Source organism: Nipponia nippon, unplaced genomic scaffold (assembly GCF_047370975.1).
Source record: "Nipponia nippon isolate SJK-2023a ecotype South Korea unplaced genomic scaffold, ASM4737097v1 scaffold_14, whole genome shotgun sequence".
Classification (NCBI taxonomy): domain Eukaryota; kingdom Metazoa; phylum Chordata; class Aves; order Pelecaniformes; family Threskiornithidae; genus Nipponia; species Nipponia nippon.
Genome location: NW_028262330.1, coordinates 11,304,452 through 11,376,094, shown reverse-complemented (window position 1 = coordinate 11,376,094; position 71,643 = coordinate 11,304,452). Strand labels below are relative to the sequence as shown.

The window sequence follows — 71,643 nt, the reverse complement described above, 5'->3', positions numbered from 1 at the left end:
TTGTGAACACTCATAGACAGCCCAGTGGTCTCCATTAGGATTAGACAGGTCTGAATCTATTTCTGTCACCAGTGAAGGTTTACACTACCTCTACATCTTCACAAAACCAGTTCCCTGGCAAAACAGAAGCAAAAAGACCCATCACTCCTCTACAAAACCTAGCTGCCAAGGGGCAAATGAAGAAAGCTCCAATGAGCACAGTCAAAAGCAAGGCTCAGAAGTCTAGGCCATGCCAACCCTCTGGCAGGAGCTCCAGCATTTTGAAGTCTCCGGTGCTTCCCAGGTCTAACTGGCACAGGTGGTACCAGGAGGAATCGTGGTCCTTCCCCTGCAGCCAGTTTCTCTTGCCAGAGACATGGGAAGAACAGAAACATAATTAAAAAGCATTGGGGAGATCTTAATGGAAAGTCTGCAAAACGGGTGGTGGCTCTGTTTGAGCTGAAAGTCAAAGTTCTGTTTGATCTACTCATTTACCAGAGCTAGTTCAGAGAGCTAACTACTGGCATGGACCTCAAAAGTTTATTTCCTTGCCAGTATTCCCAGGCTTGTATTACCTTCTTCAACAATAACACTATAAAATTAGATCTTCATTAATGCTGAATTGCACAGTAATTCACAAAAGAGAGCAAACAGACCTAATCTGACCATTCAGGCATTGATTAAAACGAACACCCCTGAGAACACCGTAATAAAGATTCAACACTTCCAGTGCTTGCCATTAGAGACCTGTCTTTTTGTAATGATTTGCCTCATTAAGCCAGGCACCGCAGACCTGCCATCCCTAGTCAGATGCTTTCCGACACTCAAAATGGTTGCAAGTGGGAGGCAACACGCATCCCACAGAGATTTCCCTTTACCCAGCCTACCTCCTGTTTCTGGTTAAGAACTTTTAGCAATTACTTTTAATGCCAAAACACAACGTTTTTCAGCTGATAGGAGATCTGCACATTTCCAATGGGAAATGAGAATTTGTTTTAGAGGGCTTTTGCTGGAAGAATGCATTCAGTAAGTGGGGGGTCTTCCCGTTCCCCACCCTTCCTGAAGAAGCAGTTCATATTTCCTTTGGAAGTTTTCATTCTTTCAGTAAAATATAGTTTGTTTTTAAGCTGGAATTTTTAGTTGTTTTGGCTGAAGTGGCATGTTGTTACCTCTGGGGCTTTAACAGTTTAATTTTACTCTTTTGAAAAAATATTAGAGAAACTAACCTAAATGGGAGCCTTTATCAGAAAAAGCCATTAAAAGTTTTGGAGAAACTTTTGTCTAATTAAGAATTGTTCTTAAATAATACTGTAGTCCTGCTCAGATTTAACTTCTCCCTGTTTATTTTATTTACATTCTGCACCATGGTGCCTAGCAGGAAATTTGAGTCAATCCCAACCTCAGATATATTAACAGCACTTTCTTGAACATGCTACTGGACATTTGTGATTGTCAGCTTTGACTTAGTGAACATTTGAGTGACAAACCTTTTAAATGGAAGAGTTTTCAAAAAATCTCTATTCAGGATCAGCACCTTGTAAATTTGCATATCACAGCTGATTCTGACTATCGTTCAAGTTTGTACTGAAAGTGGAAAGTGTATCTAAGCAGTTATTGAGAAATATTATTTTAAAAGAAAGAAAAAAAACGAAGGAAGAATAGGTTCATGGGAGTATTTCTGTTTTGTTTTTTTTTAAATTTTAAATAGACACAATTTGGAGGTCTACAGAAGGTAAACAATTGACACAAAAGTTTCCCACCACTTAGACACCTCATAGTGATTTTCCATTTCTGACCAGCTCTAGAAGTCATTGAAACCTAGCAGTAAAAAGAAAAGTTGTTTTAAATAAGTACCCTTGCCCACCTCTGCATCCCAGAGCATCCGAAGACCATTGCTTCCCAGGCTGAGTGAGCAATCACATGAGTCTGGCTTGGCTTAGCACCGTAGGGTGGGAGAAAAGTCTTTCCTTTGGTACTTCTGTTTTCTCATATACTAAAAAAAAAAAGAAAAAGGTCCCAAAATCAACCTACTGATCTGACAGCAGCCAACCTGACACTTTATTCACATGCTGCGGTGGAGCCAGCCCAAGTGTAGCACCAGAGAGAAAGAGCCAGGAGTAATTCCTCATGTTTATTTTCTCTTGGTGTGCAAGTCACTGCCAGGCAGCACCGCTCACCTCTCCGGCACACAGCAGGGTTGTTGCGAGCGGGGCTCAGGGGAGAGGGGAAGGCTCCGAGGTCTGATGTTCAGGAGGTGTCAAGTTTTCCCCAGCGTGGAAAAGCCCAGTTTAGATTCCCAGCTGAAAAAAACCCCATCACTATGCCTAGCAAAACCAGTGCTTCTGACCTCCATGGCTCTAGAGGGAAGCATGATATAAAACACAATGGAGAATTCTTTCACAATGGCCTGTTTCTACCCAAAAGCAGATTCATCATTAGAAGCCCTGGCATATCATCAGGTCCTGTGGGGACTACAAACACCGCTATTCAGATACAGCTCTGAACAGCATCCAAATTTTGGAGGTCTGCAAAGGCTTTAGTGAGACTCAGCATGCTGCCCTTTTCCCCCTTGACAGCTCCACAGAAGACACCTAAGGAGCCTGAGCAATGGAGAAGGTCCATTGACTACCTCCCACCTCCCAGTAGTGCAAAAAGCTTCTTCTGCACTGGTGAACACAGACAGGTCAGACCACACACCACCAGCCCATGGGAACAACACACATTCACAGGAACACACGGAGACCCTGTGCTCCCTTCGTCCTCCCCCAGGCTATCACCCACTGACTGCTCTGCAGAGAGGGAAGGCAAATAACATGCAATGACCATCAAAATTTATTTTACTGTCATCAACTTTTGCTCAAAATGCTCAATCCCTCAGCCTCACAAAGAGATGAGCTTTGGTGCAAATCCAGGTCTCCCCCCCAAAAAACACACTCACCCTAACCTTCTCCTGTACCATCCCTCCCTGGGGCCATTAGACCCTTCTTTTGCAGGGTCAGGACTCCTCTTCCCCTGGGCACTTCTGCAAGGTCTCGTTACTCAGAGCTCCTTACTTCATTCTCACCTCCACAGCTGCCATGAGGTGCTGGTTGTCCCTCTTATAAGGGCCCAAAAGACACTTGTCTAGGACTAATATGGAAGATGGGCTGCTGAAGGGGTTTGGAGGCTCCCAAAGTCAGCTCCAGGACACAATGCTGCTTGTTTTTCAGAGAAGGTCCACTGCAAATCCACCCCAGAGTAAGAGGTGCTGGGGCAGAGGTAGGTAAGGCAAAAAAGCCCTTGAGCTAGCTAGGCTTCTCACAGAAGATCAGCAAGCTGGTCTGTGTGAGGGCTGCAAAAGGCAAACCCAGCTCCTCTGGCAGGTGGGTTTTAGGGAATGCAATCACTGGTGGAAATGGCAACACCTGCTGAGAAGAGCTAGGTGCTGCTCTTGGGATGGTCCACAAATCCCCAAGCTCTGTGAAATTCATTGATTGCAACACTCCAGCCTTTACCAGTATCACAGCCACAGTCATAGCGATGAGCCCCCACGCCATCCTGCAGTGCAGCAGTAGCTCCTTAGGGACCTGCACCTCTTTTTCTCTTGCACAGCAGAGGCACCAGGCAGGAGACCTGCAGAAGGTGATGGTGTGCTAATTTCTTTCTTTCACGCTTTCACTTTTTTGCAGTTACTGTAGAGCTGAGAAGGGCTCCGAGATATTTGTTCCTAGCAAGCACCCTGATTATAAAGTGGATGGGTTATGGCTCCATGCTAAAGCAGGTGAAGGGGGCTGTGGCATGTCTCATCCAGCAATTTTCCCAATATCAAGCTGATCCACCTCCACTTGTGTCCTTTAACAGTGAAGTGCTTGTTTTATAACCACGATGGAAAGAATGTTGTGAGACTGACATTAAAAACCTCCAGAGCTGAATGAAATGCCACTGCCTGCCGCACCACAATGTAGGGATACCGGCCAACCTCAACCGAGGCTGACATCAACCCATCCTGCAACAGCAAGGAAGAAGTTTTGCTTGTACACATATATTTACCCAACAAACATCCATGCTGCTGCCACGACAAGCGGAGTTTTCCCCTTCCCAGCAGCTGCCAGTCCCATCTGTCATTAGTGCTTGCTGCTGCACAGGAGCAAGGGAATAAACGTGGAAAACTAAATGCCTGCAGCGGGAGGGTTGGACTTTGGCAGGGTCTGCTGCAAGATCCAACTCACTCGCTGGCTCCGCAGAGAGGAGCCGTGGGTACGAGGGTCCGGGGAGGAGCAGAGGGGGACGGGCAGCCACGGACAGGGCTCGAAGCTGCACGCCTGCCTGAGCAAGCTGCAGAGCAGAGGGTGCGAGGATGCGGCCAGCTGAGGTGCCTCATCCCCATCTTCCCCGACCGGCTGTTCAGTGGAGTCAAGGAGAGGGAAGAAGTCTCCGCATGGCATTTCTTTCTCTCTAGTGAGCATTTTTCATCTGAGCCTCTTTTTCGATGTAGAACATCTCACTGTCACAAGAAAATGTCTCTTTTTTCTCCCTGAAAATGGTCCTTGAAAGCCCTCAAAGCTGCCACTTTTCTGTGCTTTGGTTTTGTTCCCTTTCTTTTCCTGCTGGCCCTCTGTCCTGCCCTGCAGACGAGTGATCTGTTCTCCCCCTCTGCCTTCCCCATTTGCCTCTGAAAAAGGGAGATGGGAAAAAAAAAAGCAGAAAATAGAATGACTAAAATCAAATTTGGGAAAAACCTAGGGCCAGTTCCCTTTCCCTAGTGTTATTCTTGCTGAAAACATTACAAGTTGTTTTTTTATCATTATTTTTTCAATGATTTTCAGTTAATTTTCAGCCAGCTCTGCTTAAGCTTGATGTAGATGTAAAGGTGGAACTAAGAACAGGGTTGGCCAAAAACACAAAGAAAATGTTTTTTTTTCTTTTAAATCTCCATTGAATATCCATTTTCAAAACCAATCATCACCCTCACAAACAAGAAGTGCTTTGCAATCTTTTCACTCTGCTACATTTCTATGATTTTTTTATTAACTGCATTTATTTTTCTGTTCACCTGTTTCAGTATTCTTTTCATCTGGGCTCCCGGCAGGGGCAGAGTTGACCTCACATACAAACTCCAGCCCACAGCCATCCTACTGACCACAACCGGGCTTCTACAGATAAGCAGAAAACTTCAAGAGAAAGCTGTAAATACTTCCCTAAGCAGCTAAACTCACCTGCTCCAAGCCAGAGGAAACCTGTCAGATTTATCTTGGTTTATTCTGGCCAGAAGAAATCCTGTAAGGAGGTGGGGCAGCGGGAGGATGCAGGGAAGGGTTTTTTCACCCAGCCCAGGATGCCCAGGCTGCTCGGGAAGAGGCTCGTGAGCTTCTGGGCTGCCCAGGGCTGCCCATGGAGCACCGGCCCTCGAGTGCTGCCGATTCTGTAACCCAGAGCGCTGGGGTATTTGAAATTTCAATTATTTATGTGTTCATGCTGTGGGTTAATGCTGACTGACACTAAAACACTGCCTAGATTTAGCTTCATAAAATTTTTATCCCCACTATGAACTGCAAGTCTTTCTCCAATTTCATTTAAAGGAAACAGAGTATTGAAAAGCCTACTGAGGAATTCATGAGCAACTAGCTACAACCTCACTTTTCTTCCTAGCCAAATCCTGGGACTTCATTACCATGGCAACATATCATAATTTTAATTCCTTTCCTGATTGCTGCTGCATAGAGACCAATACATCTGCTTACTTTCCTAGGAGCCTGCCATGCGGGCGGGTGTAAGGCGCATGGCATTTGCTTCTTGGGGCTCATGAGGGATCCAGAGAAAGATGCTGTGTCCTTTTTTTGGGTGAAACAACCAGAAAAGGTCAATAAACTCAGCAAACCCAATCCAGGCAGTGCTTCTGGTGCTCTGAACTTGGGGCCTCTCAAACGTGCTGGCATAGCCCAGCGCAGTGGGAGCCCCTGGAAAGAACAAGTTTCGTGTCCTTTGTGGGGTTTTATGTATCATAGCAAGAAGGAAAGGCAGCTTCCACCACTGTAATGAGAACTGAAAAAGGGATGAGGGATGTTTATGAAGACACACGGTCTCCAGCGATCACGAGTCCCTGCTTCAAGGTTTCTCTTATTTTAGCAATTATCACACTCAAAGGCATTTATAGGATTATAATCTCTATTTGCCTTACTGTAGCAGACTGCAGGCACTGGAGACGCCTTTCTCAATTCATCCACTGTACTTGCACGAATACAGCATAGTCGCTGAGAACAAACAGAGCTCGCCTCACTGGACCTTGGGGCTGGACTCTGTGCTGGAACCTGAAATGGGACCTTGGCCTGCCAGCAACACCCTCAGACTGGTGATTATCTTAATTATTTATCTAATTCACATAAAATCAGTGACTTGTTTGAGGCTGTAAACCTTTATTCAGACTCAGAGGCCATCAGGGAGCACAGGGGTGTCACAGGTATTTGGTGCCGCTCTGTGTATAGAGGGCATCAGCCAGTGAGCGTTGCAGGAGGTTCAGACAAGCTGAGCCAGCGACGAAGACAGTTGCTCCATTGCTTGAGCACAGGACCATTAATCGAGAGAGGTGACGGGCTGCAGCACCCACTGCCTTTCTCACCCCCCAGCTTGTCCTGGGCTGAGCTCTACAGCATTCCCCTCTCGGCACACCCCAGCGAGGATGGAGGGAGTGGGTATCTCTGCAGTAGGCGTTTCTGTGGGAATTAGCCCTCCCGTTGGCAGAAAATTCTGTATTTTTTCCTCCTCAAAACCCCCTCACTTGATAGTCTTCTGGAAATTCCCAGCAGTGCCAAAGCAGCCGTGCGCATCAGTAACTCGCCCATGACAAAACAGCCAGCCGCAGAGACACACCCGCAGGTGAGCCTTTGGTCTCCGTAGGGCCTGTCACTGAGAGGTGCCAATAGAAAGGACCTTCTGGAGTTTGGACCTGCCCTCTAAACTCACTTAAACTGCACTATACCTATATATATATATATATATATATACACACACACAATTATTTTGTGTGTATATACAGATAACATTTACTATATGTGTATTTATAACGCCCAATTTTGTTGCAGACATCTGGAGAGTCACAACTCATTTAAGCACAGAAAAGACATGGGAGATTCACCTTTCTTTAAGGGCAGGAATGAATGCTTCATTGAAAAGAGCAGATTGAAATCTTAGTGGTGGGTGTGTCACTACAAGCCAGCCTTTTCCTCCACCTCCAGCCCTTCCTCTCGCTGAAGGGTTAAAAATTCTGAACAGAAACCACAGTCTTTTCCTTCTTTCTCTGAGCTTTTTTATTTAGTTACCCTTTCATTATTGTTTTCCTTCATCTAAAATAAAAGTAATCTAAGTAATTATAATCATAAAATGGATGTGAGCAAAACGGGTACTGCGGGGTTTATAAAATACAAATTTCCCTTTTCTGGGAAATATGGTCTCTCCTGCACTTAAACCTTTCAAGCTCTGCCCAGGCTCCTAAGGTGGCACGAACCCCACAAGGCTTGTAAGGCCCTGAAGAGGAAATCACTTAAATATCCAGCCCTCCTCAGCAGATGCAGGATTGCTAAGCCAGTGCTTAAACTGAAGTGTGTGCTTCAGCACTGCCTGCAACGGGGATGCTGTCCTGCATTGGAGCGGGAAAGGATCATTGTTGCGCATAAATTAATAAATGTCTAACAGATGAGTTAGGTAACACTGGACATGCATAGAAATGTCTTGCGTAGGGGCAAATTGTGCAGATCAGCTGAACTTGCTTGAACCTCACCGCTTGCCACTGGGCTGAGTGTCTGACCTCTGTTAGGTAACCCATACCCAAGCAGGAATCAGCTCCTCAGCCAGCAAAGGACCCCATTTGGTTTGGTTTTTTTTTTTCTTTCTTTTTTGTTTTGGGGTTTTTTTTTTAAACTCTTTTCTGAAAATGACCCAAGAAAAACCTTCCTTGATGTTGGCTAAGCAGTTATTGGCAAAATTTCACTGATGTGAAAACAAGGAATCTTTCTTAAAGGTTGAATGTATCCAAATTGCTCGAGCCTGGTCAAGTCCTCTTTTCTTTTTTGCTGTTCCTTTATTTATTTTTTAACTGATAACTGCTCTCTGCATTTAAGTTAGGCAGAAAGGGGGAATTCCACTTTGATTTAGGAAAGGAAAACACCAGCTATTAGCCTGAGACATCATGTAACCTCCATTAGAAATTAACTTTTATTTCCAAATTATTTATTTCCAAAACACTGGGTTTTTATTTCCAAAACATTGGGTCCCCTAGCTCCAGAGAAGTTCCTCGCTCCCCTCTGCAATGGCAGGTAAGCAGCTCACAGCCTGGCTTTATGTTGAAAAGCTACATTTCTTCTTTCGTGATCTATCTGCCACCTTAGCACTGGGGTATGAACTGCATGGGAGATGGCAGTGTTTGCAAATGAGATATCCCAGATCCTTGCCTGAAATGGACTGCAGTGCATCCCAAATAATTAACTTAACGGTTATTCAGGTGTATGGACCAAAACTTACTCTACAGATCCTTCCAGAGCTGTTATTTTGCCCAGAACAATCAATCAAGATTTTTTGAGAAGACTTTGCTTCACAGCTGCTTCTCAGACACTAGTATCCTCAATGGCAAGAAATAAATTCTCATTACTTTAAACAAACCCAGCTCATTTCAAAAAGTCTTACAGCTTTTGAACTGAAGAACTTCTAACCATAAAAATGTACATCTCTGCTGTTTGGTGCAACCTCACCGTGCAACCATCAGCATTTCTCCACGCATGCGCAAAACCGCAGAGACATCACGTAGTGTGCGACGGACACCCAGTGCGCACACGCAGACCCACACACATGTGCAAGCCTGCGGGAGGGCATCTGTGCAAAGCTCTCTGCAGCAGCTGCAGCTGAATCTGATGCCTGATTTTGGAGGCATCCCTGCAGCTGAAACATCACCAAGGTTTGGGGAAGCTTCTTTTCCCTGTTGTCTTACATTCACAGCAGCTTTGATTTAGCTGCAGAAAGGCAGGCTAATGAGAAGGACAAGGGCTCAGTATCAGTCACAGGAAGGGTGGTCTAAGACATAGGGCACCATGTCTTCAGCAAAGTGGGAATGTCTGTGCTGCTCCTTCATAGCCTGGCCATGTGATTTGGGCACATTGCTGAGGATGAGGATCTTCTCATACATCCTCACTGATGCTCAGGAGATGAAGACGCAAGTCTGAGCAGTCACCACATTCTCCCTGCAGTCAGAGCAGAGAAACAGCCACTGCCAGAACATGATACAGTTCCCACTAAAGTAGATTTCCAAGGTAGAAACATTTTTATCCTCCCTTATTTACCGAAAGCTGTAATTTAGAGTGTACATCTACAAAGGACTTCCACCTGCAGGAGCAGGTGAGACGAGTCCTACCTTGGCCTCACTCTATCTGAGCTCATCTGCTGGGAAAACTCTGCAGGCTCTCCAACATGAGCGTCTCCATCCTGGCTGTCTGGGTGAGGATCAGTGTGGTTTGATCCAGGACAAACGGCCTCATCGCAGGTGACAGCAGGACCCTTTCAGGAAAGTATGGAACCCTGTGGCAGGGCTAGGAAGAAGGTAAGACATAGAGATGTGCCTGAGCTGACCACAGCATGCCTGATCCAAGTGCAAGGTCCTGCACTTGGGTCAGGGCAACCCCCGGTATCAATACAGGCTGGGGGATGAAGGGATTGAGAGCAGTCCTGTGGAGAAGGACTTGGGGGTACTGGTGGACGAAAAGCTGGATGTGAGCCAGCAATGCGCTCTCGCAGCCCAGAAAGCCAACCATATCCTGGGCTGCATCACCCACAGCGTGGGCAGCAGGGAGAGGGGGGATATTCTTTCCCTCTGCTCTGCTCTGGGGAGACCCCTCTGGAGCCCTGCGTCCAGCTCGGGGGTCCTCAGCACAAGACAGACATGGACCTGTTGGAGCAGGGCCAGAGGAGGCCACAAAAATGATCCAAGGGCTGGAACCCCTCTCCTACAAGGAAAGGCTGGAAGAGTTGGGGTTGTTCAGCCTGGAGAAGAGAAGGCTCCTGGGAGACCTTATTGTACTTATTGCCCTTCAGTACTTAAAGGGGGCTTATAAGATCGGGACAAACTTTTTAGCAAGGGCTGTTGTGATAGGACAAGGGGTAACGGTTTTAAACTAAAAGAGAGTAGATTCAGACTAGATATAAGGAAAAAATGTTTTACGATGAAGGTGGTGAAACACTGGCACAGGTTGCCCAGGGAGGTGGTAGATGCCCCATCCCTGGAAACATTCAAGGTCAGGTTGGATGGGGTGTTGGGTAACCTGATCTAGCGGAAGATGTCCCTGCTTATTGCAGGAGGGTTGGACTAGATGACCTTTAAAGGTCCCTTCCAACCCAAACGATGATTCTATGACCTCCACAGCAGGTTGATGGTCTTTGCTAAAGGGATCAGTGGTGTGATTTTCTCCTCAGGTTTTCTTCTCAGGTTGACCCAAATCCATAGCCAAGTGCAGGACTGACTCCTGCACACGTACTTGTTTAGACCTTGGTGAAACTGTGAGAACCAACAGCAGCCCCGTGCAACAACGTACATTTTTACGCTAAGTACATTTTTTTTTAATGTGCTGATATTTTGGCAACATGACAGCAGTTAGTCAGACCTCTCATTTCTCTAACCAGCTTTAAAGGATTTGTAATATTATACTCACTTACTGGAGAGTAGAAGGAAATTGTTTGTCTGATTATGAATCTGTTATTTATTGTGCATTGAGAGCACAATCACCTAATGCAGTCAACAGCAGGATATTTTATGCCAGTTTTAGGGAGGTGGGGGTGGAAATCCACTATCCCATCCTACCAAGTGACATAAACCTACTCTGATCTCAGAAGCCACCTCGCGAATACTAAAGAGCTAGGACATAATGGCTTTTAAAGAATATAGTTTCCAATTAGGTCATTGGTTTCAAACATAGGGTGTACTAAATGAGTAACATTTGGTGGTAAATTTCTTTGAAGTTCTCATTAATCTTGGTCTTGGATTTGAACTTTTCTTGGCCATGTTCCTCATAGAATTTGGATCCCAGTTATGTCAAAACGACTGATTAGCCCCACAGCTTGAAGGCAGGGGGGATTAGGTAGGGCGGGTGTAAGATTTCATGAAAGGCCTATTTACCTAGTCGTTTAGCATGACCAAATGGGAGGGCAGCCAACAGGGGCGACGTGTTGGAAAAATTCCAGCGTTCCTGGCTCATTAGAGATCTCCACAGCAAGTGGTAGCATTGCATTCGTGATAACAGCCACTGTTCAGATTCAGCTGCCTACTGGGTCCAGACAAGGGCTGAGAACTTTCCTTGACCTGTGGTGGCTCTTCTGCATAATCAGACTGCCTGCCTCTTCAGCTCTTGTGAAATCAGTGGAAAGGAGGAAGTACTTTCAAGGAACATCTTCAGGTGGTGTCCCCTTCTTCTTCATGAATGACCTAAAGCAAACTTCCCCAAAAAATCAATTGAACTCTTTCCATCTATTCCAACACATTCAAAAGCAGGCTTCTGAATAGCTCAGAATCACCAAAACCAAGAGCTGTTAAGAAACTCAATGGGATGCTCTCATATAGCCTCCGTCTAAAGAAGCAATAGGTTTAATTCATGAACTAATGAACCATAGCTCAGAGGAGAAAATATACGGTGAGTCATGGCAGCAGTGAAGCTTGGGAAGTTCTCAATAGGACATGCTACAGTGAATCAAACCTGCAGCATACTCGTGTCCATGGTGCACATCTCCTTCCTGAGGCTCCAATTAGTCAAGGAACAAAGAAATACACCAGGAGGCCTTTCCTGGAGACCACGGCCCAGCATCAGAGATAAGCAGAAGACTCAAAAGTTTCATGAAGTGCTCTGTCTTACTGAAGCATGAAACGACCGAGAGCAGATTGAGAGACAGGCTACTGTCAGTCTCCAGGGGACATCTGATCTCAAGCCAAGACAGAGTGCCAGCCCCGGAGGGTGCAAGGACAACGTCATTTACAGGTCAGGTGGATGCACGCAGGCTTGGCACAGCTTCAAGCCCCTTGTCATCTCTTGCACTTACCGCTTACTTCCATGGTACCAGAATGGGCAGGAACAGCATTTCTGGGTGGTCAAGCCACGTGAGACATGAGCCGTCCTTCACACAGCTCGGCTACTCTCAGCAATGCCCTGTGAGCAATGCTGCTCCTCTTTGTGCTGCAAAACGGTCCTGGTAGTGGAAACGACTACATTGTTTTGCAGCTGAAATGCATTAGGAAACTGCAACTGGTACAGCAGTGGCAATGCTTGGTAAGGAGCCCAGAAGACACCAGTAGAGCGCTCAGCCACTATAACATGGTATAAAAATAAGTTAAACTCATCTTTTCCTTGAAAGGAAAAAAAATAATCTTGGGATTGGGCTTTCATTTGAGGAATTGATTGGTTCAACTTTTATTTTATATTAAATTCTTGCTTCCATCTCTAGACAATCTATCTAAACACTGCATCTGTGATCAGAAAGTCCTCTCTTAGACCAAAGTGCAGTGAATGTCAGGGTACAGACCTCGTTCTCACTAGCCCTAATGAACACATTCAAGTTCCAGCACGGATTCAGCCTCATTGACTTTAGCAGGAACTCTTTTAACATAAATAACGTTTGTACATATGCAGAGGTGTTTGTAGGATCATGGCCACACAATTAATATAGAACTAACTTTAATAAGCCTAATTAGGGTCATTCCCCAATGGTGTGAAAAGTAAGGGAGAAAAATCACAAGAGGGGAGAAATCACAAGTCTGACTGACCACGTGTTACTTTCCCGCAAGTTGGTGACCTCAGGGTAGGACTTCAGAAATCTCTCCTATAAAACTGGAGCTACAGAAAATCGAGTTGGCTGCACATAGATGGAGCCATGGAAAATACTTTTTTTTTTTTTTTCAGCAGTACATTTTGGCTCAGAACCATTTCTTCCACAGTTAGGAGCTTGGTAATGTCCCTCACATAATGATGTCAAAGTATGGAAAAAACAACCAAGAGGAGGAGAAAGAGTGTGTAAGAGCCCTTATGAAAGGACTATATTCTAAAGAAGGGGAGATTTTTATGGTGTTTAATAAAAGTTACACAGGCAAAAAGAGAAGTTTGTTGTGGTGCTTATTGTCTTGCCTTCTTCAGAAAGGCAAAGACGTGAACGTGACCTGCAGCTGAAGGACAGGTGGCACAAAACCAGTACATTTACCTGCTGGTTTTGTGGCCTTGTTTCACTACCGTTTATGAAGTTCTTCTCAATGGAGCAGTCATTTCCTCCACTTGTCCTTATCTCTGTAGCTCATAGGACCTGGCCCGAAAACCAAGCAACCCAAAGCCACGAGAGGCTGTGGGCTTTCCAGCACTGCCTACCTTTTGACCCCAGCACCTGGGTCCTTCCCCTGTGGCCAAATCTTCAGCAAGTCCAAAGACCCTGAGCTGTCTAACAACGTTTTGAAAGTTGGAGGGTGTATCTGTGCCTTGGGGGAAGGGGAAGAAGGAGAAGTGTCCTTTCTTGGGGTGGACCATGACCCTTCCCGACTGACGGACACTGCCAGTGCTTCCAGCAAGAGCACGGTTGGAGTGAGCAGGCAGCAAATGTGAGCTCTGCAAGAGAGGGAAAGTTGGAGTTTTCCAGGGTGAAGCATTTCCTCTGGTTCATGTCCAATTAAAAATCATTCGGTGGCCTACAACAGCTTCTCATCTGGCATATCGTGAAACCACTATTTCAGCACAATTTACAGCCTTTTGGGGAAGGGAGAACTTGGTTATTTAGTAACTTCCCTGCTCGCCCTGAGGAAGGTCAGATCCTTTTGTTCCCTGCCAGAACAGTGAAAGCCGTAAACTACAGGAGGGAGAGCGTGTTGGGAGCTTGTACTTACTGTGCAGCACACCTGGATAACGCTGCAAACAGCCATACAATGCAGGGAGGTCACATATGGAGAAGCAGAATATTATGGGATTGATGCATCAGGGCATGGTACGCAGCAGCAGTGCTGGAGGGCAGCTTATGAGCTGAGTACTACAACACAAAGCACATGGATTAGATGCATTTTACTGAGATTTGGATGAAATCTGCTGCTTAAAACCAAGCAGTCCGTGGACGTCAGGAGGGGCTGATCCCCATTAATTTCCCCTTACCTGCCTTTTTGCTGATAGGAGATGGAAAATAGGAAAGCAAGCTTCAGATTTTTTTCCCCACAGCTGCTGGCACCTCTAAAACAAGGTGTTGCACCCAGCTTTGCTCCCAAGCTGTGTTGTCAGCGGCTCCCTCAGCTTGCAGAGTATTGCAATGCTTGTACGGCCTTATAGCATGGTAAAAAAAAAACAAAGCTAAGGCAGGAATGAGACTAACTTGCCCAGGAGCTTCCCCCAAGAGAATATTTGTTAATACATTTTAAAATAATAAGGATTTTTAAGGGAAAAAAAGTTAGCAACATTATTTCTATGCTATCTTGTGTCCAAAGTTTTGTGGATATTTAATTGTTGTTATTTTCAGACACCTCAGGCAGGCTGTCATGACACAGACGCCACAGCCTCCATCTAGGGGGAGAAGCCAGCTGAACACGCAGATAATTGTTGCACTAAATTTTCCCATGAACCTCACTGAATTTCCAACCAGGGGTTTGGGGAATAAAGGTTAAAAAATCCTCAGGGCTCAGAAAATTCACAAGCAAGAGAAGGAAACATCTTCCATTGTTGCTACACATTTGTTAACATTTCATTTCACAAGAAATCAATACAACCCAAACTGTTTCTGCCAAAAACACAAAGGAACAATGGTCCAGGGGCTGCAGCCTACACAGAGATGTTTTTTATCACCCCACCGAGGTATAAAACAAACACTTTTCCTCTGCCTCCCTATTTATTCTGAACAATATTTGTCCAAGAAGAGCGGAAACCTATCTCCAGGAAGTTTACAGAGGAAGGATAGTGGATGAACAGAGAATCAAGTAAAGCATTTTGAATAGTCCGGCAAAGATGGCAAAGCAGTAGTTCCCAACATCTTCTTCATCTCAGCTTGCTTGCTCAGCCTGACAATCAACATCTTATTATGCAGTCCTAACATTTCTCTGAAATTTAAACAAGGCATCAGTAATGGTGCGTGATCTTCAAGGTCACTTTCTGGAGAGCTGTCTTTAGCCCAGTGGTCGCTAGCTATTTAGGAATAAAAATGACAATTTCACTAAAGCAAATTACATCCTGGAAGTATAATACACTTTAGCAAGTGCAATGGAAATGATCCGATGGGGGATCCAGCTTGGAACGCATTAGCTTTCACGTGTATAAAGCAGGTTTCTGGGATCCTGAAACATTCCAGTGTAGCCCTTAAAGAAACAGTGCCTCCCCTTCATTTCTCTCCAGGTACATGGAATTATAATTATAGCCCATTTAAAAAAAGCAATCTCTTGCTATTGTATCTGGATACATCAGCCTATTTAGAGTGTATTTCCTTGGAGGTTTTTTACCTTGCAAAAAAGGATTAATCTCTGCCACAGACGGGGAAATACTACATTCTGCCCATAAGAAGCTCCTTTAACCTATCGTGCAGTTTCCATTATTTCTTTTCCCATGCTCTTATCTGAAGAGAATCTTTTTCTTCCTCCATTCAGCAACTAGCTCCCATCTGCTTTAGCCAGTAATTGCCTGGGGTGTCACAGTAATTCCTGTGATGATTAACCGATGTCACCACGGCCAGGCTGTGACATCACAGAATGAGCAGGTTCCTTTTGGGAACAGATGGAGTTATTTATTCAGATTTAACCAATGTTGGCAAATGCCATGTGGTGTGTATTTGCCAAACTCTCAGGAAGGATTTTCTCACCTCATAGTGGAATAAAAGACAAACCGAGGTTGTGGAAAAGGAAGAACATTTGGCAATGCATATTCAAGTCAACTTGAAGTGAGTTCTTGGAGAAGATGGTGCTCTTACATATGGTGAAAAGAAGGCCTGATGGCTGGGTGGTGATGTAGATCCATGGGTTCACTGGAACATGGCACCAAGGTGACGACAAGACTGCGGATGAAAGAGGAACATATTTAAATTTACCTACAGTGGGCCAGTAATTTCCAATGGGCAACTTTTGATGCCTTTCCCCATTTCATAATGACTCCATACAGAAAGACTTGTAAAATTATCGTATTCTTAATTCCTGCCAATGTTCATATTCTACCAGTTCCGCTTTGCAGATAAATCTCATACCTCCTAAGCCAGGACTGTGTCACTGCCTCAAATGGAGCCAGGCAGACGCAGCACCGGAGTGGGGTGTGCTCCTGGGTGCCAGGTGAGCCGCATCCAGGCTCCCAGGGAGGCTCACGCTGGCTTCAGAAAAACCCTTCACAAGTGTCTGAGCAGCATTCAGATTCTTGGGGCTTGCATTTATTAACATGCCAATTTGTTGTTTAAGATGAAAGGGGGGAGGAAATCTTTCAAATAAGCTTGTAAATAGGATTTTTTTTTCCCTAGTAGAATGACAGCTTTTGTATGTTAAGCATATTCCTTCTAGCTACAGTGCACATACAAAGAAGCAGTGTAATGCCACATGCATGCAGTTTGCTAACTTGGAAAAGAAACCCCCCCCAAAACCAAGTCTAACATCAAGGACAGACCCCCAAACCTGAGCTAGTTATTGTTAAGAGTCTCCTCAGTCTTGCAAAGCCTTGCACTTCACTCAGCTCTTCTTAGATTTGAACAGAGTAGAACCACTTGTCCTCTTAGTGTCCATCAGAGGTGTGTACCTCCATGGGGCCACAGTGTCTAGTTTCAAAGCGGCTACAGGATTTTAGCTGTGCTCTTTTGGAGACAGTGGTCAGGACCATGATGTCTACTGGACTGGACTGTCCTGCAGGCATTTCTTTCTGAAGTGAGGGCTGGAAAGATGTAATAGTCCCACCATAAGACCTCCCTGGCTTTCAGCAGTACGAAACCTCTGAGGTTTCCCAGTCATTTCCAAAAAAAGTATCTGTCATTTTTCCAAAAAAAGATATCATCACAGTTGGAAACGTCACAGCTGCTCCCTCCAAAAACACATGTTGGAACTTTAATCATCCTCACCAGAACTTTACCAGTTACACCTAAAACAACCTCAGGAATGGCAAAAGTGGTCTGGAGGGAAGAAGCTAGGCCTTAAAGATGATGTCCTGGTCTACCCTACCCCAGTGACAGCCATCACTGCCTGGCTGCTGGCAGAGCTGTGCCGTTGGGAACTCCAGCCCACACACCACAGGATGCCCCAGTGCTCTTTTGGGGCTGAGCCACACTCTTTCATATCACAATATCACATATCATGAGTGCCACGTGCAGGGCCACATCTCCCTCTGCTGACACCATTATAGGCACGGGCTCATGAGCCTGCTTGTGTCACTGAGCTAGTTTTTTTTGGTGTAGCAATAAATATCTGCATTGTGAGATGCTGGGAACTTGACTTCAGCCTCCAAGGAGCAAGGGTTTGAACATGATCCACAGGCTGCCTGTGCGCAGATTGCAGGTTGCATTGCTCCACCTCATGCAAGATGATCTCACCAATAAAGCCCTGTACTGTACATTTAACAGAGGAGGCAACTCACAGAGCTGGCGTACATTACATACCATAATGCATTTACTGGAAAAATCTTGAAACTTTCATGAAACTCCAAGCACTGAAAAATAATTGCCAAGACCTTGGGTTTGCAACTTGTTACCCCTGCTTTGCTTTTCAGAGTGGCTACAAAATTCAAATGAAGTCTTCAAGTCTGCCAACATTTTTTGATCAGAGGCACCACATCAGAGCATACCCCTCTGGTAGGAAAAGCCAGAACAATGCCACCTTTAAATTAATTTTTGATATTGAGTCACTTTATCACAATATCTGACCTCTCTTTGACATGACACCCATAGAGAATGGTGGAGCCACTGCCTTGATGCACCAGCATTGCTGGAGACCGAACAGATTGAGAAGCAGCATCCTTGTTCAGGCAGACCTCAGGAGGAGCAGAGGAGAAATGCTCTGCCTTGTAAACAACGGCAGGAGCCCAGGGCTCTGCCCACAAAGAAGAGCTTGCTGGTGCTGCAGTGTCCTAGAGCTGCCTACCCAATCCAGCCCTGGTCACTCCCAGACTCATGCCTGGCCCTTGCACCCATCTGCACCACACCTTTGCTCTGCATCCCCAGTCTTGGCCTCCCTTCTCCTCAAGCAACTCCAGACCTGCAGGGTTGTTTGCTCCCATGTCCAGCAAGCAGGAATGCAATGCTTCACAACAAAATATCTCATTTTCCCCTAAGACTTCTCCAGAGCCATTAGCAGAGGTCTGAATAAGCCTTGCTCCCCATTAGTGGTGAGACCACCCATGTCCTCCTAGCTGGGCAGAGGAGCACTGAGGCACATGAGGGACATCTGGGAGAAGCAAACACCAGTGGTAATAACCACTGTGACCAAGAGACAGAGGGGCTCATAGGATGTGCTATGGTGGCTACTATGGCTGGCCATACTGTGCCAGGCTAAACACCGCTGAAATCTAACGTCGTGTCTCCTATTGACTAGCCTTAAACCTTGAGAGCCAACTGACCAGCAGGAAACACATGGTTCAGGCATGTCACAATGATTTAGACTATCTTAAAATGTCCCTAAATCTTTGCGTATTGCCCAATTTTATGGTGTCAACTGTCCCGGCACTTCCAAAGATTCAAACATCCCAAGGCTGGGAACAGGACCAATTTGCCGAGAGCTCACAGACATGAGATTAAAACCTATAACATTAAGAGCCTTCTGGGGTTTGGGTTTCCCCCCACTTCCTCTCTTGCTGGAATCAGGAAGTGCAAAGAAGCAACTGTGAAAATAAAACTTAGTTTCTTTTTAGAAAGTTACTTGAACTTTTTGAACCTTATGTTTCATTCCCATTTAGGGCAAAGATCCAAGATAGTTATTCCTGTACTTAAACGAGGTGCAGTCATCCTTAGTAATTAAGGGCACTAGATCAAAAATTAAATTTATTGTACCAGTAACACAACCACAATGGATCTTCATAAAATTTAATCACACAGAGAAGTGAGTTGCCTGAGATCTGCCATTCAAGTAGGCTTTATTGAATTTATATATAGAATCATGAAAAATAAATTAAGAATGGGGATGACCCTTTGTCTACCTAGAGGCCCAGGAAAGATGGTTGCCTCTGATACAGTTTGAAAATTAGCATTTTATAGGGCCTGGGATGCTGCCTAAAACACAAAATACTTTAAAATTCTGTAAATAATGTAAGTAAATTAACAAGAGATAGTGACTGCAATGAATAAAACATAAGTTAAGTACCTTTCCATTTCCTCTGAAGCCTAGAGGAAAAAAGTGACTAGATTCAGCTCTTTGGGGGAAAAAATTGCAAGTACTTTTAGTGTTGGTAGGAAAAATATACAGATAATTTAGAGAAACATTGAAAAATCAGTCTGAAGGATCTTCAACTATGAGAAAAGCCAGGCTTTTGTGGCAAAGACAAGTCCCTTGGGTTGAGTTTTAGCCTCATGTGGAGCAGTCCAACACCCACCAAATGTTCAGGGAGATCATCAGGGATGAGTCTTCCCCTCCTTCCTCTCTCCCTCTGCTTCCCCCTTACCACCCCACCAGGCTTCTTAAAGGACGTTACTCCTAGGGAGGCTAAGCACAGCTCAGGGGGCTTCCTCCTTCCAGTACAGGCTGCTGCGCCCCACCACAAAGTCTTCTGCTGTCTCCAAAGCAAGTCAGAGCTCAGAGAGCCAGGGAAGAGCAGGGAAGTCCAAGTCCGGTGCTTCTTGCTCTGCTGTAAGGGCTGCGACTGTAGCTGTCATGCTTCAAGCTGATGGGCATGACCATCACCAGCCCCAAACCACTTCCCAGATTAGCACAGGGTGCTCCCTGCTTCATTAAGTCCACCTGAGAGCCTGGACATACCCGAGCAGTCGTAGCATGGCTCTGTCCGCAAGGCAACATGTGGCTACCACGTAGACTTACCTGGGGACAGAGGTGAGCGTGGACCTCTCTTAGCATTGACTGATGTATAGTTGGGGTTGCCCACTTGCTTGCGCAGCCCCCTACATCCTTTTAAAGAGAGAAACTTCCACGAGGATTTGGTATGACTTTGGACAAGAAAATTAGTTGCTGATCTGTGAAACAAAGCACACGTCCCAAAGGAGAGCTGTGAGGTCAAATGCATTACAGTTGGTGAGGCATTGTGTTGACACAACCTATATTTTTACATTTACACTTTGGATCTGGCCTTGAAGCCCTAACCTGACATCCCTGGCTAAGGCAGAGTGGGAATCTTGCAGCAGCATGCCGGCTCTGAGGCGCGAGCCTTATCAGATGGGCTGGATATATGTCAGCAAGAGCCTCTCCCAGGATGTTTTGGCTTGTGATCCGAGATGAACACCTGGAAGCCAAGAGGAGCCTGGAACAGATTAAATGAATTGGCCAGACTTTCTCATCTTGTTAACATGCTGCAGGCTTCATTTGTGTTTTGGGCAGGGATTCAGAGTGGTTCTTTATTTGATTCAAACCAGATAGCCCATCACAAATCCAAAACTCCTGCTCGTATCAGCATCACCCAGATACTGTCCCTGCAAGAAAAGGTCTTTGTGCAAAGGCATCTCTGACAAAATCAAACGCACACAGACACAGACTAGGGTTTTGCTGCAGGTAAAAGCTAGCAGAATGTTCCGCTTTGTCTCTTCTTTTCCACCTTTCATCCTCTTTTCTTACTCCTCTACTTCTAGTTTCGCTGCCCCATATCACAGGACGATTCAAACCACGGCAGCTACCAAACCTTGCATCAGAAAGTTTGGCTGCAACCTCTACAAGGATAAACTAACAACACTTCCTTGGAGGGTCTTAAACACAGCCACGCCACGTGCCATGGCCAGGATGCAGCTGGTGCATCATATCCCACCACCCTGGACAACAACTTCTATAAATTTTTCCTCCTGAACAGCGACTTCATTATCTCATATTTATGGAATTGACTCAGAGGTCCTGCAGAGGTCAGGTTTCTGTAGCCATCCCATGCCTTCAGGAGATATGTGGCAAAGACAAGTACACCCAGGTGACACCCGCGATGACGCACAGACACTGCCATAGCACTCTGCTCTGACCCACCATACCTGCTTCACCCAGTGCTCACAAAAACTTTCTTTCAGGAAACAAGATGTCCCATAAGAGATAAATAAATTTAAATTTAGTTGGGTGGCAATACTCAACGAAGAAAAGCATAACGTGGGTGAAGACCCAAGACAGCGACACCACAGGCATGAGAAAAGGTCTCTATGCTGCTCCTAGACCAAATGGTTTCATGACCAGGGAAGCCCCAGCCTGACTGTTTGCATTTGCAGGTAGCAAATAAGAGAAAAATACTTCAAGAGAAAGGCAGCTTCTTCTCTTGCCCCTACTCCTGCCAAGGACCCAACATCTCATCAATCAGTTCCATGTGGTTCGTGCTGACTGTATGAAAATGTCCTCCATGCAGGCATTAAACTGCTAACATCAATTACCAAATCAAGAAAATGGAAGGATTTTATCAAGTACCATTACTGCCAGATCTGCCTGTGTGTAAGGCCTTCCAGCGAGCATATAAATCATTGAGTTAAACTGTACGGAGGGGTGCATATGGCCCTGCTGCTAGAAGAGAGCTTGGCTCACAGGCGAGGGAAATGGTCCTGACCTGCATTTCCAGGGAAGCACCGTTAGTGCCCTCTCGAGTCTCTGCACAGCCAGCTTGAAGCAGGAAAATATTGAGTTCTACCCCAAACTCTGTCATTTATTCATTTTATAATCTTGGGCAAAGTGCTGCCCCATTTTTGCCTCAGTTTCCCTAATTTAAAGTGGAAGTGAGCCCAGCCAGCTTCTGAAAACTGCTTTAATATTCATGGGAAAAAACCAACCAACCAAAAAAAAACCCCACCAGAACCAAGCGAAGGTCTTACAGACTCATCAGTATGAGGAACCAGCAACTATTTTTTTTTCCTTTACGACAGCAGAAGTCTATGATAAAAACACTTCATGGGTACAGGCACCCATAGCTGGTAGTAGGAACCAGATAAGAAGTGCAGATTTCCCCATTCAATGACTTTTGTTCAAAGCAGCCACTGCTTAGGGGCTTTTCTCTCAGAGGATACCAGGATTTAAAGTTCATTGTTTAACAAGCAGGCAGAATGGGTTGTTGTTAAAACCATTTTCCATTGAAAACTGCCCAAATCATTTGCCTTCTCTACCTCACTGCCTATTCCTCTGCTTTTATATACCGATGCTATCCATTTAGATCTAGCTTTGTTTAAATGCTATTGAGAGCCAGGGAGAGAATTTTGTCTGTGTCAGAAGACCCCTATCAACTTTTTTGGAAAGAAAAGTCCACTTTTCTTTCAGATCAGGCCAGTCGGCTCACAGCCCCCAGTCGCAGTGCCAGGAAACCTGTGGCCACTCCTGAGCTCTCAGGTTCGTTTTAACATCTCAGTGCTCAGGAGGGCATCGGTACCCAGGGAAGCCCCTGCCTTGCTCATGGGGCTTTTCTGGAAGACAGAGGGTCCCAGGGAACCTCAGACACTATAGCATGTAGGGGTGGGTTGCTGGGCCAGTGCTTTTGGGGAAAATGCAATTAAATCTAAATCAAACCTGGCTATCCTGGGCTCAGGGCTGGCTTGGATACTGGTTGGACAACCCAGGCTTAGCTGTTTGCACACATATTGGTGTTCTAAGGGAAGCAGAGCTGGAGAGGGCTGCTCAGCAAAGTGTTCAGTAATTTGCTATTCTTGCGGCACAATCAGCCCGATTTACACCGGGAGCCGCTCCTGGAGGAGACCTCGACTTCAGCCACATCTGTGAAGTGCCCGACGCTGCAAGAGGGACTGCAGGAACTGTGCTGCGAGACCCAAAGTACAAGATGGTGCATGGGAGAGAATTAATCAGTCGGCTCTGAAGAAGAAATTCCCCTTGCTAGGGAAGGAAACAGCTTTGCCTACATGATGAAAAATTTAAGAACCCCTGGCCTGGCAGTTTCCTCCTGGGGAGAGTTAAAGCAGCAGCCTGAAGAGAGAGGCAGACCTTTCCCTTTACATGTAAACTGCGGATACATCGCACCATCTCAGTGAGTTTCCTAAACAAATTGCCCTCCTTGCTCTCCTCAAATCCAGGGAGATGTTCATCCCTTCCTTTCTCCAGAAGAGAAACAACTAAAAGAGGAAGAAACCTTGCCTCTTTAGTTAATACTTTGCCGAGACTGAACTCTCAGAGCTGCACCACCCCAGCCCGAGCCAATGCCAGCATCTCCCTCACCCAGCGTTAGCATTTGCTACTCTGATTTTGTAGGGAAGAGGCTAAATTCAGGCATTTACTAGCCCTGGCATCCTTCCCTGTAAGCCAGCTGACTCCCTGTCCAAGGAGACTGTCTACTTATAGAAAAGAGAAGAAGCTGCTTTTCTTTGGGATTTCACCACTCTCCCAGGTTCAAGGGGCTGGGAGCATCGCCCTCCTCGCAGCTCAGCTCCCCCACAGGGGTAAAACAGGGACGACAGAGGCGTTATCCGGGTATGGGCACTCATGGCTGGTGATGGGAACCACACAAGCCGTGCAGACAGCGGCTGTATTCTCCCATCCTGCCTGTCCCTCCTCGGCAGGAGATTCCGCTGTTTTCTCTGCAACCTCGAGACACGGACAAGGTCAGGGAGGGAACTCTGCACGAGGGTCCCCGGGGAGCTCTGGCACTGGCCCTGCTCCATTAACCACCGCTGCTAAAACCCCGAGCAAACTCAACGGGGGCTTCGGCAAACAGAAAGTGGAGCAGGCAGCAGCGCCCGCGGAACAAGCGGGGCTTTATACAAACGTCTGCACCTCCGCTCCCATCACCAGTCAAGCCAAACAAAAACAAAGGCACAAGCTTTCCATTTTCTTCTTTTATTACCCACCTTAAAAAAATAAAACAAACCACTGGTCAGCCACAGGATTCCTATTTTTATGGAGACCATCCTGCCACGCTATTGCTCCACAAGGACATTATTAATGCCATTTACAGCTCAGCTAATAACCGAGCCTCTGCCGCTCTGTAGGCGAGAGCAATGGAGGAGTCATTACAAAGGTGATCCCAGCAAAACCTAATTCTGCCTGGCCGCATGCTGGCAAGCCAAAGCGGCAATCGTTCTGCGGCCTGGCTGTAAAATCAAATTAAATTAAAGATCCCATTTCACCAAGGGCCTAATACTAATTTGTGTAACATTTCCATTAAACAATGCTGCCTACAGAAAACATACACTAAAGCACTTTGACGATTTAACAGGGAACATTCCAATAGGAAACATTATTAGATTTTCCTACTAAGCTGCTCAGGGCACACACTCGCTTAATAGACGTTAATTACATTAGCAAGGCTGCAAATTCAGTCCTGGTGGAATCTAAGCGACTTTTGCAAAATTGACTCAGTCCTGGAATTTCTGTAGGAACAAAAGGTAAAAAAACCAAAAAACAACACATAGATAGAAAATTGGAACAAAGCCACCGTGTCACCATTTTTTCAGCAGTGGCTTTAAAACACTTTAATGTACTGGCACATTTTGCTTTCACATTCCCAGAGTGGAATTTTCACTAATTTCCCAGCTTGGCAAAATAATTGGAGAGAGCTCGTGATATTTGATTAATGGATTATTTATTTTTTTTTTTGCCAGTGGAAAGAATGGTTGAAACAGCAAAAAGGCTGAGTATTTCAGTTCAGTGTTTTTGTGAAGCCACTAGAAGTATTTCATATTTCTTCAGCATGTGCTTGTGTCCTATTACATTCAATGGGGATTTAAATACACACTTTGAGTTAACAAGGCAGATAATGATTAGCCTAAATCAAGATCTAATTACAGAAGATTGTTGACAAATGATTTCAGACAACATGTAAATGCAAGCCAAGCAGCATTTCGCTTGCACCCAACAGAATTACTCTTTTCGAGATAATTAGCTTTGGCCTCGATGTATCACACCTAACATTAGGGTCTATGCTTCCACAGACAGCTAACCTCAGCCACGTTTTGGAAGCACCCACAGTTTTCTGCTGACTGCCAAGGGAGCCTAAGCATGGCTTTAGGACTCCACAGCTATATAAAATTTCTTCTGGCTCAGTCCTTGATATTTTGGTGGTACAATTCCTCTTTGGTTGTGCTGTCCACCCTTACACTCTAGCTTTTTTTTTACTAGTAAGAGGCAAGAGCCATTAAAAGCTCTGTGACAGCTTAAAAAATGATTCCTATTTGCAGGGATGGAAATGGTAAACCATTTGCCAAGGCCAGTAGCAGAACTGGGGCTGAAACGCACTCCCTGGGACCCCCAGCCCTGCCTCAGCGCGTGCGCATGGACGTGCAAACCCCTCAGGGTTTGTGTCTGATCCCGGCGCAGGGGGTTGCAGAGAAACCGTGGTGCATGGCCGAGGCAGATGAAGCCCGTGAAGGGTTTCTGACATTGTGTCTCTTCATACGTGCAAGCACAGGCAGGGCACTTACATATACAATGCAATCTCCTAAATCTTAATTAGGCATACTGTAACTTAAATTCAATAATGAGCTGATGACTCAGGGCCCTGAAACAGCCTTTCTGTTCATTTAAACATTTCAGTATTAGAAATACTAAATACAGTAGGCACTTCAAATGTATCCAATGCCTTATCCTAATCCCTTCCCTTACTCTGACCTTATGTTATTTCTAACAGATGTGTTGCATTAATAATTAAGATAAATGAAGATAAAGGAAAATTAGGTCTGATGCAAGTTTCTGGAGAAGTGGGAGGCTATGGAGTTCAGCGCAGTGGCACAGGAAGGTAAAAGACCCACCTGAGCTGTAGTTGTTACTGGTGTGCTGGAGGAACACCACCTCTGTTCCCCCAAGGCTTCAGTGCTGTCGCTCCTGGCTGCTGGGTTATAACCTCAGTGGAGTTTCATCAGCCTCAAGAAGGGGAAATTAGCCCTGAGGTTCCTATTCATTTCCACTTCTGCAGTGCTTGGGAGTTGAAGCATGGTTTTTGGAGAGGACTCTCCGGTGCTGGGTCCTGCTGTGTTGCTATTTCCGATCAAGGTGACACAGCCTGTGACAGCTTTCCTCCAAAAACAGTGACCACACTGTGGGTGAGCATCCTGAAAGAGCGTTCACATTCTCTCATAGACTGCTGAATCGCCATAGCTCGTTACTTTGAATTCAAGCTAGCATGGGTACACCTCTTCGCCTGACTCACCCCGACGCACAGTGTAGACGGAGCACCTGGAGCTGCCCTGCTCCTCCTCTCATCAGTTTGACAAAACAAAGACCTGCATTTTCCCCAGATGTCCATCTCTAAGACTCATACCTTCCAAAGCCACCTGTCTCAGCAGCCAGGAGAGACCAGCTCTCCCAAGACTCTCCCAGTCCCACTCCGCTGATGGGCTCTAACCCAGGTTTTCCAAGGTATGAAGGTGTCTCATTTTGACCTCTTCCAATGAGAAGCCAGCAGGGATAAACACCTGAGAAGGAATTTGATGCCTAGGTACTGCTCTCTGAGCACCCGGCTGCTTTGCTACAGGATGACCCCATGCCCGGTGAGGATGGACTCTTGGTGTTGACTACCCAAGGGGCTGTGGAGGTGGGACCAGCTGGGCTGTGGGGAGCTGGGTGAAGGTGGAAAACCATGGAGGAGAAAGGGAAGGTATTTCATCATGACAGTACTGGGTAGACCCTGGGTGTGAGGGAGTAACTCTCTGCTCAGTCGCTTGGAGCTTGCCCTGACCCTTCGCCGACAGCAGGTGAAGGGCTCCGGCTCCATTTCCACGCCCTCGGGGCAGGTACATGTCTGCACCTTTTGGAGCACACCAGAGAGGAACAGCCATTTCCCCTCAATACACCGAGGAGGCGGAAACAAGAAACGGCTTGTCTCGACATTAGATTTCTGACAGCTTTTAAGCAGACAGACACGAACTGAAAGTCACCCGTTAGCAGCCTGTCTCCCAGGCAGTCGCTCATGTTCTGTCATTTTGGCTAAAGTGTCATTTAGACTAATTGGCCTTTTTCAGAGGCCAAATACTACTTATGAACCCTCCCTTAAAACTACCTGCAGCCAATGACATCTCCACTGTGAAGACTTTCGGGCTCAAAACATCTAATTAAGTAGATGATAACATCAACAAAACTTCTGCTCCACTCCAGGAGCTGTCAACACAGAGAACTACTGTTTTCTGCAGTTTTTATCATGAAATCCATTATATTTGGCATTTCCCTAGCACAGGGACGCACACTATTATGTACGCAACTCTCAACTCTCTAATTTAACTTCATTTCTAGCATTAATGCTTGCAAGAAAAAAGAACTCTAGAAATCATGACCCGAGTGTAATTGAGGCCTCAGAAGTAGAAGCTAATTCAAAGCAAAACAGACCCCCTCTCCTCTGCCCTCATGCCCTCATTTCCAACAGCAAAGCTAGACTCAGAATCACTTAAGATATTACTCAGCTCAAGTGATGTGTCAGGAACAAGGCTCTGGCTGCAGCTAATCCACTGAATGCTGCACTAAACCCCCAAAAGCACGGAGGGACCTTGTACCATCTCCTACGTCCTGCTGTGTGCTGGGGCAGCCCAAGAGTCCAAGCTTGGCTGGACAAGACAACCTCATTTCTTCACAAAATCAAGGCGTTCCTCCACAAAGGCTGAATGAGTGTAATTATGCCAGATGTTTTATCCATTGCCCCAAAAACGATGCAGGAAACGCACAGCCTCGGGCAAGCTGTCAAAGGACTGGAGAGGAGAGATAACCAGATAGGAGAAAGGGGGTTTCGAGGCTGTGCCCAGTGAATGCTGCCTTTCTGGCAAGTTTTCCCAAGCAACCTTCTGCAACAGGAAAGAAATCTTGGGTTTGAGTAGCTGATGGCGCTAGGGATGGCAGAGGGCAGCTGCAGAAAGGAAAAGCACTTTGAAGTGCAGCTAAGCAGCAAAGTGCTCTGCTCAGCCCAGGGGAACCCCAAGCCAGCACGGTCAGCGGGCAGCCACGGGAGCCAGGGAAGGGAAATTCTAGTCTGAAAGGGGATATTTTGTTTGGGACAGCAGATTTCCACCCCACCCCACCCCCCGCCCCCAGCTGCAACCCAGACGCTGGTTTTTATCTTGCAAGATGTATTCAGCTCCACTCACAGTGTGCACAGAATAAGGACATTGGACTGACAGCTACAGGCTGCCTACAATGGGCAATTTTAAGGGGCACTGAAGGCACAGCTGAGTCTACTTTTAGGAATAAGGGGTTAAAACTGAAAAAACTGCTTCTTCACCTCAAGAAAGACCTTTGCATCTATTCATATCTGTGCTCTAGATAGGAGAATCTAGTCCTCCAAAGCAAAAACTCTCCTCCTGTAGATCAGGCAGATTCAGAGCCCACATCTGGTCATCCTATGGGCTGATCTCCTCTCGCTCTCTGACAAAGCCCCACTAACATCAGTCAGCTCCATCTGAAACTGCTTTAGCACTGTGAAAACATGCCCCTGCTTTCGTTTTTTTTTTTTTTTTATTAAAACCCTTCCAAAATCTGCTACACCTTTGGCTTCTTCCTGGGAATAGCACTGATCGACATTTGTTTGGGTGTTTATGCTGTTTGCTTGCCAAGAAGCAACTCTGGCGCCTTCCTGCCATTCAGCACCCCATAAAAACATTGGAGTATATCATAACTTTCAGAAACAATCTTTAGACAGAAGCTGTTACTAATCCACGTGCAGCGCGCATCTGACCACCAAATTTTGTCAGCGGGTCTAGGATTTCAAGGAGATGATCCTCGGGAGGTCGATGACCTGCCTGTCATTCCCTGTGCTTTCAGGCAGGGCAGGTACCAGTGAACGGCAAGCCCAGACGCTCGCCCTACCAGCGCACAACTCCCATTAGCATTGCCATCCGCACGCTTATATTCATCCAAGAGCTGAACTCGGCTGACCTCGCTTGGCTGATGAGATCACAGCCCAGAGAGGTATGGCTGCAGGCCAGTGAGAAAACAGATGTCTGCTACAGACACCACTCATTGATACTTTATTCCCATTCATTATTTATTTAATACACACTCCAGGTCAATTAGGGTTCTGTTATTGTGAACTCTGTACTAACATTTTTATAAACAAGGTCTGTCTAAGAATAACTGGAGAGACTCCTTTGTCAGGGGACATGATAACTCACCGCTGCAAGAGGAAGACTGTCTCAGTGATGCTTTTTTTTTCCCCACCCTCCTGTTTTGTTCTGTGTTTAGAAAAATTTCTTATCCTCTGATAAGAAACACTTCAGAATTCTTTTGGACCAGCAGCTCAGGGCCTTCTCCAGCCCAATGGCATCCTCCCCAAGGCAGAGCTTACCAGGAGTTCAGTGCAACTCCAGTCTTCCCAGTTAAGAGAATCTGACAAATAGATTAAGTGCCCAAGCACCAGCTTTCCTGGCACGGCACATGGTTACTCCAAACAGAGACAGCCACAGGACACTTTGGATGTTTTGCAGCAGAAAACCACTGTTTCTAACCCAGCCTTGCCACCTTTGTGCTGAAGATTTCACAAACAAGTTTTCTTCAATCACAATTGAGGGAGACAGGAGGAAACAATCAAGAAGAGATAAAAAAAAAAATTATTGTACACTTAACATCACAAAAGCACCTAACAGGACAGTGCAAATATTGACGACATGAATATAAAAGCAACTAGGGGCAGAAAGGGGAAAAGAAAAAAAAAAGTCACCCCATGGGGGCAGGGAAGCCATTGTTGGGAGCCATTTCTTCTTGGGGAAAAGGCAGGGCTAGAGACTAAGTTCTCCTTAAAAAAAAAAAAAAAGAAAGAAAAAAAAAGGGGGAAATAAAAAAAAAAGAAAATAAAAGAGAGATATGTTGCATTGGCTGCGGTCTTCTGACCAAAAGAGAAACAATTACGCATGTATGTGCAACCAAAGCAGCTCTCAAGTTACTGTTGTTTGGCTGCAGGGAAAGACTCCCTTGTCCACTTTATCAGATCTGCCCTGGGACAAGAGATCAGCCATATGGTTATTTTGGTCCAGATTCACCTCAATCCCATGAGATGCCTAATTCAGGGATATAATTGACTTGGGTCCCCTCTACCCTCACTAGCCAGAGCAAGGCACCTGGACTCATCTACGCAAATTCCGTTTGTTGGGGAGGTCTAGGCTGGGAGATATGATGGGCATTTTATTCTTCTCGTGCTCTAGGGCAGTACAGAAACATATCCAGCCCCAACATAATTTGTAGCAGCTTCCCAACAATCTGCAGTGGAAACCAAAAGCTGGTACAGGCGCACTGCAGTTCCCTTTCCCGCATTGCATTGCGGGGCTGAGGGCTAGGGAGCAGCCTGTGCAAACGCAGCCAGGGAGGTATTATCAAATGACATTTTCCTTTATCCAGCGATAACTGATGATCAGGCCATTAGAACAGAGATTAATGTCATAGGGTCACAGAAGATAGTCTAGAAGAGACCTTGAGGTCATCTAAATCCATCCAACCGACCCACAAAAGGCTTATTTCTGACAGATATTTGACCCCTTCAAAATAAGAGGGAAGCTTTTGACCAATATTTTAAACAAAAGTTTTCTTTGGCTGACTACAAAATACTTCATTCATTTATCTCATATATAAAAAGTCTCTAAAGGCACTTTTTTCAGGTATTTTCAAAACAGAATCAAACTCTTTTTAACGCGCCAATCAAAAGAGGCACTTTTGAACTTCCAGATTGTTTCTAGCAAAATAATTCATCTTGGGGCAACCAAAACTCCAGGGATTTATTCTTTTTTTGTTTTTAAACTTTGTGATCTGCCAGGAACTTCAGGCTGTTTTCATTAAAAAAAAAAAAATTGTTTAGCATTGCCAACAAAAAGAAATAATTCCTATTTGCACAGATCCGAAGACCATTCATTTAGGATCAAGGACATGAGTTGGTTAGGGGATATACTGTGCCACCAGTGAAGCAGTAAGGCCACTTGAGGGATTTGCTTGGAAGAGTTTTGGTGCAATAACCTCTCTTTTACACACTTTTCCCCTCACCTTGTTTCTGCCTCAGTTCTTGCCTGTGTCAAGCCAGGAGGCAGGTACGCCTGTTGGCAGGGAGGGAAGAGCGGGCTAATGGACCTTCGTTAAGTACTTTGCTGAACTTGACTGAAAGGTGCCACCTAAGCGTGCAGCTCTGGGATGACGGATGGGAAAGTGTAATGCAGTGTTTCCCTCCCATAATTACAATTTCATCATGTAATAATAATAGGTAGTGATTGATCGTGACCCTTCACCGCTGCAGGATGTTGGTTGTTAGGAGGAACTAATTGATCACTGGAGCTGCCATTTGGCCATGCAGGGCCCTTCCACTGCCTTTTAGAAGAGGAATGAAAGTCTCTTTAAATAAATAAAACTTTAAAAGAACCCAGATCACTATCAGGAGACTCTTAGCCCCTTCCTACTCTCATTGTGTCAGTCAGCAGAGCAGGAGCTAGAGAGCTGCCTCAAAAGGCATCACTTGGGTGTTGTAAGCCTGCAGAGACCCTTCCTTTCCATAGTCACCCACCAGGCAGGGAGACACGAGGTAGAGGACAGCAGTGACCATCCCCTCAGGCACCAGAGGGACTGTTTCAGCTGGTGGTTCCGGCACGGGGACAGAGTTTCTGCTCTCTGATCCCTCAGGAGAGCAGAGATCCAGTCCTCAGATGGGATTTGTATCTGCTTTAATGCTAGAAACAAGAACTGTGGGCTGAGGGCCAGGAACCCACCTTTAATTGCAAGTTCTGTCACAGGCTTCCTGATGACCTTGGGTAAATTGCTTCACCCCTTTGCACTTGTAGAGCGGGGATGACATTTCTTGCATCTGAATGGCACAGTCTTTGGGGACAAGGACTGACCATTACACAGCGATGCTGCCCTTCCATCCCCATGGGCTCAATGTGGCCAAAGACCTTTCGGGACCTCCTGTAACTGCCACAAGGACCTCATGCTCAAGGCTGCATCCTTTTGCATCCCCTTGAGAAACCCAGCAGCTGCCCAGGTGACTTTAGGCACCGCTTGATGACAGGACATTAATAAACAGAGAAATCTGCTGTCTGACAGGGATACAGCACCTGCACTCTGCCAGCATCTGCCAGAAGTGTTGTCAAGCAACTAACTGCCTGAACTGCCTGTAATTGAGCTCTCAGAAGTATCTGCCCTGAGGTGAGCCGCAGAGAAATTTTACAAATGAAGATAATAGATGTTTATGTCACACAGACGCAATGAGAAGCAGCAAGCTACGATCGCTCACTTGATAAATCCACCTTCAACAGTGACTTGCAACAGCTTCATCCGCAGCTGACTTAGGGTCTCTCTGGCAGCATTCAATGTCTCAGCAAGTAGAGTCAGGCTGCTTATTGCCCTGCATTGAGCCATGCCTGGAGCTGGTCACAGTAACCCATGTAACACCATCTTTATCCCACAAATATTCACAAATTTCTCTGGATTTCCAGACAGGATTCATTATATGCAGGCATTCACCAGAACATCTGGAGAAGGGCCAGCCACATTGCTAACATTAATCAGTTCAGATCCCTTCAAGACAACACAGCTATGCCAACTTGCCCTTGCCAAGAATTAGTCAATCTTTTCTAACATATAAGCTCTTCCTGAACTTACTGTTTATTCCCAGGACACATCATTATTTACACTTTTAAATAGGAGAGTGAAGGTAGTGAACAACAAGAGATACACATGCATGCAGCTGTAGAATCCAAGTGCTGCACCAGAATTAACACCATCATCAGGGTAAGCTAAGGCAGAACCAGAAACAAAACAGAGGCATGCAGGCAGGGTAAGGAGCTTGGGAAAAAAAACAAAAAACAACAAAAAAACCACACAAAAAAACCCATCCAAACAATCCAGGAACAAAACCCAAGCCTCTCAAAATGCAGGTGTTTTGTTGTGGTTTTTTTTTTTTCCCCACTTTTTAGATGACTTTCTAACAGGGTTGTGGACCTGTGAAGAAGCTGAGAAACTGCCCAACTGCCCAAGCACCTGGGGTTTAAATGTTTGAGGTAACATTTTCAGAAATAATTGGTCCTGAAGCCCAGATCCCAGTTAGGCATCAAACTGCCAGCAGTGCCAGTGCTAGCAAATTGCTTTTATATTTTGAAGATAGAGGCCATAGGAACTTAGTTCCCATTAGCTTTCCATAGGAAAATGAATGCCAAGAGCCCATGTTGCTTTTGGAAATGGGATTGTACAGAACTGGAAAAGCACCTCATTATAAATCTTTTAGAGTGCCTGTGAAATGCCAAGAAACATCCAGAAGATCGAGTCTCCCACCATTATCCTTCTCTGAGAAGGGCAGAAAGTGAAGTTGAGTCCCTGAAACAGTCAGAAATTCTGAATGTGACCTTCTCCACCTGCAATGGCCTCTTGGTTTGGTCATCTGTGCAGACCCAAACAGGGACTGTTGGCTTCATCTTTAAAGAGCTACACGTAAGCACAAGGGTTAATTCCTTTCACTAGTGACTCTTTGAGGGCTCTACCACAAATGGCAACACACGCCGCAAATATTTCATATGCTCCCCTTCCACAGGTAGTCCAGTCCTCATGTCCCAAGTCCCAATTGCTCCTAGAGGTCCTGTGCAAGACCCCTCACCCTGCCTTCTCCGTACCGCTGTACTATTTGAATCGTATCCCTCTGATTGGAGGCTGTTATTCACTGTTGGTACATAAATACTGTGTATTTTCCAGCACAACACTTGAACAACTGAGTTGCCAAGCATGCTTTCAAACAAAGCCGTATAAAGCAAATATACACAGAGGAAGTGTAATGAGATCCCTGTACTGTTACCCCTCCAGGGGTGAATAATGCCAGCCTGACAGACAGCACATGAATTTCCCAAGGACTGACAGCCGACTGGATTTCTTGTACAACCGTATCACTTCATGCGTCTGTGCCCAGGTCAAGGTAGGCAGAATAAGAGACAATCTTGACCAGTACCACAGGGCTGCTCAGGATGGAGCAGGAAAGCACCTGACTGCCCAGGCATTTGCTGCTGTCTTTTGAAGGCTTGTACTTCGCCTAGAAGCCGTGTAGAAGCAGATCCCACCAGCTGCCATAAGCCCTGCTGATCCACTGAAATCCCTTGGACAACCTCAGCTGCAGTGTGCTAAGTGAGGCTGATTTACACCAAATTGAGGATCTGGCCTTCCACACTGGAATTTGATGCAAAGATCTGAAAAAAAATTAATACAGTAGTATACTATGATGATCTTGAATTGTCCATGTCTCAGGATCCCCTGAGCAGCCCACAGCCCGTACTGCAGATAGAGATGCAACACACCCACAGTTGCACGTGACCGTGGCCCCAGCTTTTGGGTAGATATCTGCTAAACCTGACACTGCGCTTTAGCAGGGCTGGCATCCCCAGGCTTTCTTGGTGCTGCTGGGCCCTAGGAGATCTGCGCTTTGGAGCTTCCCCTAGCCGAGCCGTGTTAGTACTTGGCTTGAAGTTTACTTTTTCCATCATTCTTGTGATTAAAGAAAGCCAAGTGCAGTCTGACACGTCTGCTGTCAATTCTGTTTTAGTCCATTGCTGAACAGCAGTTAGCACAGGTTTGGATACCAGTACAGCCCAGTGGCTCCAGCATATCTCCATATCTGCCTGATATACCTTCATCTGCAAGTCTGCTCAGGTATCAGCTGGGACATTGGGCTTTCACATCCCTCCCTGCTGCAGAGCCACATCCAGCTGTCCGGGTCCTTCCTCTGATCCCCACTGCCCCATCTGGCTGCCTTATGCCGGGTCAGAATTAGCAAAAAAAGTGTTAATGCCACTCCATTTTCCAAAAAGTTGTTTTCTTAGTTTTTAACTACATGGAAGTTTCTGCAAAGCAGTTTTCCACAGGTGACGTGGATTTTCCATAGGAAATAATGAAAATCTGGGGAAGAGAAATGAGTCAAAAAAACTCCTTTGGGTTTTAGGGGAGTTTTGTTTGTCAGGCTTTTTGTTTTTCAACATTTGCTTTGGCTTAGGAGGAGGGGAGAGCAAAACATAGGAGATGCAGAGCTGTTCTACCCTACAGCAGGTTGTAGACAACATGGTCTCTCCTGTGCCCACTGAGACGTGGGACCCTGGGTCCAGGGCAGGTCGGCCAGAGCCTTTCCCAGTCCTCAGCAGTGACATGTCATGCACCAGCCAGAGTCCTCCAGTTTTATGGGCTGCAACCACATGAATGTTGTTCACCTGCTCACTGTCCCCCTGTCCCTCCCTGAGCTCAGCTTTGGGAATTCAGCATTGGAGCCCAGCTGGTCATCTCAGAAGAAGACCATGGTAAATCCAAGCCAGCTGTAACCACATTCCCCTTGAAAGCTGTTGGTGAAGGCCCAGGGGAATGCTGAGCTGTAGGTGACTTCTCTTATCCCAAACCAGCCAGCAGTGCAATTGCTCTCCTGATGAGAGCTTGAAGAGCTGTGGCTAGTCAGCCATATCCAATTTAAATTATGCGTTTATTATCTCCACAGGCATGACCCACTGGGTTTCAGAAATACTCTTACATATAAAGTACCTCTGAGCAACCCCTGCCCACGCAAAGGGCGCAGAAAGACAATATCTGAAGCATCCCTATACAGTCCTACCTTACCCATTTTCTGTATCGCCCTTCAGCGACCTGTTCGCTGCCTGCAGCTTCCTCCCCAGCTCGCCCTTTGAAGGCGGCGAACCTCTGCTGGCTAAGGCTCTGCCTGCCTGGCATTTCCCTGCTGGCATTTCTGGCTGCGTGCTCCCTCCTGCTTTCCCCAGGGAGGTGCTGGAGCAGCTCTAGCTGTCTGCCCGGGTCATCTGCCAACCAGGTTACCTTGCAGCAACCCGGGCTGGCTGGAAACAGCAGTTCCTCCCACAGGAGATGCAGTAGGATTGCTCTTGGTGACTGTGGGTAGCAGGCTCTGCTTCTGCAGTGGTTGGAAACAAAGGGATTATTTGGAGGTTCAGGCCAATATATGTAAAGCACCCAATACTTGGATGCCTTTCTAAATTACCCAAGTTTCTTTGATCTGCAGCTGAGACTGGAAGTTTCATAACAAGGGGTATTTGCTAATCTTTTTATGTTACGTTCAAGGTCTGCCTCGACCAGAGAAGGGACTCAGATGCACTGCTAGAGAAAAGCCAGGCAGAACACGGACCTCCAAATTACAGATTCACCTCTGTTCACCTACGAGCAGCAGAAGAGAAAGGTTCATCTCCAGTTCCTTGCTCTTGGAGCTATCTGGGGCTGGAGATGGGATACTGGATGCAAGCTACATGTCTGATCCAGTCTAAGATAAAGTCCTGTATGGGAGCATCCTCAGAGCTTGCTCCAGGGACTTGGAAAAGAGCTGAACTTCAGAAAACAAACCATTAGTAAAAACCAAGATGTGAACCAAAGCAATAAAGCAGGCAAACTAACACTTCCAATAACCAGGAAACACATGCCTGGGACAGAGCCACAGCTGACAGGTGGAGCAACCAAATTTAAATTTCTGCAGCAGCCTGTATCTACGAGAAGAGCCAGGGAGGCTGCGAGGAACAGAAAAAGCCAGCAATGTTCTGTGAAAAGCACTTGACAAAATTCCCCGAGAACTGCAGGAAAAAGCATGGGTTTTTTTTTTGTTTTGTTTTGTTTTGTTTTCCTTTTGTTAGAATAAGGGACCAAACCAGAACCTGTATACCTACCTTGGTACTAGAAGAAAGGACAAGGGATGCCTCGGGGAGCAAGGACAAGCTGAGGTCCAGAGGAAGACCTGGGGTAGAGCCCACCAGGGTTCCTGGGGAGGGAAGCTAGAGTTGTGCCACACCAGACTCCCTGCGCCCTTTCAAGGGTGATGGCGAATTATCTAGGGATGCTGTTCTTATTAAAAAGAAAAAATTTTCTTTGCTTCAATGCCAAAAAGTTATATAAAAATAATTCATGGCCAGATTAATGAGAGAGAGAAAGTCATTAGAAATCAAAAACGAGATAATTCCACTGTAGACATGAGTGATGGTGAGAAATAAATTATATTTGGCTGACATTACTTAATTAGTTGGAAACATGGTGCTTTCTTAAATTTTCTTTGGTAAAGCTTTTAAGCTTTTGACACATAAATTCCCAGCTAAATAACCTACATGTCAAAGCAGCCAGTTGCATCTTCTCTGCCAAGCCATTTTTTGAGCATATTATTTTAAAGCTTCATTCCTTTGTTCAGAATTTTGGTTACTACCAGGGCACAGCATGTAATTTCTGGCAAGAGCCCAACATCCAGATCAGACTTTGTTCCTGAGGACAGCTGGTACCAATGTCCTCCCTACCAGCTCCTGGTGGGATGGGAAAAGATCAAGCCAAGACAAATGGTGATGCCTTCATTGCTGTAAGCAGCTTGAATAAGCAGTAATACTTAGCACTGCTGTACCGCTTCTCATCAAGCACCTGAGAGGACTTAATGAGCATGAATTAAGCCTTCTAGTTACAGCTGACTGCATAAATAGTTGCAAATAATATTCCTGGAGGATGCTCTTCAGTTTTTAACTGAATTGTTACAGTGGCTGATTCTTGCAGTCCTATTCGTAAGCCCCTTCTCAGAGGGAGGGGGAAATTGTGGAGGTAGAAGTTAAGATCTAAAAATCCTGCAGGACTGAACCATGGTCTGCTGGAAAATAAGGAAAAGCAGCAGTAAACAGAGCAAACAGCTTAGTGAGAAGAGCCTAGAAACAGTGAGATCAACCAACCTACCTTGTCTTTGGGACCAGTTGTTCCCTCCCAGTGAATTAGGCTGTAGGACCCTGCGGTGATCTGGGATAGATGGCTTAACGAAATTAATTATAACCCACAAATGGGGAAATCCTGATGGACAGGAAGCTCTGAGGACTCGCAATGGCCATGAGGTTTTACCCCAGCTGAAGGCACCAACACTAACATTTGACACAGGAATTCCTCTCTCTAATAAAGAGGCCATTAAACAAGGTGCTGAACACTTACCTTGCATAGAAACGTTTGAATGATTTATAACTAACTAGTCAGTATTATTACCTTTTTAAATATATGCATTAGGAAAAGAGTTAACACCATGGTTCTTAACCACTGAGAAAAATTGGAGGATAATAAAGTTTAGCTTTAAATAAAGGTATTAACGGACAGATCTAGTGGCTAAGTAAGATTTTTGAAGGGGGGAAAAATAACAAAAACTCGGGAAGAGAAGCAAAGCAATTGTTATTGCGGTATCCTGGCGGTTAGGGAACTGGGACTGCCAGCAGCACAAACTCTCAGCCATCTGTATACCAGTCCCATGGAAAAAAAAGCACTCATATAATACTGACTTCTTCCTTAAACCAGGACCCAGTAAAAACTTTCTTAAGCCTCAAGATTGTTTTAAATGCATCATTATGGTTCAAAGCCCAATAAACATGGAGCTACCTACAAAACCCACCAACTTTTTCAATGGCTGTGTCAGCATGGACTCAACTCCAAGTTTTAATGGCAATTTTTTGCCTTCACAGGTCCCCCCCAGCTCTTTCCCTCGTGCTTACAGGCTACCCCAGCTCTTTCCTCCCTCATTTTAACCTCCCCTTGCCCTCCTCAAAGAGGCCTCCACACCCTCCAGGTGCCACATGGAGGGGCTCACAGCAGCAGCCCTTTCCCTTTCAGATGAATTCCCCCCTGCTCTGTGCTTTCCCATCCCTGGCATCAGCATCTTTGCAAGGTGACACCCTCCTGGGATGTTGTCTTAGCACCAGACTCCAAGCACCTTTGCTAGAAATGCCACCTTCGTTTGCACAAGCTAGAGACCTGGTTGATTTTTAGATGAAAGCAAGAGCTCATCACCAACATAGAGAAGAAGTAAATCCACCTTAGTTATCACCATCATTAGCAGCAACCTTTCATTGGCTGCCTCTGCCTCACCTACCTCTTCACCAAACCATTCTCCTTCGAGAACTTCCTCCCTTAGCAGAAGTCCCCAGAGCTGCCACAAGACACTTCAGGCCACCTCCTTCAGAGCAAACGCCTCTCTGCGTTCAGGATGCGATCCCATAAACCACACAGACACTCTTCTCTTCTAGATGCTCTTCCCAAAAGAACATCTCAGAATGGGGCCCAGCCCAAACTGAGTGGGGAAGCACTCCCCAGTATCCACAAGCCCAGGTGCAACTGGGAATAGCCTGCAGGGAGATGCAGAGGACTGGGCAGATGCTGAACACCACTTCCCGAGGACTTACCTTCCCTTTCCTCTGCAGCACCAGTCCCCCGCGGAGGAGAAGCCCCCACACTCCGTCCATCCCAGAACCGAGTAGTTCTTAGAGAACACAAGAACGAGGGACAGCACTCCATGAGCTGCTGCAAAACCAGGTTGAGCTCAGACCTCGGGTGCCTACAGGATTGGCATCTGCTGGGGCAGCAGCAGAGGAGCACCTGGCTTTGAACGCAATCGCGGTGAGGTGAGAATGAGGTAACAAGTTGCTCAGCTCCATCAAGCTGAGGTCAGCTCTCGGCACATCCAGCTGCGCCACTCAAAAGGTACATGGGAATTTTAAAGTAAAATCTATGTATACATATTTTAAAAATGAGGCACCTATAGAGCTTAAGCATTGCTAGGGTTTGGGAGCAGCTAATTACAATCCTGACAAGCTGGAGGTTTCCAGGTTGAACTCTTCCTAAATCACTGTATTAAATCTTGTGCTTACTTTTGACTCCTTTTCTAGAAGGTCTCTGAAAAACGGGCAATCTGAGACTCCCATCAATTACTCCGCACTGGATGCAAGACTTGCTAAAAACATTAAATTATTTTAATTCAGTTTAGTTAAGTGGCAACTGCTACATTACATAAACCTGTAACGCTCTTTAGGCGCTGCTTTGTGTAGCACTGGCCTGGGACTCCTCTGAATTTAATGATAATGAATTTTTATATCTTAAAGTGCCGACTCTGTAGGGAGCAATGGCAACCGCTGGCCCCAGAGGTTTGGCCCAGCATCACTACTCTAAGTGCAATGCTTTTGAAAAGAAACTTGGCACTGGGAAGTTTCCCCACCACCGGCTATAAAGGACTGAATTTGTCCTCCAGCATCCCTGACGCAGGAGGATGGTTTCACCGAACACCAAAGCCATCCATCCTCAGGACTGAGGGCAATCCCTCAGGTCTCCTTCTCTGAAATGGTGTTTGGTGAAGATGCTGTCGACGGGACAGATCAGCCCCCACACAACCCGACCGAGCAGAACACGTGCACGTTCACCCCCCAGTGAAGCCTCGGGCTCCCAAACACAGCCGGGTGCTGGGTGGGAGCCCACCTATGTGATGAAATCCTGCTGGCTTCAGCGCGCGCGGCGGGGCTTTGCCGTGGGGCCGGCACAGTTGCACGGGCGTTAACGTGGGGTGGATGTGCAGGTGGCGGGGGCAGCACCACCAAACCCTCGTGGGGAGGCCGCCTCCACCTCCGCAGTGTTGAAGGAATACAACCGAGTCTGTCGCTTGGTAAAATATAGTTTTTATTTGTTCATACAAATAGTATGAATTATCAGAATTTCATTTTCCTAGAAACATCTTTCTCTGTGTAAAATTAATTTGTGTTGTACATACCACAAAATACTCAATTTACATTTTTTTCAAGTTTTCTTTTTTGTGGTTTTTTTTTTTGTTTTTCTTCACGTTTTGTTCTTTTTTTTACAAATTGGCTATGCTACAGTACCATGTTACAGACAACACATCACTAATACCTGTACTGCACTTCTGAACACAGGACTGAAGGAAACTCAGCCATAAATTAACGTTACAATGTGAAAAAGAAAAAAAATAAAGAACTACTAATCACACCTCCAAGCTTAACTTAAAAGATATTTTTTTAAAATGATGACAATAGTACTGATTCCAGTATTAGCAACCAGATGTACACCACGGGGAATTCACCTTCATTGTCTTATTTGTTAGGTAAGGCCTTGACATTAAAAGTCTAGTGCAGACTTCATTCCGAAGGATATTGAGCCAGGGCTAATGATTTGCTTAAGGTTAGAGGAGTTATTATTCACTCTCTGTATTTCTGCTCCTCAAGATTGCTTCATGAGAGCATTTTGCAGCAGGGCTTGATTATACAAATTCAGCCCACGCTCTGCTGTACAGCTGAGGAAGGCATCGGGGTATTAAAACGTTGTTTCCCAGAAGGAAGAAGGAAGACGTAGCGGATGCGAAATCCTCCAGCGTTCAGGAGCAGGCAGGCACACGCGCTCGGAAGGGACCCAGGCGGGAAGGAAGCCGCGCCGACGCGGTAGATCCCGGTGGCTCTCGCCACGCAGCGCAAGGGCTCAGCCAGCGAAACCGCCTGGGGAAGCGGCGCAGGCGCGCGGCTGGGAGCTTGCCCAAAGGCCAAGTGGAGAGGACGAGCTTCTTTCCATAGATTGCATCAGCTGGCTCGCAGGAAGACTGAGGTTTTGAGAACTCAGAATCACTCTTTTCCACCAGGAAGTATTTTCTCCTCCCCCCCCCCCCCCCCCCCACGCCCTGCAGCCCCTTCCCCTCCGTCACCCAACAGCAGCAGGGTTTGTGACAAGCAGACAGGCTCGAGCGTTCATCACCTGTCCTGGCAGCGAGGAACAGAGCCGGGGACCTGGCTGGAGCAAAAACCAAAGACCCCAAGCATGCATAGATCCAACTACCACTTGAGTTTGCAGCTGGGTTTTGCAGGAGGGGGGTGGTGTGTGGTGTCTGTCAACCTGCGCAGCCCAGCAGGTCCCACACCCACGCCCGTGACCTCTGGAAGCGGGATCGCGTCAGTCCGAAGCGTCGCTTCGCTGCTAGAACTGGCTCAGGGCAAAAAGGGAGAGGATTTGCCCAACTGTCCCTTTTAGTAGAAAGATGTGCTTGGAGGCAAACCCCAGGGAGGGACTGGCATCCCGCTCACAGCAGGTTTGCTGGGCAGCTCAGTCCTGACGTTACACTTAGCATCTGCCTTTCCTTGAGGACACCGCAGCGCGTTGCACCCCATGTATGAACCCACATGCGTCTCACCGGCACTGACGGGGGTGCAAGTCCCTAAATCCCGTCAGAGGTGTGACACCGCTGAGCCAAGCCAAGAGCCCTTAGGTTCAAAGCAAGCACTGAAGGGCAGCGCTTTACCTGCCGATCCCTGCAGCGGACCCAGACGTGGGTCTGCTCTTCGCTGTAGCCACCTGAGCAGGACCAGATCAAGACCCGGGGAGAGCAGGCCAGGCTCCGCAGGGCCTTTTCATCACCAGACAGCCCCAGCAGAGAGCTGTAAGGGGCAGGCAAGAGCAAGGAGGCTGCAAAAGTAAAAGAAACATCTGGGAAATGCCACTGAAAACACCTCACCACAGCTGGGCATGGCTCAGCAATGTGATGCTCAAAGGTGGATGGGGGACCGGGGAGAGGTGCAGGGCATGCGTTTACACAGGCAATGCGTATGAAACTAGAGCAGTAACTCACATATGCCCTGCCCGTTGGTGCATTTGCTGTTTCGAGTTTTACTTACACTGCTTGCTCTATGCAAGTGTTTACACAGTAACACACGAGATCTAACCGGCAAGCTCCGCGCTCGGTGCGGGACGTTCTTTCAAAGCTTGCAGGTGAGATGCATGGGTTTTCTGCTGCCCAAAGACAACACGGCCCTGCTTCCGGTAAAAATTCAAGGAGCAAATCACTTCTGCTGTGACCTTGCTCCAAAAATGTTCCAGTTGAGCTACCAGAACCTCTGACAGTAACGATAAGGCATCCGACACACATGGTATTTATCAAAACCTCCTGAGGATGCAAAACACGGCTAGAGCTCTCAGGAGAGCCCCGCCACCCTGGCCTAATGCCCCAAAGCCTTTGGTTCCACCTGAGGTGAAGGATCTCCAGGTTACTGTGCCTGGGTTGATGGATAAGAGCTCGGAGCCTCCTCTCCTGCCTGGCTGCCACCCCTGTGCTCGCCCAGGGCATCAAGGAGGCACCCGGCGACGCCTGGGCTGCCAGCAACACCCCGACCCAAGTACAGCCCCCTGCTTTTCTACAGATTCATCCTCGTTGGCAAAGCAGTGCTTCTTCCAGGCTCTAGGCAAGTGCTGCTCCTTGGGAGAGACCATGGATAAGGTGTTGGACCAAAAAGTACTGGGAGTCAAGAGGGCCAAGGCTGACGTTCCCCAGTCTCACACACCGGGGGCTGCAGGGCGGGAGGTAGCACTGCCTGCACCGTGTCCTGCGACACCCTCCATGCTGGGAATTGCTCCAAGCAGAGACCTGGGGTTTTCACGTGGCTCCGCGGGTCTGCCGGCATCTTTGGTGGGTGGACACTGCTCCCCGCACTGCCGGCGCAGCCATCTCCCAGTGGTGCCCTGGGCGCATGGGCACCCCTGGAGCGACGCTTCCTTCAAGTCATTCAGACCAGCACCGAGCGTATCACATACAGATACATATACTTTTACATTTGTCCTGCAGTAAAGATTTAAAATGCATAGAGGGATCGTGGGAAAGAGCCTCCTTGACAAAAGGCAAGAAGGAAAAGTATACGGAGGAGACAGCTCTGCCCATGCAACAGGCTCTGCGTCTTCTCTGCTAGAAAACGAGCGTGTTACCCTCCCAGCAGAGTCCGGGGCTGCAGAGCAGGAGCCGTATGGCTTGGGGTTCCCTGCGCTTCACAGCCACCGGTAAGACACGCTGCTGCTCAGCAGAGGTACGTGGGTTGCAGGGAGATGCCCAGCCTCCCTCCCCACCCGCCCCAGGGAAACCCCCCCGGGGCCGCGGGACTAACCGGAGAGCTGTGGGACGCGGGAGCACAACACCGGAGCAGAGACTGGGACACCGGAATAGGGAAAGCAAGTGTTTATAAAGGCCAGATACCCGTAACAAAAATAAATTTGTGCTTTCCCTCCCTCCTCGCCCCTCCCCTGCCACCCTCACTTTTTCTGATTTTTTTTAAAATACAAATTTTGTTTAGGAAAAATGGAAGCACTGTTTGTTACAAACCAAACCAATAAGAGGAGAAATCAGGAGGAGAAAAAAAAAAATAGAAAAGGAGAGACATATTAGAATTAAACTCCGTGGAATGTTAAACAGGTTACGGGCTACCGTTCTAGCCAGTGCGGTTAGGCAGCTTAGTGAATTAATTGCTTAGGAATTAAAAATAAATTATTATAAAATAGATTTCTGTACATTTTACATACATATATATCTCTTTATATACGCAAACCGTGCTGAGCAAGTAATTACAGGGGACTTTCCCACGCCAGCCTCAGTCCCAGCCGAAGTCCTGCCCCGTCATCTGGTAGAACTTCATGTTGAAGGGCCGGTAGAAGTCCCGCAGTCTCTGCACCACCTCCTGGTCTATGTCAGGGTGGGTCCTGCCTTTCGTCTTCCCCAGGCAGTGGGGTTTGCTGCTGCCTTCCGCCTTCTTCAGGCACGGGAACCCCTTGGTTTTGTTGAAGTAGAAGTGTTTGTCGGTGATGATCCTCTTGAGGCCCAGAAAGTCCTGGACCCTGCCCAGCTCCCCCGCGGGGTCGCTGATCAGCCTCTCCCCGCTGACGAAGAGGATCTGCCCGATGGGGAAGTAGAGGAGCCAGTTCTCCAGGTGCTTGGCGTAGATGCCAATCTGGATGGCGCTCCACGAGGTGTCGATCAGACCTGTAGTCCTGTTTTTGAAGGTCAGGCTCTCGAAGGTGGGGATATCGGGCTTCTTGGAGAGCGTCTGGGTGTAGTCCGAGATGGCTCTGGTCACAGGGTCCCGCACCACCACGATGAGCTTTGTGCCCTTGGACATGGAGGAGATGCGGGCTGGGGCCTCCTTGGTGACGAAGTAGCTGGGGGTCTTCTCCATGGTGATCTGTCCCTCCAGGGTCCTGGGCATGAGGTCCCTGCCAGCAAAACACACAGACATGGATCAGAACAGCAGGTAACAGGAACAAAAATATGCATATATATATATATATATATGTATATAAACACATAGATACACAAGAATTTTTCTCCTTAAAATGCCTACACAGGTCATCTAGCTCATACAGACAAATCCATTTTCCATTGATTTAGGGATTAAGTGGGGATTATTTTTAAAGGCCACTGTATTAGAAATCCAGCTGAGTAATCTCCCAGTTATCCATGAGTGGATTAGCTGGGCTGCACTCTGCACCTGGAGTGCGGCTACATGTACCACACTGGCTCCCAACCGGTCAGGATGAGTCCTACGCTGCACCAGGCAGCTTCCCTGGCTCAGGTCAACGCCAGACAGCCCTCAGCCCCAGCCCAGAGCTCATTTTTCCCAGAGGAACGAGAGGAACGGTGTGGTGGAAAAGCAGGAGCTCACTGGAGCACGTCCACCTTGCTTTCCCTTAGCATCTCAAACACAACACCTTTCCCAATTCAGGCAAGAGGGTGCAATCTGTCCCCAGCTTGTCAACAGCAGGACCTCACCCAACCACAGGGGTCCTCTTGCACCCAGCTTCACCCATTGCTTTACTGTTCCCTATTGCTGTGCAGACTCGTTCCCTAGCACGCACTAGAAGGAGCATCAAGAGCTGCTGATGGCATCTTTGGCACATCCCAGGCCAACACCCAGTGAGGACAACCTCTCCCCTCCACTGCCACGCAGGCTACAGCAGGTCAGGATATGGGGTACAACCACGGAGAATGCAACCTCAGCTCATGGGTAGGACATACCCTCACAAAACACCCTTGAAACCTAAATCCTTCAGCAATTCCACCTTATTCCCTGGCTATTTCTAATTAACCATGTGGGGAAAAACTAGAGAGCTTGCAGAAATTATGGAAGCAGCACGAAGCAGGAAGAGTAATTTTTTCCTATCATTCACTAGGCAAGCCTAAATATTTCAGACCATTTGCCAATTCTTTCCCTTTATAACCCAAAGGGACTCATTTGCTCTGGGTTGCGAGACAGTTAAAAAAAAAAAAAGGCAAGAGGAGAGTCTACCGCAAAATTAAAGCTATAAAACTTGATGAAGTTTTCAAAGCATCCACCCAGCACAGAGAAATAAGTGACCTGCAAGCCTCAAACAGCGTTTCCCTCAGACGTACCACACTGCACACAGAGGCTGTTTGTTCCCTGATGGTCACCTCCTCCCTTACCACTTTTATGCTTCTACAGCAAAGATCACTGCGGGCTCTTGCAATTCAAAAAGCCACTGATAATTCCTGCTAAAGCCAACGATTGCCCCAATAAAAAGCCAAGGAAAAAAAATTGACCCATCTGTTCTGAGGCCAAATAATAGGAAAATCAGGAATGAGAGGTGTGATTGAATCAAAAACCATCATGTGCCTATGAAAGTTGGTCAGTAGCTGTTTTATGCAACTGCTATTTAGCTCACATTGTACCTGGTATTTTATTTCATCAGCTTCTGGTATTAACTTTATGCAACGTGTTTACTGGCAAGGGGCACCCAATGACTACGCCTCTGCACCGCAGGTGAGGGAGCTCGGGTGCTCCCCATAAAGCCCCTTCTTCGTAGAACCATGGTGGGAGATGGTCCCCATACGAGATCTGCACAGGTCAATGCGAGAGGAGGCGATGGACAAGCCGGACTGTGGAGGAAGGGGATATCAGCTTGTGGAAACCTCCAGCCATGCCCAAGAGTGGTGGCAACCCCTAGGGCTGCAATTTCAAGGCCACGCAAGTGGAGTTTCACATGCAGATAAAAATCACGCTGGTCTACCAGACACCTGGGACGCGAGAGCTTCTGGAAGTCAGGAGCCAGCATGTGCCAAAAAATTGTAACCAAAATAAAACTCTATCCTTCGCCTTTCTGGCCAACTCCGCAAACCCGTAACGCCGTCGCAGAACAGAGCCAGTCAATAACGCTCAGAGAGCAGCACTTAAATCTATCGTGGGCTGATGCGGATTTCGACAGTCTACTCATTAAGTAAGTGGTGTCTCTTTTTATGGCCACATTAAATCTGAGTTCTACATCCTGCGCTGGCCACCGACCACTTTCCAGCTTGATTTAAAAGGTTGGTTTCAACCCATGAAGTCCTTAATGGCCTGGGACCTGCCTAGAGAGGAGACTGCTTCCCACGACGTGCTCACGACGGCCACGCTGCACTGAAGCCCTTTGGCTTCAGGTCAGGTCCACCTGATTGCTTGCTGTATGGGGCCCTGCACCTTCAGACCAACTTCTCCTCCAGGAGTTCTATAGCCAGTATTTATCAGTCTCCTGGGAATGACGCAAGGCTTATTTTTTCCGCCTTGCACAAGAGAGGCACTGGGTAGGGCTGGGCCGTGAAACAGGAGGAAATTGCTCGGGGTGGAGGTGCTGAATCAGTTGATCTGGTTGGGAAACACAGGCTCTTAGTTCGTGTTTCAGCAAACACAGAGGAGTGCACCGCAGAAGTGGAAGACGGCAAGGAGCAACTCTTTGTCTAAGAGGCACCCACCAGCCCAATGTCAGACCGTTTGCAGACCAGTCAGCACCTGAACCCACACTCTTGATTTGTGGGTGAGGACATCCAACATGTCTTGCTAGAGATATGATAGAGCTGAGAGCACCCAGTTGTGTGCAGGTCTAGACCCCCCTCAAATTGTGTTTTTTTGGAGAGGACCTGAACCCTTGGCATTTGCAGAACATCTCGGTGGTGACCCATCACAGCAAGGGAAGCCACACAAGGCACATCATTGATGCTGCTACTGCTGTCTGACTTGGTCAGCACAGGCTAAGGTGGGCAGAGGTAGAAATGGAGCCTTCAACCCAAGAACAAGAACTGAATCCACCAAAACCAGCCTTCAGCCCGAGCTCCAGCACTCTCTTCCCTCGTTGTACCCAGACAGGTACCAGGCACAGCCCAAAACTAAGATCCTCGAGATTGTCTCAGACGCTGCCTTGTTTGAAAAGTGGCTGCATAAAAGCTAGACAGCAGCAAGCGAAGCCAAATATTGTGGCCCATTAATGTGGTTTGAACCTCTGGCAGCACCACATCCAGGAAAGCAAAGTTCTATTGCATGGGTCTGTCCGTTGTGAGGAGCTTTCCCATGGTTTCCACAATCTCCCATAGAGGCAGCAATCGTCATGCTGGCAGCCAGAGACAACAGAGCCTCAGGGACAGGAGGAACTGGTAAATTGGCTGGTCTGAACTCACACAGGTGGAAAAGTCACCAGGAAGTGTTTATTCCCATTCAAAGCACAACTGGAGAAGGGCAACTTGGCCCATGTATAGCACTGCAGCTCCAACACAACACGCCGGACGTACGTCTTGGTGGAAGTAGGACCAGACTCCAGCTCTGAACACATCTGCTCCTGGGGCTCCAAGACAGCAAGGGCTGCACTAAATGTCAGCCATTGCAGAAGGAGGGGAAAGAGGAGCCGTAATGGTCAGAAGAACTGTAGCCATCATGCCCTGGCAGGACGCAACCCCTTTGGGCGAAAGTGACAGAAACCCACGGTCAGCTCAACGGTGCGTGCACAGTTCAGCCCAGGGGCAGCTCGTGACAGCTGTGGAGTCCTCGATTTCCATGGGAGCTTCACAGGCACGTTAGAGACATGGGCAGCTTCTGCCAGCGCTGTTTGGTGCAAGGTAAGAACGGCAGAGGTGCAGCTGCCACGGTTGTCCGTATGGGAGAGGAAAGGGAGATGATAAAGGGAGTCAGGCTGTGGGAAACGGGGAGCTCAGCAAAGCCCTTGGACAAAAGCTGCTGCACCAGTTGGGGCAGGGCCGGATGGAGACACCACTGAGGGCTGTAGCGGATACTGTAGTGGAAAATAAAGATAGTATGCAAAGCTTGGCAAGCAGTCCCTCCTGCCTTGTTATCCTCCTGCCTTCTGGCAACCTGGAGTTCAAAGACTTCTGGAGCCAGCATCTGCATCCAAATCATCCCATTTCATAGTGAGTATGAACTGTCTAATCCTTTCAAACCCATGAATACTTTTGGCCTTGAGAACACCCCACAGCAGAGAGTCCCAGCACTGAAACACTGCCTTCACCCGTCATTTGAACCCTCTCCCTACCTCCCTGCTCGGGAAGGGACAAGGCACCCACTTTCTGAGCATGGAAAAGGAAAAGCGAGGATGAGGAGCACCAGCAGAGTCCCGGCATCCCTTATTCCCCGCTGAACCTCGCCAGCAAAGCGCCGCTCCGCTGACTTCGGCAGAGCTGCCGGCAGCGTCGGGGGTCCCAGCGAGAGGAGGGAGCTGCTGCGCGAGCACAGGTATGAATTTTCCACAGGCAGAGAGCAGAGCCCCTAACCCTGAGCTATTAACATGTCAAGAGGGACAGAGGAAAAGCTTTTCCTTTAATGAATATTTCCTCAGTGAAGCCTATACCCTTCGTAGGCGAAGTGATAGGCTTAGTCTAAAGATGGATTGGCCTACTTTATCTATTAACCACTTAGACTAATGTAATAAAGGCTCTCTTTATTCAAACAGCCCTAATCCCCAGCCCCACACAGCTCTGAAGCCTGGAATAAGAAGGGATGCTAAAACGAACTCTGCCAGGCTGCTGCTTGGAGAGGCTCTGGGGGCGGGGAGGGGAATTATATTCTATTTTCTTAAGGGCAAACTTCTCCGATATGAAAACTGGACCCAGAGCGAGATAAATTTACAAAGTGGGGATGACAGGTGGCCACACGGTAATCCAATCCTGAAGCCTAATGCCCTTTGGGGCAGCTTTTGTCTGCGCAGAGGGGCTCCGGGCTAATCTGCTGCCACTGCTCAAGGAGGAACAGCGAGGGGCCGGGGGGGTCATGGGGACCTCCACAACCTGTTGCTGCGTCATTCGCCGCAGGTAGGACAGGCTGGCGCACAGGGCAGAGCACGGCCGTCATTACTCCATTCATCCCCAGGGACATCTGTCTGTCTTCCCCGCGCACCTCCTGCCATTCGCAAACACCGGCTGGGATAAACCCCTCCGGGGTCTGCCGGAGCCTGGGGGGCTGCAGAGACAACCGCCCCCGCTGCCTGCCCGCGCAGAGGTTACCGTCAGGCTGCCCAGCCGAGACCCGGCGTGCTCAGGTGCTCCTGCTGCCAAACAGAAGTCCCACAGCCGAGCGGATGATGAGCTTTCCTTCCTGGGGAGGGTTTCGTGCCGGATATATTCCTACCCAGTACCCGGAGCCACCCAGCATCGCTTTCGGAGATGTGCCCCTCACCCCAGCGTGCTCAAGAGCTAAAGTCCCACTGGTAAGTGTTAAAATCGAGGTGCCCCACGCTGCAGCGACAGCACCCTCCAGTCTCAAACCCCTCTGCTCCAGACCAGTCCCCTTGCTCACTCCCCTGAGCTGCCTCAGTTTCCTTCTGCAAGGATGACAAAACTGTCCTAGAGGAGATGGCCAGCTGGGTATAGGGTATTGTACAAACAAGAGAAGCGTTGTTATGGTCAGAATAAAATGCCATAGTATCGGGATGCAGCTACGAGATGCAGACCGGAGCGCTCGCAGCAGTCCCCACAGCAGCTCTGCCAGCAGCTACAGCAAGAATCACCTCTGGTGCAGAATTTCTAGACTTTCCCCCCACAGCTGTTCCTTAGAAGCAAGGAAAATAGGAGAAAGGGGAGAAAAAGCAAGTCAAACTCTTTTGGACATCAGCCACATTCATGCCGAGTTCAGGCCTGTAATCCAGAACCATTTGCTTTGCCGCCTGGCAGTGCACAAGCAGAGCATCCAACCTATTTCTGGACAGTTTCTACCCAAATTCCTGACTAGTGTTTCAAGAAGACAAAAAGTAATTTCTTCCCAGAAAATCAAATTTTGGCAACTTGACTGTTTCTGGGGAAAGTGCCCGCAAATCCTCCCAAAAGGCTAAGAAACCACATAGATTAGATTGAAAGCTTATGGTGAGAAGGTGAACAGAAATGGAAAAAAGTAGACACAAAAGCTCTTCTCCCATCCTGGGATGTGAGAGGTCTTTAGCTTCCAGAGTTGTGACAGGGAGTTTGAAAGCTCGAGGTGACAACAAGCCCAGGCAGCACGACCTGGAACATGGTACAATTAGGTGCACGTGATGAATTTGTTATGACTTTTGCTGCATTTCTAATTTGCAGGTTGGAAAGCAAATAAGCCTGCTGTTACCAGCTTGGAAAAGCCTTAAAGGAAACAAATGGGGAAGACGAAGCAGGTTGAAGCCTGACCCCCTCCCATGTTGATGCTCTCCAGCCTCTGCATCCTTTCCTGTCCTGTCCTCGTCCCCAGGGGCGGTTTGGTCCCCTGTCCCCATCCCAGCATGGTCCCACTCAGCTTTGCTCTGGTTAGGATCCCACCAAAGCCGAAGGGCTTGTTTCAAACCACGGTCCCTCCATCTGTCCGTCCGCTGCCTTAAATCAAACACACTTTTGAGGAGGGCGTTCCTGCCCTGCACAGCCAATTCTCATTCTAAATCCCCCAGCTTCTCTGCCTCTTCCTCTCCTCAATAAACAAATTTAGGCCGAGTGAGCTAAATCTAGTGTCTTTAAAAAGAGCTGTAGACACCCAGGAAAGGATGGGGGCGGCATCTCCACTGCTGGCAGCTTTGCCTTCCAACCCACCCCGCTCTGCCAAGTAGATACCCAGTTGTTCCCAGTCTCTGAGGCAGCCCATTGCTGTCAGAAAGCAGGAAAAATGTGCAGTGGTGATCAGAGCAGCCAAGGGCTGGATTGAAACCACAGGCTTGTAGCCCCGCACCGGCACGTGACAGCGAGCAAGAGCTCTGCAATGCTCCGGCAAGCAAAAACCCAGAGCATCACCAGCACAGCTCCCACGGCCACCACACTGGACCCATCCTGATCCTCCTCTCCATGGGACTGATCACAAAATCATCAAATCCCACAAATACTCCCCAAAAGCAAGAAGAACCTGACAAGCTCAGGGAAAGACTGTTAAAGTAATAAAGCATTTTAATTACATTGCGGAGCTTGCCACCAGCATCAAGGTCAACTGGCTTCAAAATTACCCACTTGGCTTTGACTCTGCTTTCTGGTAGCGGTAGCTCTGGATGGGGGAAGGAGGAAGATGAAGAAGGAGAAGGAAGAAAAAGAGAGAAAAGAAGCAATAGCAAATTCCTCTTTGGGCGTAGGAGCATGTGCTGGCTTATTATTCGATATATCACATTTTTCTTACCAAAACTTCCCCCGGCTCAGGCTGCCATTGCACCAAGGACCTGTACAGTAGCACACAGCCTCTCCTCTTTTTATGACCAGCAGTAAGGGCAACATGTGTGCCTTTGTCTCGAGCGGGAGCCCGTTGTTTGGGTTGGCAAATTATACAACAATAAAAGGGAACGGCTGGGAACCAGCCTTGGCCTTTTTGAAACGGGTGTAACCCTATCCAGCTCCGTCAAACACTCACCACGACATTTACACAAACCAGATGATGGGAATTAATGAACTTTGGGGGTGAGGAAGGAGTAGGTAAAGGAGGAGGGAAAGGGGGGAAAAAAAAATAAATGGGCCTGAAAGTAATGTTTTTCTCACTCTCCTTGCTCCCTGCCCCCAAATCTGCCAGGTGCCCTTCACCTGTTGCAGAGTTTGGGGATTAAAGGAGGCAGAGGAGGGTAACAGCACGCGAAGGCTCCTCATCATCATGAAGCCGCTGCAGGGCTTCAATGGGGCCAAAGAGCCAGTGGCCACGGGTGGCATCACCACATACCCCACAGGAACGGGCTCCAGCCCGGCCAGGGAGTCTGATCTAAGTTCCTTTGATGCGGACAAAAAATCCCATCAAAGGCTGGGGGAGCGGGGAGACGGGGGGGCATCGGCAGATGGTCCTTTGGTCCCCACTCCACGCAGGCAGAGCCGAGTCGCACCAAACAGCCCCGGCAAATCAAAGCCAGCAGCGCCTCGAGAAAGGAACAACGTGCTGCTGCAATCATGAGGGGCTGGGGTTTTTGGGGGGATTTTGTTTGTTTGGTTTTTTTAATAAAGGGCTTTATCCACCTCCCCCAAAGTCACTGCATTCAGCTCCCATCTAGGAGGCACCACGGAGGTTTGACGCTCCCCGCGCTGCAGACGAGGGACGCGAGGCGCCTTGTCCGACCACAGAGCAGACAGTTTGCAGCAGCATCTGAGCACCTGACCTGGACAAAGCAGGGCCTGACCCATGCACAAAACCTGGAGGGTTTGTGCCTCCAGGAATAGCAATCAGTGTGACGAGCAGAACCGGCCTCTGCCGCAAAGGCTGCCTCCAACCCCGCGCCAGCCAGAAGCCACCTCCCTCCCAAACGCCTCCCCCACCTCATGGGTTTAAGTGGCTTAATTAGAAGCACAGACTCATAACAAAGATAATGACATGTTATCCGCCCCAGGGCTGCTGCCCCGTATAAGTGCCATATATGGTGCACTGTGTAGCTGCAGCCTACAGGGGAGGAGTAACTTAGAGCAGCAGAAACACTTGATGGGAGTCTTGTCTGCATGGGGCCAGGGCTTGTGCTTTCACCAGAGAGCACAATAAAGAGGCCAAAGAGCCACAAAGACTCCTTTGAGGCTGGTGGGTGATGCAGCCGTCACTCCAGGGACAAGCCCGTCCTTGGTGATGGACGCAAAGGCACAAAGTTGGTCTTGGAGGCGGCTGGCTGGAGCGGTCCCACTTCCCGCCCTAGAGCCGATGCTCCAATGCTGGCAGCCCTTGGGAGGAAGGGCTCAAGGGCATGGCTCCAACCTGAAAGCTTGGGAGAAACGTATCCTGCTTGCAGATGCTCACGTGGATGCACCTGCAGGGTGCAGCCCTCTCCTTCAGGCCAAAGGCCCTGCAGCCCAGGGATCTCCAACCCTGGCTGTAGGAGGACTAGGGCAAGCAGCAGCCCCTCTCCCCCACCGCTCTCCCAGCCTCCACCCAAATTCAGCTCAGGGACTTTCCCGGGCCTGATGCAGTTTGTCTACCCAACAACCCTCAATCAATCTCTCTTCCAACCCCTTGTCCAGGTTCCTCCTGAACCCACGCAGACCCACCACATGCACAGCCTGCCCTGGGTCCTTGCTTTGCCCCTTGTGCACCAGCTCCTGGCCTCAGGCCATAGCCGCAGTCCTTGCATCATGACACCAATCCATCCCTCTATCTCCAGCCCAGCTCTGACTTTGCAGAGTGCTGTACTTCCCCCAGGACATCTCTTTGCCAGGCTGAGGTCTCCCAGCCTACTTCGTCATTCCTCAAACAGAAAGTCCTCCAGCCCTAAAGAACAAACCCAAAATGTTCCCGCTGTCACCAGGTGGACGCATGCACCCACTGAACACGGGCCGCGGAGATGTCAGGCTTTCTTTGGACTAGGAAGGGCCAAGTTTCCAATCATCTCCTCCTCTCTGCCCCCAACAGCCCAAGATGTTACAACTGCTCAGCAAGAACTCTCCCTCCTCCTTTGCTGGAGCCAGACAAGATATTCATCAACTCTACCAGTTCATTATATAGGCCCTCCTCTTTATGTAAACACCGAAGGCTCTTTCTGTCCCCCATCATACTTAAAAGCTCTGAACTTCCACTAAATAATTATCTTCACTGGGGGGAGAGAGGCAGCACTTTACATATCAAAGGGCTGCTTTGGAGGGATTTACAATAATTTAAGATGAAGTGGTAAATATTCTATTCATTCCAGTTCATCTCCAGTAATAATTATAATCCTATTAGCAAGGTCCCAAGAAAGTGATTGCATTATCATCTAGCGAGCATCTATGTGGATTTCTTGGAGGGGTGGGATGGGGGAGGCCATAGGCAAGTAAAGAAGTAAAAGCAACAAAAGATGCAATTGCCAGCACCTCCCCTCCCCCAGAAGGATTTGGTCTCCATTGTCCCGATGCTTCAATAGCGCTTTGCTCTGAAAATAAGAGCTTTTGAGCGCAGTAAGGGGGTGGGGCTGAAATGAGCATCTTATTCCTCCCGGTCACCCCCGGTTCCCTTTCATTGCCGCGGTCCCCCCATTGCCGCTCCGGCCGACAAAGAGCACACGTTGCTGTTCCTGGCGGGCGCGGGGGCCAGGAGCAGCGTCGCGATTAAAAGCTAATTGCTGTTTATGGGTGAGTTCTTTAGAATACCGCCCAGCATCACCGGACTTTGCTGCCCACTGGTCAAGTCATGTGAGATTACTCTAATCTGTCTCCATTTCCCCAAAAAAAGGAAAAAAAAAAAGACTGTTTTTGTTTAAAAGAAGAGCAGGGAGGGGGCAGTTCTGTGAAACTCATGATTTAAGGGGGGAAAAAAAACCTCTAAACCCAGCAGGAAACATGACTGAGCTAACTGGCAAACTGGGACGAAAGAGTTTTTTTCTAGCAGATCGCAGGACCAACTATCTCCGCCAAGCTGTGTATTTTACTTCTGTGCCGTGTCGCCTCTTAGTACACCCCGCTGGAGTGTTTAACTGGAATTTACCCCTGCAGCTGCACCAGCGTAATCTCCTTCCCTCTCTTCTGGCACCTGAAGGCCACCAGCATTAGTCCTCACCACCTCCAGGTAGCTCAGCTCTGCTCACCCTTGCCTGGATATAAGTCAGCAGCTACACTGGTGCAGGTCTGGAACAAGCTAGGATTACTTTCACGGCATCCAAGAGTTTATTGCAAAGCAGTAGAAACATTTTTCTCTAGAAATTAAACAGACAACAGCCTGAAAGGGAGGAAAGAGGAAGAATTTTAGGCATCTGCAGAGATTACAGCGCTCACAACTCTTTCCTGGGGAAAAATAAATTCTCCCAACTGCCTCTGCCTCTTACTCCATCACAACCAGAAGGACCAGCCATTTCTCTGCCCTCAAAAATTTACAGCCGTGAGTTAACATTACATGTACTAAGCTCTTACTATGCAAAGATTTGGTAGATCCACTTATGGATTCATTGCAAGACGAAGCTCTGCTCTCAGAGCCTCTTGCAGAGACTGCTGCTGTAACACATCCTGGTGCCAGGGATGTTACTTCTTGAACTCAGCTTTCCTTGGGTAGCACTGATCTGACCCTTCGTGGGAAGCAGGAGCTAGTATCTGCTGAGCTTGGACTGGCTCAGCAGCTGCAAGCACAGAAGTAATGTCCCCATCCAAAAAGAGGCAAAGCAAGAGAGTCGAGGTCTGGAGTTATCAGCTAAACTGTGGAAAGAAGTAAACGTGACTGCTGCAAGGCTTTTTTGCTAGCTCAGAGTAGGCATAAGCAAAGGAAGCCCAGCTTGGAAGAGGTTTAAAAGCAGATAAGAAGTCATAGCTGGTGGGAGATCCAAAAACCAGCTGTGGGACATGCAGGTGACAGCAGTGTCCCCTGGGGCAGAGGACGTGGGGCCAACATGGCCATCACTTGGGTTCAGCTAACCCCAGAGACCCCGATCTCAGGGGTTTGGCTTCAGCTCCAGCAGAACAACCAGGCTGTTCCCATAACTCCCACCACAAAGCCCACCACTTGCCCTCAACTCTTTTGCCATGCAGCCAAGCGGGACCGGTGCCCACTGCTCGCACCACAGCCTCTTCCCGAGGCCCTTCCCTCTCTTGCCCCTTCCCTGCCACGGAGGCTCAGCCAGAACCAGTGCGGCAGGACCATCAGCCAGTGCCGGCAGCGTTCAGCCATCAGTAACGCACCCACCAGCCTGGCACAGAGTCCGTAGCCCCAAACTGCTCCCACACCCACCAATTTGCTCTCTTAATTTGCAGCAATGGCACTAATCCTCTCAAAGATGTTAAAACCCCACAGGCACTGCTACTCACTGGTCTTTTAGACATCCTTCCTCCTTACAGTTCTTGGGAAAATGCTTCCTTGCAGCAAGGGGAGCAATCTCCATCAAGTTAAACCCCATGGCCGTGGGGATCTGGGACTTGGGGGAGGCAGAAGCAGGCGTTGAGGCGCATAAAGCCAGCACTGCAGACCGTGTACAGCTTGCCAGCTTTCAGCTGCTGTCCCAGAAGCACGAGGTATTTCAAGAATTAGATGCCCAAACCAAGTAGCATCATGACTTGTCCAAGAGCCGAACCACCCGCACTGCACACGGAGCAGAGCGTCCTCCCGCCTCCCTTGAAGGGATGCACCTTGGGGCTGGACCCTGCACCCAGCACGGGACACCCGGTTACCCACGACCTGTCACACCAGACCACCCCAGGGTGGACACCAGGAGTTATTCCTAATCCAGGTAGCCCATGGGAGGTTATCCCATCAGCCTCATCCCTACAGTACCTGCTCTTCAAGGCCCTTCCCCAGGGACTCGTTATGCCACACGCTGGCAGTGGGGAGTCCAGCGAGCAGAGTACGCCTCGGTTTGGACATAAAGGACACACACGGTGCATCTAATGCAGGGGGAGATGGTCACTTCATGTACGCCCGAGTCGTCTGTACGGCAGCTACGCACCACCGCAGCGTTTCTGTAGCCATGCCGCAATAGGAAGAAGCTTCCCAGAAAAGGGATTGGTTCAAGAGAAGCAACCCCTGGTTGGGTCCACTCTAGGGTGGCAGTCCGTGGGGTTTATACGGATACGGATTTTTATGGCACATACTTATAAATCAACTTTCTGGCTAAATAAGCATGCACCAGTGACCATTGCAGCAGCCTCTCTCTAACCACCAAAAGCAGATGGATGCAAGTGGCCAATACTGGTACACCAAGGCTGAACTCTCAGAAACGTGTAACAAATTTCCACTCAGGACAGGACTACAAGGAGATGAACTTCAGCACCCCTTCCCACGTTGTCCCTCTCCCCTGGGGCGCTGCCAAGCCACGGCATTTCACCTGCTCCAATTTTGCTAGAAAGGGAGGGGAAAAAAACAAAACAAAACACACCCAACCAACCCAGAAACCAAAAAGCCAACCCCAAACTCAACGTTGCACAAGTCAACAACCACCGAACGAAACCAACCCAGTGATGTATGGGCAGGACCACGTTCCCCTATTGCCACGTTCATAAATCACAGCCCTGCTGAGAGGTCTTTTGTGTTTTCCCCCAACACAGAAATGTGTGTGCCTGCACAGGCAGGTAACAAGTCACGCTGATAATGCTGCCCTTTGTTAAACACCCGCAGGAGCGGCCCAGCGTTTGCACAGGGAGGGTTTTGCTTGCCACCTTGACACACATTTCTCCTAATCAAGCCCAGCCTTCCTGCGCTGGGGTTTTACAGCTGCGATTAGAGGAAAAAGCCTCCCGATAAGCCCCAGAGCCCCTTGCTGCCCTGAGCGATGCCCCCAGCTTGCACCTCTCGGTTCATAACCGATGCAGGGGGAGCATCCCCAGCGATTCGTCTGCCCCTGGGGTAAGACACACCAAAGGGGAGCTTAAACCACTGTGCTGGGTGAAGAGCCCCAAAAGGGACTGGTGCCAGCAGCAGCTGCGTGACAGCTCTGCTCCTGCTCCTCTTCCTCATGGTGGGCACAGCAAAGCAGGGAGGGGAGCAGGGAAACTGCTTTATTCACCCAGCAGCACTCTCCTCTGGGCACTGACAGCCCTTGGAGCATCTTCCAAGTGATGGCTGAGCCGCAGCCCGCTAGCTCCTCTGCAGCACGTGGGAAGGGAGCTCTCAGGGCTGCAGGGCCAGGGCAGGCTTGAAACAAGCCTCGAGGCAGATATACATCTACAGGTCTTCAAAAAAGCCATGTAGGATCTCAAGGAATCCACCTTCTGCACCTAAAGGGATCCTATGGGCATCCAGCATCACCTGAACAGCAGAGGCCTTCAAAAAACACAGCTCAGGAAGTGGCCAGCTTTCCATTTTCACTACGGAAAAAAGAAAGTTACAATTTTTTTTCCTGCCATTTTTGATAATGCATGCATGTTCCTAACGTAGGCCAAGTGATGCCGGCAAGCTGCTGCCAAACACCAGCTGCATGACTCCACCTGCCTCTTCAGCGACACCCAAACCAGCCACGTAACTGTGCAGCACCGAGGTTCCTCCTCGACTGTCTTAATGAGAAGGGGATGCCCCCTCTGACCATCAGAGGACAGGTCACCATCCCGGTGGCCAGTAGTGGCAGTGACAAACAAACTCAGAGGAGGACCACCTACATGGGAAGGGGCCCAGCCAAGCAAGTGCGTCCTGTACTCGCCAGCTGGCTGCTCATTACCCTGAGCATCCCATCGAGCGGGTCAAGAATTTAAAATTGGTTTAGACTTTATTCCAAGCTGAGCTACCCAATTAATTTCCAAAGGTCTCCTACTTCCTTCCCAGCAAGGGAGGGGTGGCACCAACCATAACCCAAACTGGTGGCGATCTGGACACTGGGCCGGTCAGCGTGGCCCCCATTGGGATGAGCTATCTTGGCCACCCACTGGAACAAAAGGCCTGGCAAATTAATACATCGGTGATCCTCTCAGTACTGATCCCTAAATGTATTTTAACACAAATGGGATTGTCACCTCAACTAATTTGTTAATGGATTCGTGATTCACAGTCATAAAGGAGTAGCACTGGAAATTAAGATCGCTCCATGGTGAACAGCCCAGGGCAGTGAATGAGAGACATTTGTCCAGGATGGGATTTTTTCCCCAACATCTCCAATCAGGCCAGTATGACCCTCCCCAGTCTCTCCCCATCCTTTTTACACACCATCCCCCCCCAAGCACAGACGGACAGAAAAGAAAATTAAGTTCCAGGGCAAAAAAAGTAGTGTGCCCATTGAGGCAATCGAGGTATGGGCTCGTGGTGCCACCGCATCCCCAGGTGGGTCCCCAGCGACGCTGCAGGACTCGGGGAAGAGCAGAACAAACCAAACGAGCCTTGAGAAGGAGTGAAACTCCCAGGGAAGGAGGGAGACAGGCACCAATTTGGGAAACATGAAGGAGCAGGTCTGTCTGCAGCCTCCCCTCCTGCCCCAGTCATTACGTGGGATCATGACGTGGTCATAAACAGTCAACAAAATACAGTCAAGAGCTCTTTAAAGAGCAGGCTCAGCTGGTGGAGATGCTCTGCTGCAAGTACAACAGATGCAAAGCACTGCTTCTAATTAAAAAGGTATTCATGTAATTAGAGACTTCACACTGCCATACCAGTCCAGCACACTCGCTCAGGCTGTGTTTAAGAGGGCTCTCCATGCTTGCTTTCCACTTCTGACTACTTGGGTTGTATTTCTTTGTAACCCTGCCCACTTCTTCACACCCCACAGGCTGTGACGGCAGGTCCATGGCTACAGTGGCAACCAGAAAGGACCTCATGGAGCAAAACCACACATGCCATAACCCAGCACCGACCTTCAGCATCCCACCCTGTTTCCATCGAGAGCTGATCTCCTTCCAGAGCCAGCGACAGGGCTGAATTATCCTGTAGTCCTTCAAGCCTTTCTACATAAAGAGCACAGTGGGCCGGTCTGCTAAGGCCTTGGAGCACAACCCAAGTGAAATGACTTTTCCCTGAACACTGAGGAGTCTGAATGAGAGCTATTGTTATTCAGATGAAACCAAGTGTCAGATTAACAAATCAATGGGCATAAGAGATATAAAATGGGTTACCATTGAAGCCTTTCAAATACCCAAACATATGGATGAACCAAATGTGAATTGTAATTGACTCACCCACACCTTTGATCTCTACACCCTTGGGTTCCCAAAGAGACAGCCCGGCCCCCTCTGATGGGGACTGAACTGATGCGGGACTCCATTGTGAGCCCTCACAAAGCCTTTTCTCTCTGCCTCCATCTCCTGGATGTAGCAGCCTGGCACTTGGAAATTGAGACAAGCCAGGTCTGCCTCAGAGAGCCAGGGAGCTGGAGATGGACAACCCAAGTTACCCAAACACAACCTCTCACACAGAGCCCGTCAGCCCCAGGCACCTCCTCCCACCAGCCCTGGTCCCCAGCGGTGGCCCTTGGTCAACTGGACGTGCACAAGGAGGTGCCCCGGGAAGCAGCAGAAGAGGCCCCAAAGCAAAGACAGGCAGGGCAGACACATTCCCCCACTCCTCCCAGAGCCGGACGTGGGGTCTGTTCGGTTTTCCAAGGATTTCGCTGTGCAAAGCCAAGGATCAGACTCTGCTGATGGGTTCATGGCATGCACGTGCCCATACTGCAACATTCGGACTGATCTGGAAGCACTGAAAGCCGCTCTGCCCTTCTCCAAGTACCCTGACATCTGACAGCACACATCACCTCCGCTTCATTAAGAGACATGATTCTTAATTTTCCAGGGGTGTTTCTGCAGCTACATTAAAAGTAACCTGGAGTTTAAACTAAACCTAATCCCTAATTTTTGTTACTTTTGGGGTTTGCAGCCAGTGAGTTTTGACCAGTTTTGGATAGATGCAAGAGAGTAAAAAAATATAAGCATCAGTTTTGGTACCGTGCAAATCTCAACTCCACAGGAGTGACAAGGCAAGTTATTCACTTGGCTCTAGCCTCAAGCCTCATTACAAACTTTCAGTTGCTGTGGCTGTCCCAGGAAACCCAGCCCAGCTTATTCTTCTACCTCCACGCTGCAAACCCCACACAAACGTGCTTTCTGTGGAGGTTTTAACCCCACACCAAAGTGGGGTTAAAAAAATGACGCAGCTCAGCTATTGCTATACTGAGCCTTAAAACGCCTGTTGCTGAAGGCAGACCCCAGTAGCTATTCCCAGTACTAGGCTATTCCCAGCATCAGGCACTGATACAGAGTGAAGCGATCCCCACCGGGAGGGCAGAGATGCTGCACGTGTCCTCTCCTCCAGCACCAGCAAAAAGACGACTGGGTTGGATGAGGGAACTGGGTGAGCCAGGGAGTCCCCTGGAGCGGGCGTTGCTCTGTTCCTATCATTTTTGGGCTCAGACCCAGCCGTGCAGCTGCTTAACCCAACTGGTAAGCCTTGCTGGGACGGCTGAGCGCACGACAGCCGCAGGGCTCACCTGCGGAGGAACCCAGGAAGGAGAAGACTGTGGGGAGGAAGGTGGGCGAGAGGAAACTCCCGGGCTCTTAATCTGCTTTAGGACCATATGAGCTTGCTGTTTATATATAGCTTAATTAATTATTACACTGCATTTAGCAGTGTGACCTTGAAATCGTCTCTGGGGGGAGCCAGCAGCCGCGGTGCAGCCAGGGCAGCCGGCCAAGGCGTCGGTGTGCGCCGAGACACCGGGACGCTCCCCGCGCGCAGGACAGGCAGCTCCTCCCGCGCGTCCGGCTGTCCGGGCAGCGCCAGCCTGTAATTAAGAGGCTTCGGAGCAGACAACAGCTCCCGGCCCCTCTCAGCTTGCAGCAAACCCAGGTTGAAACCCTAACCGGCTATTCCACTTCTGCTTTGGCAAGGCTGATATCTTCTCCCAAGGCTTCGTTCGCTGCTCAACACCCCCTATTAGCTTTTCCCTCTGCTTTTCAAAACACCATGCAGACAGCCCAAGGCTCATTAGCTACCAGACCAGCTCGAGAGGGAAATTAAAAAGCAAAAAAAAAAAAAAAAAAGCTACGAGCTTTGTGTTAAGTTGCAACAAGTTCAGCACTGGGGAAGAGGGAAGAAGATGGACTTTGCTAAGCCCTTCCTCAAGAAGGGGCAATGCTCAGGCTGTTTGGCTCTTGGGCAGCTCAGTTTGCTCAGTCCAGCCATGGTGAAGCCAGGGCAGATGCTCAGGGATGTTTACAGACACCCACGAAGCCCACCACCCCGCTTGCTCCCAGGTGAGACCTTCGGGAGCTTCCCCCATCCCAGCCCACCCGCAGAAGATGGGGACAGCCCTGGTGCTTGTGGGGACCGGCTCCGATCCAGCACGATGTGCTAACCGTGGCACCTGAGGGCGGGCGAGGCGGTTTGGAGCAGAGAGGCACGGCATCTCGGCACTGGGCATCGCTTTTGCCCGACACACAGAGACACGGGGCAGAGCAAAGCCATGGGGTCCCTCTGCAATTCACATTTAGCAGCCACATTCCCAGCCCCGCGTCTAAACCAGCTGAGGACCGTGTACAGCCACTTCTGGGACCGAAGGGCTGGGACACACCTGCTGGTTACTCCAGCACCTCCTGCTTCCACCCCAAGTCTAATACACCTTTAAAAAAAACAAACCGAAGGCATGCCAAAGCTACAGGCCTTGCCAGTTTTTAAACAAATATTTAATAGCCCAATGAAGCAGCAAAGCACTTATTAATAAAACGCCAGGGTTTTGTCCTCCCCCTAGTGACGGGAAGATCTCCGCACCAAGCCACAGCATCGCCCAGGCTCAGCCGCCCACCACGGCCCGACGGACCCCGCTCCGAATCAAAAATACCAATGCAACTTAACCTCACCGTAACGCCAGTGCACTCTGCTCTTCCCGCGTTTCATCACTCTTTCACCAACTCAGCACCTTTCTAAAGATTTCCTACACCTCCACGTGCCGCTCGCCTGTACTTCGTAGACTTTCAAGTTTTAAGACAAGTTTGCATTTGATACTTGAGACAGGCTGCAAGCTCGGGGCTTTAATATAAAGCTTGTCTAGCTGCTTTATCGAAGTTAATCATTGTAATGGATTTTGGCTTCTGGGGAAACATTTTCTGTAGTCACATGGACACATGCCGAGGGCCTGATCCTGGAGCCCTCCCCCAGGCAGGGATTCAGACTGGATTAAACACAGTGAAGTCTGGGGACCTGCTCCAGTCCTGGTCATCAGCACACTGCTGAAGACTTGTCTCCTCACCAGAGCCAACTTCCCATGTGAAAAGTACATCTTTTTAAAGAGAATCGGTGCTTTCACTCCAGCTGCGCTCAGTACTGCCGGACGGCGGTTGTGGCAACACAGGATTTGGCCTTGCATTCACATTCAGCAAGGGATATATAAAATATATACATCCTCCTATAATATTACACACTGGCATATAAAATAAAAGCCCATGCACAATTCTCACTTTCTTCTGGAAGAGCTGCCTGCCACGCTGCCAGGAATGCGCACCGGAGGGGAGCGGCCGTGCCAATTCAAGGGAGAGGTTACAACTGCTCACTGTTATTATAAACTAGCCACTTTGGTGGATTTGCAGAAGTCCCCGGCAGTACTAGCCGAGTGGGCTGGCCAGATCACAGCTCTGGTCTTACAAATTTTAGTAGCACAAGAATGACAAGAAGGCAAGGGGCTGTCCTTACGAGGGAGGACATCTCCCTCCAGCGAGGGCTAGCAGCGCTGAGCCCCTTGGACGCCGCTGTACAAAGCCACGTCGAGAGCAGGGTTACCCACATGTGGCCCTGCATCCAAGACCAGCTGCAAATTAAATTCTGGGTCAGATCCTCCGCTGCCATAAAGTGCCATGACTCCCCTGAAGCCAGTGCTAAGTCACGGCATCCCTCAGTAGAGATGTTCTTTCTCCATCTCTTCTGTAGGGGGAGGAGAAAACAAATAGATTTTGAAGCAGGCTAGTTCCAGGGCGTTTCTGAGGAGGTTAAAGCAGATGTAAAGCATTTAGCAGAACATGGCATTATTTTTCTTTAAATAAAGTTCTCTCTTTCCCTCCTACCCACCACATGACAGAGCTCTGCCATGTTCACTTATTTCAGCAGAAATTTTAAAAAGTGAATTATTTATTTACTTGAAATCAGCAGGAAGCCTTCTGCCAGCAACACTTCTACACCTATTTTCCTCTAATATTCCCACGAGCATCGTCAGAACTTCCAGCCACCCAAGTTTCTGAGCCTCTCTGAATGACTCCTGAGACAGGAGCACACGTGCTTGCAGAGCCGGCATGCAAGGTCTTGCAGGTTAGCAGCCGAGGTAGCCAGCTCACAGCTTCCCACGTGCCCCTCCTCACCCCTCGCCCCCTCCCAGTACAAAGACACCACATGCAAATGTCACCACCACCGAGTCCATTTTCAACCTCCGTCTTCAGAGCTATCACAAAAAGGAAAACCACCATGGGGATGCTTGGAGCCGACGTGGCACCAGGAGAGGTCATCTCCTTCCTGTAACGTTTACGAATGAACTAGGGTCTACTACACATCACGTCTGAGCAGTCCCCACCATCCCCAGGCAGAAAGATGCTCGAGACAGAGGGACTGCGCTCCTGACCTTGGCTTCCTTTTCTCATCTGACCCACGGCGAGATGCGATGCCCTTCCAGACTTGTTTGTGGGCACCGTGCAACCACCTCCAGTCCAGGAGCAACTCCCTAATGGCAACACCATGCCACCAGTAAACCTCTGCCCTGAGTTAACCCCACCTTCCCTCTGAGCCTGCTGATAATCAATACGTTTCATCATGGGAGCCCTCGTTTCCATTAAGAAAGTCAAGATAAGGCCCATTTACTCAGTTGCCTTCCAGCTGCTGCTGGTGACGGCCACTGGGCTGAGCTCCTTTAAAAAAAAATAAAAAAAAAAATCACATGGCATTTCTTGTGAGCAAATTAAGAAACACACAGCGAGTTGCTGAAAGACCTGAAATTGCAATGGCACGGGCAAGGCCCAGTACAGTCATCAGCAGCAAGTCAGGACCCAGCACAGCACTTAGTCATTTCTCAAACCAAAGCAGCAGCCTCTCCTCCAGCCCCTCCTCACGCACCACATGGTGACAACAGGTAGCAGCCGATAGCCCCTGACCCCCTAATTACACTGCTGAAATAACATGCCCCGCTATTTGTTGTTCTTTGAACCCATATGTTAACCGTCCCGCATGGCCCTGGCCAATTCATTATCCCGTGAACCCACTGATCACCCACGGCCACACCAGCAGAAGACACGAACGCTCGTGCTGAATGATCACTAAATTAGTGATCCTACTTGGCATGGATTAATAGCACCCAATCCAGGCTCAAGCAGACAGAGCAGTTCAGCAAGTGAGGCCTGACGGCAAGACAAGTCCAAGATCAGGCCAGGTCAGAAACACAGCTCGAAAGAACGGCGGTTTGGGTAGAGTTTTTACAGCCACCGCATCCGGGGCTTGCTGTATCCTTTTAAAAACAAAGCCTTCACTGGAAGCGCCTGGAGGTATCCAAAGCTCAGTGTGCGTTACAGACATCTGCCATGGCCCACTTGAACAGAAAAAAAAATAATAAATCCCAAACCCAGAGTCGAGCCCATGGGTTTTCATTCCCATCGTTTTCATGCCAAGAAGGAGCACAACGTTCCCCGGCACGCCGCGCGGTGCTGCGCTAACGCGATTAGCCAGGCAGATCCACCATCCAAATAAGTCACCCCCAATGCATGGTCAACTTTGAAAAGTTCAGCAGCTCAACAGGTGAGGCCATGAAACCCGATCACGGCAGACAATGTCGTCCCCCCCCAGCGTCGTGCTGGGAAGAACTTGTCACGTGCGTCATATCGGGCAACATGCTTGAAACGGAGCAGCGCAGTGAAACCCCAGCAACACGAATAATCTTTGCCATCTGTTTGAACAACTCAACCCTCCTCAGATCTAAAGGAATGATCCCATGCAAACACAAGGGCCTTGCTGACTGATTACAGCAGCCCAGCCCTTCTTTTTCTGGGGCCATTTTCTTCCGAGCTTTGCACAGTGGCTAAGGCAGCGTCACGGGGAGCTGCTGGAAGGGCCAAGGGGCGCTGAACCCTGTGCACGTGTCGAGGGGGACCATTAAAAGACCCCACTCCCTTAAGTGCAACACAATGAAAGGTCAATGGTTGATTTTTAGTTTTATTTTACAGAAATCTCAAGGAGAAAGCTGCTTGGCAAAGTCACCCCAGAGAATTCAATTGTCCTTTAGGATACGCTCGTTCCGATCAAATGCAGCTCACGGGAACGTGCTGGAGGAATTGGTCTTTGCTCAGATACGGTCATCTGCACCCAAAATTCAGCTGGGATAATCAAGACCATTCCAAACTTCCCGGGGCCAACGAACCTTGCGACACCCGGCAGAAACAACACATTGAGTTGTGCAAGCACACGGTTGTGTCCGCGCTGCCGGATCCATGCCCCGCTCCGGAGGCTGTGAAGCGCGGTGGCGATCAGGCGGCAGGTATTAAACCCTCGCTACTACTGTAAAGTCGGGATTTAGAGAGAACGACCAAACGCAGGGGCAAAATCCTGCCTTGCTCAAGATCTGCCCTCGGTTCAGCAAGGCTTTCCCCCCTGAATTTTTAACCATTATCACCTTATCCTTCCCTTGCTCCCCATCTGGCCCATTGCAAGCATCAGCACTGCGCTGCTCGCACCCCTACCACACTCCTTGGGCCAAAAAAGAGACTGCTGGGGAAAAATAAATAGATTTAAAAAAAATGAGGAAGTTTCTCCCAATTCAGGAATTGCTGTGAAGCAGCACTTCGCACGTTAAGGTCCCCAATGCGTTATTTAGGTGACTGGGGAGTCTACGAAATGCACGTTTGAAGCTGTTTAGCGCACACCGCCAGACAACTGGGCCTGATCCTGCTAACCCAAACCACCCATGGTCTCAGCACAGAGAATGAATTAAGGCATCTTGGCAATAGCAGGAAGATGAAGCCCCAGCGTTTTAAGAATTTCCCCCTCCCAAAAAAAAAGGAAAAAAGAAAAAGAGGTCTCCCTTCTGCGCTGCTAGAGGCAGAGAAGCTCGGGCTAGCATGGCTACCGGGATTACAGCCGGCGTAGCCATCGCATGGGGTTTCCTAGCAGAGGGCTACAGACTTGTAATATAAATCAGTGGTGTTGAGTGGGGCTGGGAACACTCAGTCCACGGCAGGAGGGACCGGGTACCACAGCCCACTGGGCCCAAAGGGATATAAAAAAAAAAAAAAAACAAAAACCCCAAAACCCACATAACACTTATGACATGATTTTTTTTTCTTACCTTACGTTAACTATAGGACAAAAGGCTTTCAAGTCCCTAGTATATTTAAAAATGCATCATTGTTGCATGAAATAAGAAAGGAAATTTTAAAAAATAAAACAATCTCAAAACTGGATTTTCTAGGCTTGCAATGAACACGTTTTCCCCCCAAACCCATAGAGTAAACCGTAAGAAAACAACAAGCTCCCGAGGGGCTGCCAGGCAGGCTGTTCGGCCGGGCAGACGGACACAGGCGCGCACAGGCTGCGGCGCTGAACTCCTTACTGCTGCGAAGAGGAAACTTCTTTTTTATGCAAAAATTCCAGGCGCTACTTAAAATTAGTTTGGAGTAGTGGCTGGTTCCCGTTTCTCCTCTGTCATGGTACATATTTTCACTTGAAGCAGTTAACATGCTGTATTCATTACAGGGGGGAAACCCCCGCAACGTGCGCACAGAAGTTATTTCCATTAGATTTCTAGCTATCTCGCTATCGAAAAATCAATTTCTTTTTTCCCCTCTTTTCCCTCTGCTTTTTAGGAACGGTGGTCAGCACCACTTGATGCTGTTTTGCCTTCCACACAAAGGGGGGGAAAAAAAAAAAAAAGCAGATTTCATTTCACTTGACAGAAAATGGAGCAAGAAAAAAGTTTGTATTCCCTCCTTCCAAAGTTATTTTCTATAGATGAAAACTTTAGACAGAGATCAGTAGTTAACATAAATACAATTAATTGCAAATACCCCAAAACATAAGCCTTCATCAAGCTAAATAAGCAAATTTGTGATGCCTTCTGCCTCTCGGAAATCTGAGAAAACATTACATCGGAACACTTCATTATATGTCAGGAACAGCTTAAACAAACAAACAAAACCTCCTAACAGATAGGACCAAATTTAGCCAGAAGCCAGTCAAATAAAATATACTTTCAACGAGACATAGGGCAAAAATGGCATCTTCATCTTTTCAAAGCCAGGCAATTGGATTTAAACTGCAGGGAGCGGGTGCTGAGGAGACAAATCACTGCCCCAGTTCCAAAGTTCAATTTGTGCAAAAGCATCTGAAAAACAGAGACGAGGCTTGCCCAGCTCACTGCGCGACGGCTGGCACAGCCGATATTTTATAGCATTTTTAATCTGATTTTATTGGGCCATTAACAAGAAAATTCAAACGCATCTCCTTATTGACATTAAGATAATAAATAAAAGCCTCATTAGGGCTTGGAGAAATAAGCATGCACTTGAGGAGTGCTGAGAAGCCAAAATTCACTGAAGTCAGGGGGAGTTTTGAGCTATATAGTATCTGATGTCTGACGCTGAAACTTATAGGAACAAACTTCTGCATCTCATTCAAACTGAAGTTAGAAATAACGCACAATTACCAAACAACTTGTCTGTTGATTTGAGCAAATACATCCTTCCCCCATATATTTTGCATTATTTCGTCTTCCCCCGCCGCAATCGATCCGGGTCCCAGTCCCGCAGACCGACAAACACGCTCCGATCCTCAGGGCGAATCGTACCCGAGTGGTTTCAAGAGCTGCAGCATCACTTACGCTCGCTGCTCGGGAGCATCCCCATTCAGACCTGAAGATTTGTTGTATTTCAGTTAAAACACCCCTTTTGCAAAGATACTATTTAATAACGTAGCAGTGCGTTTGCAGGGATGGGGCCCGTGCTGCTTAAAATTAAGCAGCTGATAAGGTGAAACTTTAAGAAGTTACAGGCAACTTTGATGCCAGCTTCTCCACGTTTAAAAATAATGTGTATCCTTTAAATATTGACTTTCGCCCACTGCCTCTGGGATAACAGATTAATGTAATCATAAGCACTACTCTCTCCTTCTCCCCTTCCACCTCCTACTTGTAAAAGATTAATCAACCATTTTATGGTCTAATTTAGGTGCCTAATTAAAAACAGAGTTCAACACGTACAACACCATTTTGCTAATAAATCCTGACGGGTCTTCTGCTCTGTTATATGCAAGTTCTCCTTTCAAAACGCGAGATTAATATTTTATTAAAACCAACTGAATTTATAAAGATTTCATCTTGGTCGCTATGGGACGACACGCTGCATCCTCCACCAAAACTCAGGAATTTCATAAAACGAAAGCTCTTTCAAAAACGCCTTCCTCCTCACCAGATCTTATCCTGCAGTCATTTCACTAACTGCTGAGGGATGGCAACATTAAAAAAAAAAAAAGAGGAGCCATAAACCTAATCGGACCTGCAGGGTGGGAGCTTCAAGACTACAAAGAGGTTAAAATTCAGAAGTTCACAGCTCCCATCTAGCTTCAAAGTTTCCATCTCTGCTCCTTTAGCATTCCTGCAAACACTCAGCAGAAAGGCATATTCAAAATATTCTTGATAAAGGAACTTCAGTCACAAAAAGGACGAATCCCCCCCCCCCCCCCCCGACCTGGGGTTCGGCCCCACGCACGGTGTCCCAGCAGGGCTGAGGAGCCCCGGACCTCTCCGCACCCCTCGCCTCCTGCTTCTTCAAGCCCACCCGCACACTCGCAAAAATGACTTCGACGTCCACCCTTGCAGGATGCAATCCCAAAATCGATCATTTCTTTTCCCCCCAGCCAAAAAGTTTCATCCCGTCCCCAAGGCGCCCGCACCACCCTCCTATCCCAGCGCCGGGCTGGAAACTGCAAGCCGGAGCAATTTATCAGCTATAAAGCTGATTATAGCGGTAGGGGAAAGTTAACGGAGAAAGAGCGCATGAAGCGATCGGGGAAGTTTTCTCTCTACCGCGGAGCCGCCTCCTGCCAGTCCCGGGCTGCCGCTGCGCTGCCGGAATGGGTCAAACCCCCCCAAAACCGGGCTCTGGCGGGGAGCGCTGCCCTGCGCAGCCGGTTCCCCGCCCCGGAGGGGGCTCCGGCGGCGCCGGCCACCCCCCAGCAACAGCCCAAGCTGAAGGAAAAAAAATATTCGATTCAGCAAAAGCCCTGCAAGCACAACGAAAGGAAAGCGTTAAAAAAAAATTTAATTAAATTAATATTTAACCTTTATTTAAAGATTAAATATGGTTTGGCTAGCATAAAGCCTGCAAACACCCAGCCGCCGCTTGGACTCACGGGGAAAGCAAGTTCCGCGCTGGGTTTGGGCTGGTTTGGGGGTTTTTTTCGGGGCTGCTGTTTCGGGGTTGTATTTAGCGGAACGGTCACCCTCCGCTCCCCCGCCCTGCTCCGGAGCCCGCGGCGGCCGCAGCCCGCGCCCCCAGCCCCGCTGCGGGGCGGCCAGCGCCGGTGCCGCGCACCCCGCGCCGGGCCCGGCAGGACGGGGGGGGACCCCCCCTGCCCGCCCCGCTCCCGCACACCGCCCCGCAGCGCCGGCGGAGAAGCGGGTACCTGTACCAGGCGAGTCCCCGCTCGTAGTTGCGGTCGAAGAAGTGGGGCTCGGCGCCGACGGCGCGGACGTCGGGGTGCACCCGCAGGAACTCCAGCAGCGCCCGCGTCCCCCCCTTCTTCACCCCGATGATGATGGCCTGCGGCAGCCGCTTGGTGCCGGAGCCGTTGAAGAAGCTGGAGATGGGGCTGGCGGCGTCGGGCGCTGCCCGTTGCTCCTCCAGGCTGCTCTCCTCAACCGGTTCCCCCGGAGCCGGCGGCTGCAGCTGGGGAAGCGGCGGGGCGGCGCGGGGCGGTGCGGGGGAACCGCGGGTCGCCAGCCCGGCGCAGGAGCCGGCGCAGGAGTAGAACATATAGAGCCAGAGGAAGAGCATGATGGAGAGCAGCAGGAGCCTCCGCCTCAGCGGCGGTAACGCGACGGGGACATCGAGGCAGCGGTTCAAGCGCTGCCCCATGTGCCCGCGGGCGCAGCGGGATGCATGGCTGGAGCTCGCCCGGTTCGGCTCGGCTCTACCCGGCGCCGCATGGGCACCCCCGAGCCTCAGCACGGCTCCATCGGCCCGGGCACGGCGCTGCCCGCCCGCCCCAGCGCCGCTCTCCCGCTGCCGGCAGCGCAGGCAAAGGCAGCGGCGGCGGAGGCGGGCGGCGACGGGCAGCGCCTGCGACCTATCAGAGCCGCGCTCTGTGGCATAATGAGCCGGGAGGACTATCCAATCAGGAAAGCGGTTAGCGCGCGGGGGCGGGGCGGAGGAGGGCAGGAGAGGCGCTCATTGGCTGGTGAGGCGGCGGCGGCGGGCGCGGGAGGGCGCAGCGAGCCACCTCAGCCACCTCAGCGCAGGGCTCGCACCGTCGGGGCAACCGCTCCGTTGCCCTCACTCGCCCCGGCGTTGCCCGCGGGCCCCTTCGGGCCCGCCGGCAACGCCTGGGCGAGTGAGGGCCATGGGGACGCTGCGATCG

General features: G+C 48.6%; 1 protein-coding gene across 1 annotated transcript; it reads right to left on the bottom strand.

Moving 5' to 3' along the window:
- Positions 1-43,827: 43,827 nt before the first annotated feature.
- Positions 43,828-71,328, bottom strand: LOC148056474 (heparan sulfate glucosamine 3-O-sulfotransferase 3B1-like). The gene is made up of 2 exons (XM_087750796.1): positions 70,690-71,328; positions 43,828-44,734 (listed from the first exon to the last, which is right to left on the bottom strand). Exons 1-2 carry the CDS (start codon positions 71,139-71,141, stop codon positions 44,116-44,118), a joined length of 1,071 nt encoding a protein of 356 aa, XP_087606922.1. The 5' UTR covers positions 71,142-71,328; the 3' UTR covers positions 43,828-44,115.
- Between the last annotated feature and the right edge of the window lie 315 nt (positions 71,329-71,643).

Excerpts from the sequence above, each read along its gene's own strand:
- LOC148056474 (XM_087750796.1), bottom strand. The coding sequence starts at position 71,141 with ATGGGGCAGCGCTTGAACCGCTGCCTCGATGTCCCCGTCGCGTTACCG. Across the intron at positions 44,735-70,689 it reads CGGGGACTCGCCTGGTACAG|GGACCTCATGCCCAGGACCC; the intron begins GTACCCGCTTCT and ends TTTTGCTGGCAG.